The sequence below is a fragment of the Vidua chalybeata genome, chromosome 3, assembly GCF_026979565.1.
Source record: "Vidua chalybeata isolate OUT-0048 chromosome 3, bVidCha1 merged haplotype, whole genome shotgun sequence".
Taxonomy (NCBI): domain Eukaryota; kingdom Metazoa; phylum Chordata; class Aves; order Passeriformes; family Viduidae; genus Vidua; species Vidua chalybeata.
Genome location: NC_071532.1, coordinates 97,423,843 through 97,495,931, shown reverse-complemented (window position 1 = coordinate 97,495,931; position 72,089 = coordinate 97,423,843). Strand labels below are relative to the sequence as shown.

The 72,089-nt window shown below is 38.1% G+C and overlaps 1 long non-coding RNA gene across 1 annotated transcript; it reads left to right on the top strand.

The window, feature by feature from the left end:
- The first annotated feature begins 25,081 nt into the window (after positions 1-25,081).
- LOC128785874 (uncharacterized) lies at positions 25,082-47,071 on the top strand. The gene is made up of 3 exons (XR_008430070.1): positions 25,082-25,270; positions 35,109-35,198; positions 47,017-47,071. It is a non-coding gene; the product is annotated as an uncharacterized LOC128785874 (long non-coding RNA).
- Positions 47,072-72,089: the final 25,018 nt, after the last annotated feature.

Below are 72,089 nucleotides of genomic sequence, written 5' to 3'. Positions count from 1 at the left end.
TTTATAGATAAATGGCAAATGCCCTAAACTATGTACCTCAGACCTCCAAACAGTCATACATTTTTGAGTGTTTTGTTAACAAATTTTCCCATTCTTCTAGTTTTTACAAGCTTTTGCACTTCTGGTTTCTGTCTGAGACTAGAAAAGCAAGTACCCAAATACCACAACAAAGACAGTGCTCAAGATATTTCAGGCTTGATTTAGAGCAGGGAGTATTTAGATTCCTTTAATGTTTCCAGTTAAATTTTCAAATACAAGAGTATTCAGATAAGCAACCAAGCTGACTAGTGCTCATCTGAACTGAGTACAAATACTCAAACTTTAAAATTTACCCCCTTACAGCCAATAAGATTTTTTATGGGACAATTCTGTACTGGTATCATGTAATGGACTGCTGGATTACATAATTTGTAAGCATTTATTGTGTCTAACACACTTTGTATTTACTTATGGAAAACACAGACTGCATACTGAAGCAATATAAGAAATATATTTCTGAGAATACTGGAAAAAGACTTGTCATATGTATACTCAAACATCTATGATTAGACTAGGCCCTTAAAACACATTTCAACATTCCACATTTGTGGTACAACAAGATTACACTGTTTTGGATCATTACTGCATATTTTTTTCTAAGAAAAAAATCACTTTTTCAAAGAAAGGAAATGATCATAAACATTGGCTGTTTATCACACTATGGTATTTGTTTTCCTTGTGGCATTTGCATCATTTCCTAAACAAAGAATGGCAAGCATTGCAAGAAGTACAATGAAATAAACATAAGCACCTTGTTTAAATACTTATCTGAATATGACTTGAATAGTTTATAATTTTTTATGCAGTTTTAGGTGCCACTCAAATCAGTCTAACTCTGACTGCAGTTTTAGTATTTTGATTTTAAATGGTTAGAGTTTGTGTTTCAGGGAGTAGCTGAAATAAGGTGTATCTGGGCTAAGCAGGTGTTTTGGAAAACACACACAATAATATTGTTTTTTGAACCAAGATAGTTCCCTTGACATAAAAAGTGTATCTGGAGGAGAAAGGGACTAATTGGTGATTGTATAATGTGGCCTGAATCCGGAATTCACCAACTCACTGGGTCAAAGCTTTGGAAGAGATTTGCAAGACATTTAGACAAGGACAGCACTTAACTATGTGAAAAGATGATTAAGAAAGGCTGGAAAGAATATCTTGATGCTTACAAGTGGTTAATTTATATCTGTATGTATGGAAGGAGTAAAACTCTTGTGTCCAAACAGATCATAAGGCAGCTGAAGTTTGTTTATAGTATTTTGCCTTTATGTGGAATTCAACTTCTAATGCTGAAGCAGAAAATCTGCAACTGCCACATGAAATGCTAAATGGAAAGGAATTAATAAACACATACAGATTCTGTTAGCAGTATAGAAAACAATTCCCTGCTTTTTTTTTGGTGCAAGAACATTAAATACAAAATTTACATAGTTGAGCTTCAAAATTGTCAGAATTTTAAAGCAATTATAAGACACTGAGAAGTTAGTCTACATGATGGAGAAGACTAAGGAAAAAGACAGTTCCCCACTGATATGTCTGTGCAGCTCATTTATTTACCCTGAAAACATGCCAGATATCTCAGAACAGGCTGTAAGTTAACTAGCTGAAGAAATTTTGGCTACTGAGCTTCTAAACCTCACGTTTTGAAGAGATTAAATTATAAAATGAAATAACTGATATTTGAAGATGAGTGGGATCCTATGAGGATTCCTTGAAGAGCAAAGGAACCGTTAAAAGCTTGATGACCTATATAAAATTTCCTTGAAACACAAGGACAATCCACCCTGCTGTAAAATAAACCAGCTTGGTTGAATGGAGAACTAAAACTGAATTCAAAAGCAGACCTGAAGAGGTGGAAACTGGAGAAGTGTAACCAAGAAGGAATATACCTAAACACTTTGGGAGAGTTAGGAAAGCCTGACCTTAGCTAAGTGGAAATTGGTGAAGGATGCAAAGGTCAACATGAATGGCCTCTACAGGGCTCCCTATCAGTGAAGGAAACGCCGGGGCAAGTGTTGAGCTGTTCGTGAGTAGTGCAGGCAAGCTCATGAGGGCAGAGAAATGAATGAGGTACTCAGAGCCTTCACAGAAAAGGACTTTCCTTGAATCTGCATGCCAAGTAAAATTTGTGGAGGATAGAAACACATTGAAGCTTTGGAGAGGGTCACCTTAGGGATACTTAGGTGAGCTGATCATGCACATACACAAGCTCACAGGACCTGACAGGATGCATGATGCTGTTGAGCAGGATGGGAACAGAGAACTCCAGATCAGAAGGCTAAGAAAATGAACTCTCCCTTTATTTCAAATGTACCACTCTATATATAGAGAACATCGAGAAGACTAATTTCATTGGTCTTAGAGTAAAAACATGTCACACCATTGGTGGGCAGGGAATGACGCACAGTAGCAGGACATATCTATAAACAATATGAGCAACAAGCTAGATTAGAGAATTATTTACATTCTTTCCCAACTGTTTCCCAGGCTCTTGCCTGGTCAGAAAACCTTTCTCTTTCTCTCTGACTGAGCTGAGAACATCTACAGATGCATATGAGTGTGTTGAGGGATCTTAAAGGCTAATGTCACTTTGTGTTTAATAGAAGGGCTGGTAAAGTCTTCATACCGATAGCATGCGTCAGGGCAACACCAGGCAGGAGCAGTGAGACTGATAACTGGAGAGCAAGACTGAGACAGTCCATGCAGACAAACCTCAGCAGGCTCCAAGAAAAGGAGCCTCATGAAGTTTAACAGAAACAAGCACTAAGTCCTGCACTTGGGAAAATGCCTATACTGTGCACCAGTACAAACTAGAGGCTAACCGTTCATCAGCACTACAAAAACAGTACCTGAGACTCCTTGTGGATCCAAATTAAACTAGTTCAGTTCTATAATCTTGCAATGACAAAAATGAAATCCAGTCTGGTATGTATCAGCAATAATTTGGTAATCCATCACTAGCACTGACATAAATATATTGTCGTTATTTATTACTTATTGTGATTGCTTACTTTGAAACTTTTAGGACATTACTTGCTTCTCTGAAGATATATGTAGTTATTGTATCAGATCACGTATTCACACATAACAATCTGCATGTGGTTCAGAAAACAGATTAATTAAGGAATTTCAATATGTTCTCATCAGTGATGATCCTGCTTCAGCTTGGCACCCTGATTAAATCTTAAAGCACTTGATGAAGCATCCATTTGTGCTCCTGAAAAGTGGTTTTCTGTTCTGTCCCTCTGTATAGAACAGCCTGTACAAGTGAAGGAGCTTCTAGAACTGCTCGTATATATCTATACATTATATATATACATACTATATGTATACTGTACATTATCTGCCCAAAGAAACAGACTGTGGCTTAAAATCAATGTATAGAAAATGGGCTATGTTGCCTAATACAGTAACTCTGGTCTGGTTTTATTCCTCAAATTCTTTCAAAAGTATTGAGACATTAAGAACAGTAAAGTTGAGCCAAGTGCCTAACTACGCTATACCTTTCTCTATGGAAGCTTTAGTTCTTAGCAAAATGAAACAATGAAATCTGCTCTGCATGGGAAACCACAGATATTAGCTTTTTTTAAAAAGCAAAGGGTTTTTAAAGCAGGAAAATAACTGAAATTGTTGAAGCTGCTGCAGCTATTCTCATACTGGAATTAGGCATTTAAGTGTTTTACTGGCTTTATCCTATTGGACACTATTATTCAGTTATATATTCAAAGAAACTGAAAGCAGAGATGAAAAATTGTCCTTTACATTGCTAAATATCAGAAAAGAACTAAGAGTGCCTACTCCTGAACAGAAGTTAATTGGCTGTTTTCACAAGAGTTAAACTTGAGCAAATACCAAATTTCCAAATCCAGCTGAAAGGCAAAAGAAACAGAAATGTTATGACAGACATAGAAAACTGCTGTCCAGGCTGGTAGCCAGGCCACCTGAGACCAAACAGGAACAGCTGGAAGCCAGCAAAAATCATTACTGCCTCAGTAGAATCCCACTCATGTATTGCAAAAATGGAGAATGAATAGTACTGGAGGAATCAGTGAGATATACTTGAATTACTGGAGAAATCTCAGATAACTCTTGAAAATGGAGAAAAAGTTGAAAATCTGATTTTTTTTTTTAATGGTACAAGTACAAAGCATGCTATATCCTTTTCAGAAGCATCATTATAAATGCCAGGACCACTGAAATTACCAGTACAAATTGCTTCCAGATGAGATTGCAGCCTACCAGCCATTTCATTTCTGAGTTGTGACTATCTTAACAAGGTATGCAGTGAATTTAAATTGCACCTTGATGACAATATGTTGTCATCTCAGAAATATATTGATCCCTTAGATTAATTTTGTCATAAAAGCAAAATATTGGTATCTAAAATAATTTATCAGCATGGAATTGAAAGGGTTACACTGTAATGCTCATGTTGCTGTACTACTGGTGCTACCAAGACTTTGATCATAGCAATGTAGACTGAACATTTTTCGTAACCCAGCAAAGTGATTGTGCATTTAATGAAGGGAAATATTTCAATTTTACTTTTAAATATGCTGGAATTAAAAATTGTTGGCTACTACTGCTATAGATTGAGGTCAGTTAGACTCTGCCTAACACCACTTTAAGACTGTAGGGAGAGAATTAATTTCACTGAATGCTGGGCACGTGTGAATCCACACTTGCATTTGAGGACTGACCCCACACTCCTCTTCTAATGAAAGAAAAACACACAACAGTTTGTATACTGTATTTAGTACCTATTTTTATTTCAGTTGAATACTTGTGGAAGCATTTTTTCTTTTTCTACTCGTTGCTTGCTTGCCTATCTCAGTCACAGATTCAATGACATTGATGTGTTATTGTGTGATAAATCTGCATCCACTGGGTTTAGACAGGTGGCTCTTATGCTTATTGTACATCATCGAAGCTTACATTTGGTGAGATAGATGCCACTACAGATGCTGAAATCTTAGTGAGAAATTCAGCTTATTTAATATAATTCACATAATTCAATTATCAGTTACCCAAGGGCACCCAAGCCAGTGTGTATTTCTTCCTCTGTTCAAGGACTTAAGCAGATACATCTAGATTTGTCTCTGTATATTCTTATTTACCACATGTACATATTTTATTGTCTTGGAAGAAAATTATGACAGCAGAGAAATACATTGTTGTCAGTCAAAGCCTCTTAATCTAAAAGAAAGAGCTCTTGGCACTGTAGTCAATGGATGTGGGATTGTGGGAATAAGGTCAATCCTTTTTCACTTTTGTATTCTTGCTGAAATGTCCATTGTATTTCACTGAAAGTAAAAATGTACACTGTAAAGGCATTGGGTTGTCCCATGAAATACAGCAATCCACAGCATGTTAACACATTTTTTTTTCCTTTTCATATTGCCTCAAACAGCAAGAAAAAAACATTGTCTTTGAAAAAATAATACTAACCATTCTCAGCAGTTTCTAAGTAATGGACTCTCCTTACATTTCAGGCTTTTAATTCTGTTTTGTTTCTTCCATTGAGGAGATGGAAAAAAACCCTAGATCAATTCAAACTCATTTTTCAAAAGCACTCACTTCCCAAGCAGGAACAAATTACCACCATCTCTCTGAAATTTAATTGCCTTCGCTCCAGAAGAACACCCCTTCTGCACAGAGGAATGAAGAAAAAGAGAAATGCTAGATGCACCAGTAAAGAATGAATAGGTTTTAGTTGTTTTTCCTCCTCCTAAATTAAGTTAGAATTACCTGTCCATTAATATATAGCTGCACATCATGAAAAATTCAGCACTTCCCTTATTAAAATTAGGAGCTGAAATATCTGTTTATCTATTCAGCTCCAAAGTAAGGTGCTTCTGCAGGGAAAAAAAAGAGAAAAGATAGAAAAAGAAGCAGAAAAAAGAGAAAGGGAGAGAGAAGAGAGGAGAGAGAGAGAGAGACAAAGATGGAAAAGAAGCCAGGCAGAAAGCAAGAAAGTGAGAAACTGTGCCTGCGTGAGAGAAAGTAAGAAGGAGGGCAAGAAGGAAGACAGGAAGGTAAAGAACCCGGAAAGAAATTAGATCTAAGTTGCAATATTTCTGAAGCAGTGGGTCTAGCATGAAATAACGGGCCAACCAAGTATAACATAAAGAAGTTCAAAGTAATAGGGTTTGGTAAGGTCAGAGTAATGATTTTTTTTTTTTTTTTTTTAATGTGACATATTCTTTAAAGTGACACTGAGCTATAGTAGGCAATGGTAGGAAAGGAAACATCTTGTTTACAAATGTCAGCCAGCAATTAGCATCATTTAAAGAGTGGAACCACAATGGCTGTTTTTTGTTAGCTTCGAAAACCCATCTCTTTCTTGTGGCCAAGTTTTAAGAGGCAAAGTAGACAGCAAGACTCTGAAACCAGTTCATAAATAGTTGATTTCATATTTTAAAATCTTGCCTATAACTGTCACCCCCCTCGCGTGGATCACAGATGGTGAAGAACTAATTTGTTACTGTTTGATAACGGCTTTTATGTATCAAAGCGCTTATTTACTACTCTGTGGGGGGAAATGACAGACTAAAAGCAATTATGTGTTTTTCTTTCAGTTTTTCTTTAACCACTATGCTCTTTGGCATTTTTTTTTCCACTCCCGACATGTTTCTTATTTGAAATATAGCATTGTGAATCTTTTACATATGTTGTTTCTCATTTAACCCTCTTTCTGGGTTTTCAAGAATGCATCTGGCCAGGCAGATCAACTGTAATCTTTCATGATTGTTTATAATGGCCCAGTGATAAGTAATAACACTCAGGGGTGTCTCCCGGTAACAGCGTATTACATTACAGTATTAAAAATGCAAATTGGGACTTTGCTTTTGAAGATTGTCAGGAAAATGTTTCAAGAAGGTAGAATAGCTACCAGGACGCCTATAAGTGAAATCACCCCCTCTCCCCCCACCATCTGGGGCCTCCTGCCTGCAGGTTTTCTGAAGGAGCCTCTCACCCCCTCCACCTTCCCCCAAAATAAATAAATAAGTGAAGAGACTTTCCCCTGTACATGGTATTAAGTAACTGATGTTGGATCTCTGGCCCTGGAAAGTCATGAACTCCTGCATCTTTCAATTTTTTTTCTCTCACTGGTGATATGCAAACTGTTTACTTGGTGTTGCCACCAAGAACAATTTTGCTGTGAGTTGTGCCTTCTAGTGTTGCATGGCAGCAGAGCTGATGGGGATGAGGGAGTAGTTTGGTCACATACATTTATTTAAAATAAACAAAAAGGGATCTAATTTGATGATGACCAGGGCTGATTTGAGGGTGAGTTTCCTTAAAATGAAACAGTGGACCTGCTTGTGTGACTAAAGTTGAGGAAGTGCATGAACGCCATGGTGAATTTTGTCATTAGTGTAGAATTTTTTCTACTGAATTAAGAGTTAAATTTAAAAGGCAAAAAATTCTGTTATAGATAGGAATTTCAATATGGCAATGTGATATCATAATAATGGTTATTGTCTACTGCTGCTGAAATCAGTCAGAATTTTCCCACTGACTTAAATGAAAGAAGGAATAAGTCACCATGGAAAAACCCATGGAAAGATTACAAGCTTTTGTTTGTCTCATTACATCCTTGAAATTACCTCCTGGCTCTCTTTGCCTGGTTCACCCTCCTTTTCTTCTTCCATACTGTAGTCACACTGGCATTAAGAGATGCCTGTTAATGTCAGCAGGACTGCTTGGGGAAGCAATAAACTCAGCATGAAGAGGGACAGAAAGTTTTTGCCAAATAAGAATATATAGAGCATGTACTTCCTTACTCTCTGCCTGCCTTGTAGCCAAAGCTTAGACTATCAAGAAAAAATAAAGAAGAAAAATCAAGGAAATGCAGAATAGAAAAGGAGAATAAAAGGACAATGGAATTTAGGAAGCTAGTTCAAAGCCTATCCTGTTTAAATATGAAATATCATAATATATCCCTTATTACAACAAAAATATGGGAGTAGCACTTATTTCAATGCTTTAATACCAGAAAGCTTCAATAGAATCCATAAATCACTTCCACATGTTTTTGAGTAAACCTCTGCCCTGCATTGTACAAATTGCTTTCTTAAGACACAGCCTGAGTAAGGTCAGCAATCCTTCCCTCCTCTTGTGTGACTTTCTCAGGGTGAAATTCACCCTTGGCAGTTGTCAAGAAAACGACCTGTGTCTCTGAACTCCTGCCTAGGCCAATTGATTTCCAGTGAGAGTTATATTTAGGTTAATCAGGTCCACTGTGTCAGGATGTGGCAATGAAATAGCTGAAGCATGCTCTATCAGGCCCCATTTGAAAATGCTGGCCCAAGTGTGCTTGTCATTCCTGCTGTATTTCAGACTCTCCATCATTTTGATAATTATACAGCTTGGAAACTTTTTTCTTTTTATAGTCTTTGAAACTATAATGAAGTCTTCGGTGCTGCCAACCCAAACCATCCAAAAATCTTGAATCAGGCTTGAAATAATCATGAGATTGGCCTGAAAATCATACAACTGAATGTACTTGGCTTCTTTTATTTGCCTTCTGGTTTTGAGTGTTTAGGGTGCAATGGGGTCACATTTGCAGGGTTTCCTCTGCCTCTGTGTGGGCCAGAAATGCAACCTTTTTATAAGACAACTTAAATTCCTTGGGTATTCACATGACTCCAGGAGCTGGGATTTAATGAGGGTGTGTGGGGGAAATCCACTGTGTTTGGGCTTGTGATAAATTTGGAAGTCTTGGCATTACAGAGCGTCTCACATTCAAAGTTTGTTTATAAGGGGAATATAGTTATATGGAGAGAGAGAACAGAGTTTCCTTCTGTTCTCTTCTGACTTGAGAGAAATTCCTCCCAAAGGGTGAACTTCACTTCTCAGAGCTAGCTATTCAGCATCTGAAGTGATGCATAGACCTGGCTGTCTCTCTCTTTGCCTAAATTTACTTCATGCTACATTAAAAGAAGCTGCAAAAGTTATTGTAGCTGAGATAGTTTAATGTTCACAAGGAAAAACTAAATTATTTATAAAACTGCCTATTATCAAGGATTTGGAGGCAAAGTTCAACACACTGTGGTACAGAACTAAAAGCCCTTCTGAAAGAGGATGGAGGAGGCCCTTGAAGCAGGGAAGGAGCTGGGGAGGGAAGTACATGAGCTTTATAAAATTTGGTTTAATTCAAGAAAAGAATCCAGTCTTAGGACAAGTATTTGTGCAGCAGGAGGCATTTTAGAGATGCAGGTAGGAGCGTCACCTGGAAGTTTTGCATGTAGGACTAAGATATTAAAGGTGGGATTCATTGTATCAGTTATAAATATCTAAACCCCAGGAAATTTAAAGTGAGATTTACCTTATCCACCACCTACATATGTGCTAGCTCTTTGGTAAGCAATGAAAATTATTAGATACTTCTGGAGTATCATCTCATCCTAACACAGATATCTAGAACAGATTGGAAAACTTCACCATAAAAATGCCCTCTTATTTCCATTGGCTATGTAGGAAACTCAGATTGATGTATTTTAAGAAGATTGGTTTTTATGTAGACTATTGCCAGTGTAGAAGTCCAAAGTTAAGCATTTTTTTCTATGTTTTGCTTAAGAATAATCTTAGCTGATGCTTTTTGAGCAATTTGGGATACACACAGCCTGTTTTGGTATTTTTTCTTATTTCTCTAAATAAGGAGTTAGTAAGAGTAGGGAGTTTAGTGCTGCTCCTGGAGAAGACTGCATTGAACCAGACATGAAGAGGGAGGTGAAGGTATGGCTTGGAGCCATTTATACTACATGATAAATGTCTAGATAAGTCACGGTGGTCATAATCTGGGATCCTCAATGACAAACCAGTCTCAATGTCCTAAAGTCTCGGACCAATCTGTAGTGCTTTAAAATGGTTTGTCGAGTTTTGCTTTTCTTTTGTGACTAGCAACACCTTTAAGTAATGCACCATTAGTGCCTCTTAATCCCAGTTGTGTATGCCTTAAAAATTGGCAGAATGTTTTCAGTCAAAAGGTATCACATTCAATTTAAGTACAGGATTTACACTGTGCCAAGCCAAGTACTCATTGCCAGCAATTTGACATCCTGAACAAATAAGGTTTGAATTTCTGCTCTGAAACAGGAAAAGGATCATTTAGTCTGTTTGAATATCATTTAGAGTAGGATAGCTTTATTTTTTTGATACAGCAGTAGTGTCAAGTGTGGATTCTGACAGATTTATTGAATTGATGCTTGCACGTTAAACATACAGCTTTAGACACATTTCAAATACATATTCAATCTTTCTATGAAATTTAAGTTACAAAAATACCCTATGATAGGTAGATTATAAATGTAACATAAAATAAAAGATAACAAAATTTTCTCAGGGTATTTTACCCAGAACAGCTATGACTGAGGTTAAGAACAAGGACAGGGGAGATCACACATGAAGGAATAGATCAGCAGAAAGATGGTATTTATTTTCCAGTTTTGTCATAGAAGTCAAACCTCATGTTCTCACATCCTGACTTTCATCTTCCCTCTGTTGCAGCTATTGCCCATCTTTTGAGACATAGTGTTTAGATCAGTAAAATTTCCTGAGTGCATTCATTTCTACTGCAGAGAGAATAAAATATTGACTGTTGTAACTGCTCTAAATTACCCTAACCTTAGCATGTGTCTGTGGACAGGAGATAGACAGTGAAGTGAGAGTATGTCCTTGTACCTGAAAGTAGTGTAATTTTATTAATGAGACAATCTGAGGTAAGAAGAACTGCCTCTTAAACAGGGCCATCAACTTTAAGTAGGGTACCTCACCAATTGACCTTATTGTTTCTGTTCTGAAAGTTGGCTTAGTTACAGCTGCCTTGGGTAGCTCTGTCAGGAACTCCACCAGGAAGAGGTATATGGATACTCTTAGTGTCCAAAAACTAGGTGAGAGATAAAATAGAGGAATTAGGGGATGAGCACAGGGGACAGCACATGGCGAGTCAGGCTCCTCTCCTAATGCTCTGCACCTTAGAGCACCAGCTATGAGCTGACTGGTGTGTAGCATGGTGCTACAAACCTAAATGTTCTGCTTAGGTGGCTGGAGGGTGAGGTGTTACCATCCACAGTGTTGTGCAGCAAGGTGAAGTGATGAGACTGGAAATCAGACAGACAGGAGATGACTTTTGCTTATGTACATGGATGAATATAACACTCTGTCCCATCTGTTACGCCCCTGTCCACTGGGTAGTTTTAGGGGAAGGTTGTTTGATTCACTCTGGGTGGTGCATGAGAAAAACAACAAAATTCTTGGAGGTTCTATAACAAACATTTACTTGCAAACTCTAGAACATTAAGGTAAAATAAGGTACTTGGCAAATTTTAAAACAACATCCAGGCAAAGTAAGGCACTTTGTGTACTTTAACTTAGCAAACTTGAACTTGGCCAACTTTAACTTATCCAGACACAATAAGACACTTTCTAAGGCATTGACTGGAATTCTTTAGTCTGGGTTACAGTATAAGTTGAGAAGTTGGGAGAAGAAAGACAGTAAGAAAGAGAAAGCAAGGATAAGAGTAGAAAGATATTTATGTTGGGAGAGGTTTAGGTTGAATATTAAAGAAAGGTTCTTCACCCAGAGGTTCTTTGAGCACTGGAACAGGCTCCTCTGGGAAGTGGTCAGAGTACCAAGCCTGAGAGAGCTCAAGAAGCATTTGGACAATACTCTTGGGTACATGGTGTGACACTTGGGGATGGTGCTGTGCAGAGCCAGGAGCTGGACATGATGATCCTCGTGGGTCCCTTCCAATTCAGCATATTCTCTGATTCTGTGGTATTACCACCCGCTAATACATAAACAAGACTTGATTGCTGCAATTTTAATGTCTGCTGATCAAAGTGATGGCCGTAGTCTTGATCCGTTGGGGATGAGAGGAAGCCCACGAAACATAAAGTTCAATGGTTCAATACATGCTTAGGTTTATGTAGGAACACCCGTCTACCTCCCCTGATGAGGGGAATTTTACATTATAATGTAACACTGTGGATCAGGTGCAGTCCTTTAGTGGAAGGCTTCAGAAATGAGTGTGAGGGCTCTTCAGGGGTCTGTGATGGTTTATGACCCCTTCTAAGACATGACAGCTGCTTCTTATGTCAGCATATCTGAGCCAGTCTTGCCCCATCAGAAGGGATGATCCTTCAGGCCTATGTTTGAATGTCCCGATACCTTCCCTGGAGCAGAGTTTTCACCTGAGCCAGTTGTGCAGCAGAGGACACTGGCATGATAAAAAGCACTGTCCCAGCACGCAGGATTTTCTTCTTATTGGCCTCTTCCCTTACCTGGCTCAAAACCCAGGTTCTTGATAAATAAGTGTTGATTTTTTTGTAGTCATCCTCTGGTTTTCACGTGCCCTGCACCTGTGCTATTACCATTCACATTGTCAGCAAACACCACTGCTTTTGCAAATGTCTGATTGAGCCATTAATCATCAGTCTCTCACACCATCCTCTTCCTCCTACTGTTAATTTAGGTTTCAAAATGGTTTACAGAAATCCTGGTGAGGCATAGTAACATTTTCTAAACCTCATTTGGCAGACTTTGAACACTTTTCACTCATGGTCAAACCACGCCATTGTTCAGAAAAAAAAATTATAGCATTTTTCTGTCTCATGGCTACTGCAGCACAACCTTTATAAAGAGTTTTAGTTTGTCATCACTTTTTACTGAACACTTGCAAAAATAGTAATAATAATAGTATTAAGAAGAGCTCTAATAACAAGCCCTTCTGTTTGAGGCTCCTTGATTTATATCACTCCATCAATGAGGATATTGCTTTGAGAGAACATTCAACCATCTCTAGCTATGCATCCATTGAGGGGAATGCAAGCTAAGGGAAGCCAGTGTGGAAGACAGGAAATGCTAATTTACTTTGAAGAAGGGCTACAAATTGTATTTGGGCTTTAGGTGAAGAAGCATCTGAATTTTTAACATTTTTGTTAATTAAACTTATGATTAAGTCAAACTTGATTTAATTAAAGACATGCAATAGAAATTGCCAGTACACTAAGACAAAATCATTTAAATATGCTTACATTTTTTAAAGAATCCATAGAAAATTTCCTTACTTTTTTTTAGCCTGAAAGCACCTAAGAACAAAATATGAAGCAGAAGTCACTAGATGTTTACTCTCAAAGACAACTTGAAATACCACCCTTATCACAAACACTGTGTAACCCATGGTATAGTAAGGAAAGAAATACTCAGCCCTCAAATCTGCTCATTTTGCATTGTATTTACAATGTCCTGGTTCTTTAGCAACATGGATTTCTTTGCATTGAGATAAAATAAATGCAAGACAGTCCTTGTGAAATAAAAAATTTGTAATCACATGCAAAAATATAAAAAATCACACACACACACAAAAGAAACAAATGCACTTACTGTTGTGGTTTTAGCAATTGTTAATTTGACAAATAAGTGTTTCAGGATCTATCTTTGGCTTTTGATGCTATGGATATGCTGTACCATATGCTATTATTCAGGCTAGTGATGGTGACATGAAGCTCATTTTCTGTCTATTGTTCAGTGTAACTTTCTGAGCTTGTTCTGCACTACTGATAAAAAATATCCCTTTTTCTGGACTCTCTAGAAATTAAAGGTGATCTCAGATGTTGCCATTCTTCATTGCTGCTTGATGTTTATTTGTTCTATCACCAGCACAACAAAGGAAAGGCAGCTTTAATTTGCTGTATGTTGTGTAATGCAAACGTGAGTTACTGTATATCCCTTAACAGCCCATCATTAATTTCCCTTGCATGCCGTTTCCAGGTTTCATATATTGCTGGCTGTTGTGATAGTATGTAAAGCATCAGCTGCTGTTTCACAGCTTGGATTTTAAGGGGTCCACAAGGAGAGATCAAAAGCTGGAATTCTAATATTGCCTCTAATGGAAGAACTATTACCCAAACAAGCAGGATGTAGATTTCTTTCCTAGCAGAATGCTGCTATGGCATTCTCTCACTAATGGCTCTGCAGCATTCAGGACTCTGGCAGTGTATGGTTTCCAGTTCTGACAAACAATTACTTTGTACTTATTCTTTTGTCCAAGGGGGAAAAAATAGTCTAACTAGTTTAGAAGCAAATTTATTTGTGCAATTTCTTACAATGTGCTTATCACTTTAGCATATGGGTGTAGTACAAAAAACAAGGTTATTGACACTGGACATTTGTGGCAAACAGAGATTAAGCTTGAAGCCAGAACAGTGAGATTCTGATTTGTATAGCGACCTAAAATCTGGTAATTAGTAAAGTTGTAGATCAGGACTAGTTTTTATAACAATTCTAATGTTCTTCATAAACAGCAGAGCATCTTTTTTAGTTGTCTTCGAGGCAATGGGACTCATTTGACTCAGATTCAAACCCCAATTTCTTTTCTGTAAATTCATAAAATAGTAAATAGTCCAAGTGAAATTAGGAGAACTGACATATAATGAGAGTAATTTATTCTCTATAAATATACTTTGTAAAGAAAGCTACAAGATGTTTGTTTTCTAAAAGAAAAGCAAAGAGAAGTGTTGAGAAGGAAACTATTTTGTTTAAACATGGAAGAATCTCCATTCTTAAAAATAAAGAGGTAGTGTGCTATGCTTTGATCAAAACAAAATCTCATTTATTCTGTTTCTTGGTTGGAGATACAGACTCTAGTTCTTGAAGGAATGCTTGGGATTTTTAATAAAACCATCACTGTTCCTATTCTGAGACAAACATAGAGATAGACATAAGACTGCTGCTGTGAGACTCCTCAGGTAAACTTTGATTCCATTTTTATGCATTTGGTGCCTTTTAAGAAAAGACCACATGGAACTTCATGTATGGGGTTAAGATTGCTATTTAGTTTACCTATTTCTAAAAAATCTGTTAAGAATCAGAGCTCATCCTTTAGGGGGAAAGTTATTTAATTGTCATGAACAACTGATTGCCAACAAGGTGGGTTAGCATCTTCTGGAAGACATGTTTCAGAAGATAGACGACAAGTAGAGTCAGACATGAAGCAGAAGGAAAGAAATCACAACAGAAGCCTAGAGGAAAGATTGTTATTGGAAAATCATAGGTGTAGGATGGTTTAAAAATGGATTCTCTACAATCACTTTATAAATGTTTCTCTTTTGTGCTAACTTATTGCCTCATCTGCTACGGTAGCTTGAATTTTCTTTAAATCTTTTTTTTTTTACCTTGCTGAATCCAGTCTCAAAATCTCTGTCTATTCTGGAACAGTGCAATTGGAGTGTAATGGGCTTTTTAATTTAATTACAATAAAACCTAGGGAAACTAAGGATCTTGACACTAAAGTAAAGATCTCTCTCACATAACGTATGTAGGTAGCTGGTTTTCCTTGTCTATAATACAGAATTTCTCCTAACATTTTTCCATAGAGGCCTTATTTGTAAAATGTGACTTTTTCCTTTGCTACAAAATGACTCATTTTCAAAAAAATCTGGAAGTTGAAAAGAAAAAATCCAAGTTGCAAATTTAATGCAAAACTCTGGGTCTTTTTAGCTTTTAAACTTGATGCACGGGGGAACGTATGTGAAGGGATAGAAATCTGGGTCACAGCATGAAATTCCTGTTTTTGTATTCATAAAAAACAAACTCTATATATCAAAGGAAGGAGGTGTGAAGTAGTAAAAAAGAAAAGGAGAAAAGCAGTCTAAAATATTCTCAGCTCTCGATATTTCTCAAAAACATACTGAGTTCTTTTAAGATGTTATATGATTTCCTCAGACCATTACTGAAACAAAAATGTTACTTTCTTTGCTAATAACTGCTCTAAATTTCTCTTCTGGAGAATTAATGAAACATTTTAAGTTTTCTAATACTTTTTTTCTATCAAAATAGGATCCTAGGCTCTGTGGTCTTGAGAAATACTCAGGTGGGTACCAATTTATATAGAAAAGCAGGACACAGACACTGAATATCTCCTCCTCTACCCATATTTGGTCAAGAGTTGCAGGGATGATGGTATGCAAACAAATCCTTATTGAGAATAAACCCTTGAGGTGTACAGTGTCTCATGTACATGCCTGAGGAAAGAAATCACAGGTACACACCCCTTTTAAACAAACTGGTAATCTGTATGTCTCCTGCTCTACAGAACAAATCGTGGACCAATTACATTGCAAGCTGAATCTCCAGAGTGGACTGATGGAATGAATTTAGTTTACAAGTTAATGATGACTACCAGGTTCGACATCACACTGTAGAATTATAGAATTTGCTGGGTTGGAAGGGAATCACAGGAATCATCGAGTCTAACTTCTGGCCCAGTACAGCCCAGGAATCACATCACATTTCTGAAAACATTGTCCAAATGCTTCTTGAACCTAGCAGACTATGGGATGAACCCTTGTTTTCTAGATGAACCTACATGTAATAGATTGAGCTAAAAATGTCAGTTTGATACTTCTGAGGAGAACCAGTAAATGAGAAATAGTTCTTAAAGAAATCATACTTCTAGCATGGCATTTGTAGTGGTAAAAATTGGGCTTTTTTAGACAGCTGCAGGGAGATCAATTTTTCTAATGCAATTCTGTCAAAGAAAGAGAAGGAAATATAAATATTTTTTGAAGAGGAACATGCCAGTAATTACATGAAGTACTGTTCTGCTGCCCTGGGATTTTATTTTCTATTATAAAATTACTTGAGGATAACCTGAGAATAACCTAAAAATAACCTAATAATGAGTGAAAAAGTACGGTTTTAAGTTGCTTATGAGAGAAAAAAGAAACAAAGAGAAGTAGTTGCCACTAAATTTCATTTTTCTTTTTGAAATTCTTGCTCAGCTCACTAATGCTTTTTGACAAGAAGTTCCACTGCCCACTACTGAATTTACGTCCAAGAAGTGAGTAACATAAGGGAAGGTGCATGACAATATCAGTCTCCTAGTGACTTTCCTTGTGTTGTTTGTTTGCCAGTAATTATATTTTTTATGCACTCATTTGCTGTGGGAGAGCACAAGTGATCTCAGCCATCACAGGACAAATCAAATGGGATTCCATGGACCAAGAGAAGGGATGGGTTATTTCTGCTTGCTCCTGGTAAAGATTCCCAGTGCTCAGCTAATTTAGGACTGTGAACCTCCAATTGTTCTCCTTTAAAATTTCCCCACACTCTTGAAAATTACTATGTGTGGTTAGTGACAGAAAAGAAGCATCATCCCTGTATAGTGACCATACATATTTTTATTTACAGAAGAGATGGATAAGCTTCCTTCACATTCTCCCAAATATACAAAACTTCTCAAATGGGGATAATGTCATTCTTTATCATCATTAAGTGGAAATAGCATTTCCAGGAATTCATGAAATAATTATATCTTCATAAACCTTTTGGGCAAGCTTCTTCTTTTGGGTTGAGGCTGTGCCCTAATTGGCATAATTGCACCCTCGTTGTTTTCATGTTTTCATGTTATAAAAGTCTGTCAGTAATGAAACACCAGTAGAATTCCAGATGCATGCGTTAGTCCCTGAGAGACACGGGTCCTCTCTGCTGTGAGTCAGACATAAAAATATCTTTTATAAAAGTCACATGTTTGCCCAGTGGAAGAATAGTTAGATGGTGATACCAGTTCACAAAAGTGGTGTATGATGATCTACAAATTAATTACACACTTGGATTGCCAGAATGTCAACATTTGCTAGGATTTGCATGAATGCTGATTTAGGCTTCAAAACAGCACTTAGGCTCAGGCTAAACTTCAAGCACATCCTTTAGTCCAAGAAAAAAAAAGTCAGGACCTAAATTATATTGTGTATTTAATTTGGAGCTAATAAAATGTAAGTACAAAAAGGGAACATTTGAGTCAGTTTATTATACAGTATTTGACCCTATCTACCCTATTAAAATTTCACATTCTTTCTCCAGTGGTGCCGTATGGGAACACAAGATTGCAATTGTGCCCCAAGAGCATGACAGCAGTCCTCATAATAGTTTCTTCAGTCTTTTTTTACTTTGCTTTCTAAAATGATGCTGCCATATGTGCTGTTATATTTAAGCAGCAGATGCTGTGAACTCACAAAGTTGAAGAATGCTGAAGTATGATGCCATTTGAAAACAGGTTTTCTAAGGAAAGCTGACTTCTTGCAAGGCTTTGGATTTATTTCAGGCATTTCATTACTAATTACAAAAGGCCATATAAAATACATTTATACCACTTATTGGTTCTGTCTTGGGGCACCTAATATATGGGCTCTCTGGCTTTTACTCTATATTGCTGTTTCCACAGCTACAAAGAAGCTATAAGCTCTGTCTGCAGCAGTGTTAATGCTTTAATTTTGAAAAGAAGCTGGGAATGGGTCTTCATTTTCACTCCTTTACTTAACCAGAGTTTGAGCTAAGGATGATATTGCACTGTAAACCAGGCTCATAGTATTAGGCTATGCATTAGCTAAAAAGGGTATTATGCATATAATGTTAAAAAATTCAAATAGCTTCAGTTTTCATTGGTAACTGACTTTCTAGCCATTTTCATGTTTGAAAATTAAGCAAGCAAATTCACAGCCTACTCTGAAGTAGATTGAGATTGGCAGACCTGCCGGATTCATAGGGAGTCAAATCAGTTCCAATAGAACACACATGAGGTCCCTGGACTAGCAGCTGAAAGAAGATTAAGTAGAGATATGGAAGAAGAAAGGAAAAGAGGGACACATTTCTAATATAGAGGTTGCTTCATGGAAGTTGATTTGGGAAAATAACAGGATCTGGCAGCTGAAGTAAACACAAACATTTTTATAGCACTGATGGCTTAAGTCAATTTAATTTCATGTGTAACTTCACTGGACTTATGAGACTGAAATATCAGGCTCTGTAAGGCAAACAGTTCTTTTTTATACATGGTCAGCTCTGAGCAAGTGCTGGATTCTGCTCCCTCGATGGGGCAATCCTAGATGTATGTACAGACTGTGGAATGAGATGCTGGAGAGAAGTGCTTAGGAAAGGGAGCTGGGGGTCCTGACTGATGTCAGTGCCCTGGCAGCCAGGAGGGCCAACCCTGTCCTGGGGGCATCAGGCAGCTGGACAAGTCCCACTCAGCTGTGCACTGGAGCAGCCTCACCTTGAGTGCTGGGGGCAGTTTTGGGTGCCACAGCACAAGAAGGATATAAAGCTATTATAAAGCAGCCAAAAGAGGGCAACAAAGATGGTGAAGGGCCTTGAGGGGAAGTTGTATGAGGAATAGCTGAGGTCACTTGTCTGTTCAGCCTGGAGGAGACTGAGGTGACACTTCATTGCAGTTACAGCTTCCTTACAAGGGGAAGTGAGGGACAGACACTGATCTCTTCTGCGTGGTGACCAGTAACAAGACCCGAGGGAACGGCCTGAAGCTGAGTCTCTGAAGATTTAGGTTGGATATTAAAAAAATATTCTTGACCCAGAAGGTGTTTGGACACTGGGACAGGCTCCCCAGGGAAATGGTTACAGCTCGCTAAGCCTGACAGAGCTCGAGAAGCATTTGGACAATACTCTTGGGCACCTGGTGTGACTCTTGGGGCTATCATGTGCAGAGGCAGGAGTTTAACTTTGATGATCCTTGTGGGCTCTCTCCAACCTAGCATAATCTAAGATTTTATGAACTGCAAATAGCGCAAGTTGCCATCATGTCTTGTATTAATCTATAGTAATTCTTTCACCTTAGGGGATAGAGACTCTGATTTGGAGCAAAGGGACTTATCCATTGAGATTTCTGTAAGGTCCTGCACCTTTTTTGCATCCTTCCACATTCAGATAAAGTATAGACTGGCTTGAGTCTTCTCTCACTTGTGACACTGATTGACACTCCCATCAAAAGTATCAGTGAAAATATAGATCTAAATGTCTTATAAATATATTTGGTATGAATGGCAAAGTTTTGGCAGTGGAGAGGGGTGTGGGGGTGGTCTTTGGGGGAAGAAACATGGGACTGACTGACTTTTGTCTGATACAACCAGAATCTCCAAAGCAGACCTACCACACAGTGCAGCTGATCCTATCAGCTGAATTGTTGGCACCTTTGTGAACACATGTAAAAGAACAAAAAACACCAGAGGCAAAAAAAGAATAAGAAACAAGAGAGAACGACAGAGTCAGAGAAGGGGGAGCAGATATAAGACTGAGGGAACTGTGGCCTGAGGAAAACCCACAGTAGAGTGTAGGCAAAGGGTGACAAATAGAGAAACTATTGTGTAATTGACCTCCATCTCTGGTGCTGCTTGTTACCTTGTCTCAGGGGCTGAGTGTAACCTATATCAATAATGAGTGTGGAGAGCAGTCTGGAATGAAGGAGTAAAGTGGAAGCAAGGAAGAAGGAAGGACAGGAGTCCTCCTTTCCTGGGAAAGTGGAAGAAAGGATTATTTTTCCCTCAGAACTTAATGCTTGTCTTGTTTTATTTTGCAATGCTCTAATCAGTAATTAAATAGTTATGCAATTTGCAATAAATTAAATACCTCAAGTTGAGTTTGTTTTGCCTGTGACAGTAATTAGCAAGTGATTTTCCCGCCTTCACCTTTGTGGTGGTCGGGGGAGATGGAGACACGACATGGCATCGGAGTTCATGCAGCAGAGAGAGCTTTAATGGTCTGCACATCTCTTATAGAGGCCATTCAACAGACTCCACGTTCAAACCTGATTGCCTATGATTTGGTTCCCCCCAGCTCACTGCCAAGAGCTGCCTGCTTACGTTCTCTTCAGGGATTGGCTGGCATCCGCTCTCTGTAGCCAAATCCCTCCTCCTCTCCGTGAGGCTCACGCACCAGGTGTTTGTGTCATACACCTTGACCCATGGAATCTCTTAATCTTCTTCTCTCTTCTCCCACATCCAGCTGTAGGGGAGAGAAAGAGGGGAGTGAGCAAGTTCCTGGTTGGTTCTTGGGTGGCAGCTGAGGTGAATTCACCATGACATTTCATACTAATTTTTCTCTCTCCTTCCTTCCTCTCCACTTTTTTTTTTTTTTTCCCTTTTCACCTTTTACTCTTTGGTCTTATTTTCTTTCCCTTTATAACAGTTTGAATGGGAGAAATGTATTAAACATAACTGACAGTAAGATTATTGTTCTTGCAGTTAATTCTTGCTACTATCAGTTCCACAATAAAAAAAATAGTACAAAACTTCTCTTATTGGAGATGCTTCCAACAGTATGATATTGGCATCCAGATCACATTGTTGAAAGGGATATTCTAACTACACTGCCAGCACTAGAATGAAAAATGTAATTGTTCTAAACCATAACTGGTATGGTTGCCACCCAGAAGTCATGTACATAGGTTTGTATTTTATACCTTTTCCCACTTCCTCTCTCATTGTGTTTCCCTCTTTCTCATTCATCTGCTGTTTTAGGGGTGACGTTCATTTTTATTAAGTGTCTTATTGATTTATCCTTCTTTTCTTTCTGGTCTCTGCGGCTCTGCTAAAACATTGCCAATCCAACATCGCTAGAAGATATATTGATTTCAGTAGCAGTAATGTTTAACTAGAGTTCTTGGCTAACATGACTGCTAGCAAGATTTGGATTCTTCCACCTCTAGATCCCCCTGATGTGTGCTGACCCTCCTCACAGTTAAGAGTTCTGTGTGATGCCCTCTTTCTGCTTAAAAAAGAATGAAATGCAAATTGTAGTGAAACTCTTTCTCCCCGTGGGAGGGATCCTGAAGCATGGCTGCAGTGTACTGGTAGAACATAACAAAGAGATAATTTCCAGCTAAGCTACTTAAGGTTAACAATATCTTAAAGGAGACGTAATATTGCAATGCGGAGTAGATCCTACACTGCTCTTTGGAGCACTACACTCCCTTATGGATAAGAATATGTTAATTAATCAGGCCAACAAGTCTTGCATCTCAGCTGCAGTCTTATAATAAGCTGACAGGCAGAGAGGAAATGGTTTGAGAGCACAAGCTCCAAGTTGCCCTTGTATTAAGAATATCACAGGCCAGCAGTGGAATTGAAAGAATGGTGCAGATGAAGGTGAGAGAGAGAAAGACAAAGTGTTAAATAGGCAATATCTGGTCTGCTAGATTGAGCTGTTTGGAGAAGAAGCATGAAGCTATAAAATCAAGATTTAGATTTTTAGACGTTCAAGAGAGGATGGCTCCCATTTGCAGTTCAGCTTTGAGTCTCTTTAGTAAAAAAAGTTGGGCTTAGAAGGAAGTTAGTGAAGTTTAGTTAACACTGTAAATAATTTTTTCAAAGAATCCCTCACTAAGTGTTGCTCACTTATCTACAAATTAGATTATATGGGGAAAGTTTTAAGAGTGTTGTGTTTTTCAATATTTCTGGTTTCTGAACAGAGTATCTGAAGCAGCTGAAACATTTGCATGGTTTTGCTTTTCTTTCCAAACTTAACAAAGGTGCAGCTCTAGTAAATGACAAAATCCAGACAGAGTGTGGCAGCAGCAGGATCCCAAATTAAACAACTGGGAGGTTGATAAATGCTTCCAGTAGCAGATTTAACTGCAGATGGAATCGTTTGACCATTCGACACGCCACAGTCTGCTTGTTGGGGGCTTCCGACCATCTCTCTGCAACATTAACTTCATAAAAACTTCCATCAAAGAGCCCCCACCAGAATCACAGTGCCTTTTTCAGAGTGTTTTCAAACAGCAGAAATAAACATTAAAAGATTCTGCACTTCCTTCCTTGACATTTTTCTGACAGTAAATTAGAATCAGATGGAAGGTATCATTATTTCCACAAAGATTATAATGCAAAAAAAAAAAAAAAAATCTTTACAATAACTTAGAAAAAAAAAAAAAACAACAAACAACCTAAACCCAAACCTTTTAAAAGATATGTATACATCTGGCCAATAAATTCATAGAGAAATTTTGTTCAAGGCTCATGTGTCTCAATTTATATTCCTGTCCTTAGAGGATGTTCTCCACTGACCAGCACTTTTAACAAGCAGTTTATTTATTATTCTGCACAACTGATAATTTTGTTCTTCAGGTGTTTTTCCTCCTTTCTAGGTTGGTTAACTGCTTGAAGGTTTTTTTGGTGGTTTTTTTTGTTTGTTTGTTTTGTTTTGTTAAATTTTTTAAAGTACTGCATTGATTTTCTGCACTTTGAAATGACAAAATAATTGTGTACCTGGCACTAGGAAAAAAAATCAGCAGCAAATTAGAGTATTTTCATTCCAAGAATCTCTAAGAATTTGAGATGATATCATTTTAAAATGACAGTTTTTGAAAAGCAGAGTTTCAAACACAAGCAGGTGGTTCCCCTGTCTTCTTGCTGGTGAACACTATGCAAAAGACTGTCAGTGCTCTCCAGAGAATCTGTTCACAGGGAAGGTGCTGAACCAGGATATTGATTTTGTGAACTGGAAATTTAAGAGAGATCTGAGATTAAATATATGTGGTTGAATGTAAATAAGGATATGAAGGAGGACTGAGTTGTGTACATTTTTGGAGCATGACATTTATTTATTAGTATTGAATAACAGATTCCCCAGTATAATTTAGAAAGGTTTATGATAGTTTTCTTGGCTACCTATGCAATATAATTGTGAAAGAAGATAGAATTATACCTTTATTCTTTAATGCTTATATTCTGCACAGTATTGGAGTAAGAGACATCACTGCTTTTTGTGTTTTGTTGTTTTGGTCTTTGTTGCAAACACTCCTGGCAAAGTGCAGGCTGATGACCCAGAGAGTACTTGTGTTTCCTTCTGAGTTATAAGGTCTTGCTTTACTGTGAGCAATAATTACTTTTTTAGAGTGAAGAAAATCAGGTCTATTTTGGCTCTTTGTTGATGGTTCTTTGGAAATATTCTCAGGATCCAGTAACTTTGACATTGCATTAAAATTCTAGTTGGCAGATTACTTCATAATTATAATGGTCTGGAATTACAACTAAGTAGGTAAGTTTGTTATTATTTGTATTTGTATGTTGTAGTATTCACAACACACTGTCCAACATTCACCCATGGCTTGTACCCACAGAGAAATTCTTGTCGGGTAAAGACTCAGAAGTGTTCATGATCTACATCCACAACTAGGTACTCAGAGATCCTCCAAATTTTTATTATTTTTTAAATACATATACACACACACACACATTTTTTAAAATTTTTTTTTGTTACTGTAAAAATCTTTCTGAATGTTCCAACAAAACATAAATCTAAATTATTTGTTAGGATTACAAGCTTTGTCACATGTCACCACATATTCATATTGAATACATCATCCAGTGATTTAGTCTTGTTTTCTAAACTATATTCTAAACTAAGTCAGATCTTGCTATTTTCCTGTAGTGAAAAGATCTCTCGGTACCTTGCCTGCTCACAGCTGGCTTCTAAGGTGTACATTTCAGGCTTCTATCTGCCCTCAGGCTGCAAGTCAGGTCTTTATTGCTCTCAGTGGCTGTTGAGACAGGCTGTAGGTGCAGGGGTTTAAGTGCAGTGCCCCTACTGAAGAACCAGGCCAGGCCAGGCCAGGCATCCAGCCATGCACATCTCACATTTGGTGCATAGGACAATGCTCCCTATCAAATACTGCCATGTCCATATCAACTATTATACAGGTTTTAGCAAATTTTGGCACTGGTCAACTGAAAATAAATGGTAGCAAAAAATGTGATTGTACTGTTTCACCAGTGTCAAAAGATGAACTTCATGAAGGTGATAATACCACACACTTACTGCTCTCCTTTAGTGTAAGGCTCCCAGTATTCATTATGAATATCTATAAATCAGTTTTAACAATTACAGACTTGATGGGATGGTCATTTTACAAACACCAAACAAGAAATATTCAAAAATAGTGGTTGATTTGTTTACAGATGATTTAGGACCCAAATTAAATTTGAAATGGAATGACATTTCAACTCATAAACATCCACTTAGGTTCTTCTATTCTGAAAGGCTCAAGATCATGAGGTCCAGGCTGCCTGTGGCAGAAGTAGGAGAACTATCTAGACCTTATGTTCCCAATCCATGGAAACATAGAATGGTTTGGGTTGGAAGGGACCTTAAAGATTATCTACTTCCACCCCCCCTGCCATGGGTAGGGAACATTCCACCAGACCAGGTTACTCAGAGCCGCATTCAGTTTGGTCATAAACACCTCCATGGAGGGAGATTCCACAGCCTCTCTGGGCAAACTGTTCCAGTGCCTCAGCACCCTCACAACAAAGAATTTTGCTAATACCTAAACTCACTCTCCTTCAGCTTAAGACCATTCCACCATGTCCTATCATTACATCCTTATCCTTTGGCTGCAGGAAATAATCTTCTCACTTACATTTATCCAGCACTGAGGTAAAACCCTTCTTCCTTCATAAAGAAAAGTAAACCAGAAATAACTGTGCAAGACATGGAGATGTTCTGAACAACTTTCTGTTTATTATGTATTTGAATGTCCTTCTGATGGGTGACTATGCCTTTGCTAGTGGCACTCAAAGAGACAAAAGAAACATATGTTGTGAAAAGTACCTTTAGCAAAACAGACAGATGGATAGGTAACACTTTAAATCAGGGTGGCCAATGATTAGCAATTCATTTGGTATTCATTGCGATAACATTAATTGTTATGAATAAATTACATTTAGCAACACTTGGAATTTTGTGAAAAGAACATTTGCCTTTTGGGGACTTTGTGAAAAGGAAAAAAGAAACCACTTTTTTATTTTTCCATTTTGTTTTATTTTTTCTATCTCAGAATACTGGGTTTTTTGCAAGATTTCAGGAAAACCACAAGCTGTGTACCAATGTTTTAGAATTGTAAATGTTTCTAATACAATCTTTAAGTAGGTTTCCACTCAGATCATGCTTTTAAGCTTTTCTTTTTTTACAGCAATTGAAAAATTTCTAAACTGCTCAATTCTTTCTGCTGGTTAATCACTCTCCTACTCAGCTAAATACACCACAGAAGTGAAAAGATATACCTATTTCTTGTAAGCTGTAAACAGTCAGTAGATTGTATTCTGATGATTACAGACAGTTTATATTGGCTGGATCAGGCTTTAGCTGTCAGCACATAAAGAGAGAAATGGACAAAAGAGGCTCTGAGAGCAGATGTTGACACTGGAAGCTCAAATTCAGGGATCCTCAGCCTGTGGCTATGGAAGCCCAGCTGGGAGAAAGAGACAGGCTGTATTCATAGAGCCTCTCTGGGATCCCTGCCCCATGCAGGTACCCAGCCATTGAGAGACAGGAAGATGAAAGGCTGCTTCACAGATGTCACCTGCTGAGGGTTCAGCAGCCTGTCCAGAAATGTCATGTTTGGCAGCTGGTGGAGGATCCCTCCCACCAGCTCTGGTGTGCAGATTCTCACAGTATTCCGGGAAAGATGCTTACACAGGGGCTTCCTAATGAGACAACATTAAAGAGAATTTTTGGCTTCTGCCTGTAACAGCACATTGACATTAACCTAGCTGTCCATTCATTACACAGTTCTCCTGAAGATCAGTCACTCTAACAAAATGAATTTTAGGCATAAGCATCAAGCCAAATTGCTCTGGAAAATTGTCGAGATGGCTATCTCTTCTCATTCTGTTAAAACTATTCTGCATTCCTTTGTTTCTGTGTATGTTTCAGAAATTCTATTGATACAGGCTCAGCTGAGGTTCTCGGTGCAAAAAGCAGTACAAACAGCAAAGTTCTGGAGGATATATGACACAAAAATGGCATACTGAAAGCTCCTAGGTCCTATTTTCTGCTTGGATAGTGGTAGGATATATGACTTCATTTGAACACGTGTTTAGATCATCGGCAGAAAAAATCAGAGAATATTTCTAAGAAGGTAAAAAAGAAGGGCAATAAGAATTTGGCAGAAAGAAGTTAAGATCTAAGCAGAAAGGTGCTAAAGTGAAGAAGAGAAAAGTTAAGTTGGTTGGGAGAGGTTAGTGCTTGCCCTTTTCCTCAGATTAAGGCAAAATGGTGTTTGCTTTGTATTTGCCTTTCGGGATACTTCTGATGTGAACAGAGAGAACAAGGGGTTGTTTTCCATACTACATACAGGTTCAGGAAAGTGACAGGACTTGATTCTTGTAAATCAGTAACACGCCCAGAAATATCACTTAAATGCATAATATCTAAAAATGGTATGAGATATAAAACTGCATTTAGAATAACTCAGAATAGTAATGTTTCTCATTCAATTTTTTTTAAACTTTGCAATCTTCACCTATTTTTCCTCTCTTCTTTCTGTATTCAATGTGTTAATAAGAATAGCCATTTTTTTAACAAGTGGGATTTTTGGTATAACATCTATATAGTAGTGTATTGCCTCTTAAGAGCATTCTGAGGCATCAAAATTCCACTAGGTCCCAGGGAAGGATTATGATCATCAACATATTTTCACAACTATAATTTGGGTTATTGTTTTGGCTCTTCCCAAGGAGGCTGCTTGCATACCAGGCTAGAATAGGCAATGATCCTCAGAACCTATGGCAGGAAAGGTTTCCCTGAGCATGCCAAGTAGAAGGACTAAAAATAAATTTGCCCATTAGTCATATAAAATGGTTGAAGCTAAAATCACTTTTTAGTGCTCCTACAGTTTTTTACAATGATGACTGAAACCTTAGAGCATTAGGGTAATCTTGACACTTCAGTCATTGTTTTGCAAAAGGAGAGGAGAAAAATAAAGAGTGAAAAATTAGCGGAGGGACTAACTGAAAGAAGTAAAAACACGCTGAAAAGTATGATTTTAAAAAAATTCACAGCATCGACCAATTGGAGAAGCATATAGTGTCAAAATTTGAGCTTGGATTGGAGCATTAGCACCACAAAGCTGTGGCGATTAAAGTTACTCTCTCAGTTATTTCCATCTTTTAAGAGGAACTGGGAGGATATTCCAATTTGTGGAAGTCCAAATTGAGATATCTTTGAAAAAAATCTGATTTTGAAAAGGTAAAATTTTTAGTATTTTTGAAAATTGGTTACCTAATGTGAAAATCTGACAAAGAGAAGTCTTCAGTTTGTTCCATTGTGTGCATATAATTCGGACATCTAAAGAAGAATAAAACCCTAAAATAAAGGATGTCTTAGACAAAACCAGGAAAAAATCTCCTTAATTCCTGGCCCCTTTTAGTATTTTCAGCATTCCATTCCCTCTCTATATTTGTGAGAGAACCGCAAATGCTGGAATTTTCTCTTTAGGAGATATTGATGAGTTGAACTATGGAGTACTAAATATACATATCAATGAATTTTTATGTTTATAAAAGTATTATTTTATTTTAACTTCAGTATTATATTCTCCACCATCAGGTTAGACTTCTGTCTAGTTGAGAAGGAGTTTTTTAATTAAAGAACATAAAATTTAAATGGTTCAGAAAATGTCAACATGGGTTCCTATTTTCAGCCCAACACAGATGATAGAACGAGAGGGCATAAATGAAAATTAAAGAAAAACAAATTCAGAACAGATGTCAGGAAACATTTTTTTCAAGCAGCGAATCATAAATGTGTGGAATGGCTTACTAGGCAAGATAGTTAAGGCAAAAACACGGAGGTCATTAAGGAATCAATTAGAAGACATCATGGTGTAGATGGAAAAGGGAATAAGGCATGATGAGCCAAACCGCCTCTGCTTGCTGCAAGACTGTTTCATGTCCTCAAGAAATCTGGACACTGGTGGATGTTTTTAGGACTCTATGATAGGTGCTAGCTAGAAATCCACACAACTCTCTTCCTCTCTTCTCCTACTCTCTCCCTTGCTTTCTGCAGGTACTCCACACAGCTTTCAGGAATACCATGAGAGCAGTTTTAATGATGGGAGAATTTGCATTAAATATACATTAGAGATGCCAGTGAAATCTTTGAAACATGTCCTATTACAAAGCGATTTTATTATCATGAAACAAGTTTGCCAGTAGAACAACAGGCAACTTCTATTAGTAAAGATGTCTTCTACTGGGAAGATTTTAGTGTATATACATATATATATATTTTTTTTTTGTGAGTATTACTATTATAAAGAAAGATTCAATAACATATGTAAATGCTGTCAAAGATGATGTGGTAGAAATATTAAAAGGAGAAAGCCAAGTCTTATAAATAACCCAGGACAGTGCACCTGGCAAGTTGTACAGCAGAAACAAAGATTCAGACCTTGCTGTTCTGTCAGAATGGGGCAACCAGAGTATCTGGCTTAGGTGAGGATAGATAATGAAGAAGAATTTGGTTTACTATAAATCACCTATATCTATGAATGGAGGAGGAGGACAAACAAATAGCCTCCATTGCTCAAGATTATTTTGAAACAAAAAAGAAATCTGAAGTGATAATTATATCTCAAAAGCGACAGATGTTAAAACAACAAGATGCTTTAAAAACAAGTACAGGCTAGAAATGGACTAAAATAAAATTATTGCAGTAAGCCAGCTGACCACAATTATTTCCAGCTTAGCTGTTTCAATAACCTGTAAAATTCTAAATATATGGGAACTAAGAGTCATATTTTCACTCTGCAAGTCTAGAAAGAGTTCTTTAAAGGGCTAGTGCATTATGAGGGTGGAATGATGTTTTAATCATTTAAAACATTCAGAGAACCAGCTCATTCTTGGTGAAAAAAAATGCTCCTGTGTTAATCAGTGTATTAGAAACAGAAAACTGCATCTTGTAATGTTCTTGATATAAATAAAGTGATATAAAATTATGTTAGGCAATCCTTGATAGCAGGCTGGATTTGGTAGGTGGGCAATGCAGCCTAAATAGCAATTTAGTCAATGAAGTGCAAAATACTATTCAGCTCACGCTAAAGTAGATAGTCTGGTCTGGTGAGATGAATATCTGGTTAGGAATAGTAGCAACTAAAATCACACTATTTGAGAAAATTCTTTTTGTGGCTACTATGATTTTCATTTGCCTTAAGCTATTTAGGAAGTGATTAAATATGAAACATGTTGATCTTTTCCCATTGCCACCAGATGATTGGATGAAATGTTTCTAGGATCTCTACAGCTGATTTAGCCACCATAAACTTCCTTGTCATCAAAAGAGAAAAGTTGGCCACTACAGAGGCCAAGGTTTCATCTCAGTCTAAAGGATATCAGATTAATCACATTATGAAAATCCCATTTTTCTCTACTAAGGGAATGCAAAGGGAACTTAGGGTGACTAGGGGTTGTTGTTGAAATCTAATTAATGCCAGTCATAATATTGAGTTCTTCCCTTGCTACACTCTTCTCATGGAATCATGGAATCATTAAGGTTGGAAAAGGCTTCCCAGATCATCAATTCCAGCCTTTGGACCACTCTGGCCACTTAACCATATCATGAAGTGCCACGTCTACTAATTCTTTGAACGCTTCCAAGGATAGTGACTCCACCACTTCCCTGGGGAGCTGGTTCTAAGGCTCCAAGTTTGATCAATTTACACTTGTAAGATCCTTAAAGTTATAAGGAATTTGTACTATGTTCATTTAAAAATGCTCTTTACAAAAGTCTGAATGGAGACTAAGGAACAATTATTTCTTCCCATCGAGGAAATGAGTAGAGCTAAGAGAGGCCAACAAGCAGGTCTTACCTCTGGCTGTATGGAGTCCAACAAGTATTTCAATAAAACTTATTTCTGTAAAGAATATCCACAGAAAAGTAAAAACCAGTAAATTTTTGCAGATCTCCAGAATTTACCCATAGTTGGGCTTTTCTTTTTTTTGGAACTGTTCAGCCTTCATTTGGACTGAATACCCAGAAAAACACCAGGAGCTCACACCTGTGGCCCACTGGGGCCCAGGACGTGGCATTTACAGTGCAGGATGGACTGATAAGAGACTAAGCAAGCCAAGCTACACCCCACGAATAGGACCCTCTCTGAATTTGCCATCTCTTCAGAACAGCAAGACATTTGATTGTTTAAAATTATTGACTTTTTTATGCTTGTGAATACTTTGCTTGTTAAATAAACAGGTTTTTTCCACTTTTCTCCAAAGAAATCTTTTCCCAAACCAACTGGGGAGGGGCCACTTGAATCTGCTTTCTAGAGGGTTCCCTTTGAAGTTTCCTCCCAAATTTGCCCTAAACCAGGACATTTTTGAAATTACATCATGAAATGTACTTTTCATAGTTTCTTCAATCTCTCCCTATTTAGAGAAGGAAAACTAATCTGAAATTACAAAGCTGAGCTATTATTTTCAAACCAATAGCATGCAGAGGTGGGATGTGTCCCAGGTGATTCACGCCATCTGAAGAGTCTGTTTATTTGTAAGGTAGTGCTTAGACTATATCAATGTTCAGCAGAGAGAGATGAGCCACCTTAGGACATATGACCCTCCTTGACAATTAAGTTTTGGCAGGACAAATTGCCTCCTAGAGGTGTCTACATCAGTCTGCTAAATATGCAGGAAAACCAGAAAATCTGCACATGTTTGAAACTTAACTTTCAGATTACTCCAATTAAATGAGGGAGAATTTTGGCTACAAGGGAAAGTTTGCTATAGCCACCTGTGTATTAAGTGTGATCACAGGCAGTGACATGAGAAACATACAGACCACAAAATAATGCTCAAACTTTTAGAAGGGAAGCAGACACATCTACATATGCAGGCAGATTCATGTCTTAATTGGGCTCGGGCATGCATGTTACATATATTGCCAAATTTCACATCATTACATATGATTTGCAGTAAAACAGAAATGCCTCAGACAGCAGAATTAGCAATAGACGCTACATTTCTGCTTGGGTGGGTAAGGAAATGCTCACCAAGGTTCATAACATGAAGTGCCAGACCTACTGTGACTTAGTGATTCTAAACACTGTGGAAGTTTAATAAAACAGGGAGTAAATTGGCTTATGCCATTGGAGCTGTGCTTTTGGCTACATGACTGAGCATTTGTTTTGGAAGCTGGAGACTCTGGTTTTGGTCCCAATGTTAATTAATTGTACCAGGTCTTTGCAGTGCAGTCCACCAAGGAAGGTGTAAGACAGTGTCTGGATGTGGATTATTTAAACATTACTGGCTCATCCAAAGGGCTTTAGTGGTCAGGTAATGTCCAGCTGGAGCAGTTAAGGCCTGTGGGCGAAGCCAATTGTTCTGCATTTGTGAAGGACCTCCAAGTGACTCTGTATTGCTCAGACAATTTTGAACATTTTTTTTAAATTTCATTTTGTAATTTAATTTATTTTTTGAATGTTTTAAAAATCGAACTCTTAATGTCATTATACTGCTGCTCTGCTCTGCCAGAACACTCTGTTCAGTGGCCACAGTCGGCTTATCCTTGCTTTATCTTAATGGGAAATCATTCTGTTTGAAGCAATGCAAAAGCAAAGTATTATGTGCAAGTTATCTTAAAATTAAAGATTTCACTGTGGAAGGAAGATGTCAGTTCTCCCTCCAAATGATAAATTGAGAAAAATAGTTTCTGAATGGAAACCCAGAAAAAGCCCATCTCTCCAAACAATTTCCAGGTGGCTATTTTGATTTGTGGAGCTATCAGTACCTCTTCACATCCTGCTTTAGGACTTCATTGACTTTCTAGAGCAGGTAACTCCACTCCTCACACAACACTCAGGACCACTGATGCCTCACAGCCTGTATAGACTTGAGGGTAGTCTGTAAGAGGCACAGAGATTCCCTTTGAGCGTGAAGAGCAGGACCAGGACTGTGCTGAATTGCAGAACATGGTCTGCATCCAGCTGTACTTGCAGGCCACTGATAATGGTGGTGTCACGGCCACTGCATTTCCCACTTTGAATGGGGATTTAGCAGGTCTATGGCTGGATTTATTCCGGTATGACTGGAGCCATGGCAAGGGGTAGACAGTAGAATAGTATATAGTCCTTTTTGTCCTTAGACTACCCTAATCTTTGGGTCGATATTGGGTTCCAAAACTATTCCTCATCTGTTGTTATGACTGTTGAATAGAAGATTGTTATTGGGGTCCTGTTGAATAGAAGAGCCCTGGAGAACAAACTGTGGTGACATCTGTTGAGAAAAAAATAAGCATGAACCTAAGAAAGACAAAGCAGTGGAAAGTTCTTCTGTGGGGCATCAGTTGTCTTCCATGGAATGATAAAGCCTTGATAGAGCCCTCTTTCAGGTGCCTGGCTGTCTCAGGCTGCCTGCACAGTCATGGCATCTTTTGGAACATCAAACTGTCTAGTCTGGCTTCTGCTTGGAATGTGACTCCATCTGGTGAGAGCTTGCCAGTCTCCACAGACTGCACAGGAAGCTTAAGGGTCTTCCACAGATCAATTTCATTTTACACTTGTGCTTATACCCAGTGGAAGCAACTCCAGATGAAAGCTGAGCATGTACTCACTTGCTGTGACATTCACAGAGAGATGAAGGGAAAATATCTACAGGGAAAAGGAAAAGATCAGAATCAAAAGACTTAAATAGAAGGAAGAAAAGAAAATGGTACAGAAACATGGCATAAGAAGGGCATGACGTTGGAGATGCAGATGGAGAGGCAAGTGTCTTAACACAGAACATTTTAAAAATACCCTTCTGTTATTGTTTTGATGCTAGTTTCTGATTTCTTCACAAAGTAGAGGTTTCAGTGAAGCAGAACTGAGGAACATTTCTTCTATTTCTTGCCTCTCTCAAGTTTCAACTTCTACTAGCAGTAAGAAGCAAGTAGGTAACTGGTACTTTTGTTCTGGCATATCTCTGCTGTAGAATAAATTCCCATATGTTAGAAGATTTGTTTTGATTTTATATGCTTTAAAGATATTTTCCATCAATACTGTTCACATTTTAATTACAATAATTACATATTTTTCCAATATTCTTTGTGCCTTTGATTATATGCCTAAAAATGTTGCAGCTGTGTTTACCTATATCCTTTTTGTCTCAGGCTTCATCTGAAATGAGAATATCATTTTATATATAGCTTTCCAGTGGCTTTGTGAACTGTTTTTCACAATACCCCAGTTTAGCTTCATATACATGCATACAAAGGAAAGTACTCAGCTCTCTCAATTTGAGTGATTCTGGAACAGAAATCAGGATAGGCAGAAATTCCCAGTGTAAATTGTGTGACTTTTCAAGAAACAGCAAAATATGTTTTCTGTTTGAACAACACAAAAATATGTATAGCAGAGAATGCTGCACAAAAAAAAAAAAAACAAAAACAAAAACAAAAACAAAACAGTGGTGGAAAGATATACCTTTGTCTATCATTATGAAATGGAGTAGGACATATTAGACAAAAATGTTGATTAAAAACTGATTTTTTATCCTTGCTTCAAGTAGTGTATGCAATGACCAAATACTTTTCCATCATCCTTTTTCCAGGGTTATTATTTTATCTTCCGTGTAGCTGACTATTTCTGGGAAAACGGCAAGGTGAAATAATAATTAAGTTTTGTACAGTTGATGTGGACAAGAGATCTCTCACTCATTGTCAAAGCATCCACTACCATATGTGGTCTGTAGAGCAGCCAGACATTTGTGGTCCAGCAGCTGCCAAGGATTTCTAATGGATTAGGCTTAGAAGTCTCTTCATTGGGAATTGGAAAGGTCCATGGAGCTTCCACAGTGGCTATTGGAATTTCCTTCCCACATCAAATAATTCAAAAGGGCATAAGTGAAAGCAATTGTTTCATCTAGATTGCTCTGCTACCAGCTCCTGGAGGCAGCTAGTAGGAATAGAACTGCTAGTGTTGTGGTGAGGGATTTTAAAACAATTCACCAAATTCATATCTCTATGACAAGATAAAAATGGAAAGCAAAGATAAGTGAGGAAGAAGAGGACAAAACCTGAACAAGGAAGGAAGAATAAACAAAATAATAAAGAGATGAGTAATAAAAAGTGTGTGATCAGGACCTCTAGGTCCTAAGGCAGGTGTAAAGGAAGCTTCCACATTTCCTGCTACTATTTTTAATTGAAAATAGTTTGCCAGAACTGGATGTTTTAAGCATGCATTGCCTTCTCCAGTTACCCCTGAAACATTCAGACTTAATAATCCATTAACAGCCAAATAATAAACTGAGGGATGGAGACAGAGTGTTTAAGTGGCTTCATCTTCTCTGTCACTTATATAGCATAGTGGAAGCTTTCTTCTGAAAAGTCAGCGGGCTATGGAGCAGCATCACCTTCTTTTATGTTGTGTCTATTGAGTATTGCAATCCTTCTTTACTAAACTGCCCAACAGGCTATTTATAATAAAACTGCACATTTTGCTACATTTTTGTAATGGACTTCTCAGGTATTTTTCAGGTAAAAAATGTTTATCAGAGCCAGGGATCATGAAATATTATCAACCTCAAGCACTTGGTAACCATGACACTCAAAAACTGTGAGTTTTTTTAAAAAATTATTTTCTGATTTGTATTTCTGTGATGTGATTCAACTTTTGCCACAGATGTGAGGGCTAGAATGCTGCTGTTTTTTTATGAGACATTTAGATTTCCACTTAAGTAGTGTCACTTCAGGAGTTACTTTTTTAAGAGAAATGACAAATATTTCAGTATTTATACTAAATTAATGAATTGCACAGCATTCTCTTGACTTTCGAAGACAGCTCAAATTGCTGCATATATTTTGTGGACAGCCTCTTATTAGCTGATCATTTGCTGTGACAACTGCAGTTTTTATTTCTTGGACAGATTTCCCTCTAGACTTTGTAACCTAAATACTGATCTGGCAGTTTATTTTCTTAAAGCAAAAAGAATTAAATGCTTTTTCCAAGTAACTTAAGTGAAGCTGATTAAAACCAATGAAATTACTTGCATCATAAAATACAATCAAAGCATACAGAATGTCATAAGATATCTCATAGTCCATATAAAGGCACATCCCAACATTAGATATAGCCTGACATAATTAATACTGTGCCATAATTATGAAAGTCTGTTTAATTTGCAGGATTTTTTTTTAAATCAGGCTTTGATTCTGGAACATATATATTTGGTTTATTTCACAGAACACTAGGAAACATTCAAATGGGAAGAAATCATTCCTATATTTTATGACTGTGTTCGCTGACTGGGATCAAGTCAGTTTGCTCCAACTGAGATTTCTGATATACTGTGTATTGGGTCAGAAGCATTGCCTGCTCAAGGAGCAAGCCAAGCCCTATCATTTAAGGTGTGAATGTTCTTCTTTCAGGAGATCCTTATACAAGCATAGAGTTATTTAGGTTGGAAAAGACCTCTAAAATCATTGTATCTAGCTGTTAACACTTCCATATCCATATTCTTATACGGTCTTTGATTTTTCTGAAATAATTTGAACTTTTGGCTCTTATAGCAAAAGACACAACATGATGTCTAAACTCAGAGACCAATAGAAATACTGTAACTGATGAAGAAGCCCTGATAACACTGAAGCCCTGGTTGTAATGATAAAAATGTCCAACAGTTTGGGGGTCCTCCATTTCAGAGCTCCAAAGTTTGAAAGTGTAGATTTTGTGTTATTTTGTTGGGGTTTTTTTAGGAGGTATGTATGAGGAAGAACAGTCACTATCGGTATCAAGTCATACTTGGATATCTGAGGGTGAATTTGGACTCCTGATGGTAAAGCAGAGATTCCACACTCATCTCTGTTTTCAGCTAGGCTTAGTGCTCCCTGTAAGACAGAGAACTGAGTCAGCATTGGCAGCTGATGGATCTGAACACTAAACATCCTGTGGAAATTTGCTCAAGGCATTTTCACTCCTCAGGACCTGAGATGGAATTGTTTTGGGTTTTAATTTTAGCTGTTTTATATGATTCACCTCAGTAAAAATTAAGTCACCTAAAGGCCTTGCTATACAGCAAGATGCTTAAATTTAAGCAGCTGAAATTGGAAAAGTTGACCTTGTGCCTTCCTCTGGAGGGACAACTGGGTCCTGTGGGGCATCAGGCACAGCATCACCAGCTGGGCATGGGAGGGGATTGTCCTGCTCTGCTCTGCACTGGGGCGGCCTCACCTCAAGTGCTGGGGGCAGTTCTGGGTGCCACAATGTAAGAAAGACATTAAACTATTAGAGAACATCCTATGGTGGGCCATGGAGTTGTTGAAGGGTCTTGAGGGGAAGCCGTATAAGGAAGAGCTGAGGTCACTTGATCTGTTCAGCCTGAAGAAGAGGAGACTGAGGGGAGTCCTCATCACAGTTACAACTTCCTTGTGAGGGGAAAGGAAGGGGCAGACACCATATCTTCTCTCTGGTGACCAGTGACAGGACATGAGGGAATAGCCTGCAGCTGAGTCAAGTGGGGGGGTTATGTTGGATTTTAGAAAAAGATTCTTCACCCAGAGTGTGGTTGGGCACTGGAACAGGCTCCTCAGGGAAGTGGTCACAGCACCAAGACTGACAGGGCTGAAGAAAGATTTGGACAATGCTCTTGGATACATGGTGGGACTCTTGGAGCTGTCCTGTGCTATGCAGGGCCAGGACTTGGATTCGATGATCCCTGTAGGTCCCTTCCAACTCATCCTGTTCTGTGCTTCTGTGATTCTGTGATTCTATGAAAGGGGGTTGTTGTTCAGCTCTGTGTGTTTCAGCACTGTTTTCATTCACTGCTCCTGAAAGACAGTTGTGTCAGACTTGTAAGGGTGTGATTCAAAAGCTTTCTTAAGAGTGACTGCAATAATCAGTAGACATATAGGCATAGATTTCCAGTATTGCATTCTGATGGTCTTGGAAATATTTATCTTCATTACATATACTAGGTTCACAAGTAGAATATATGTTTATAGTACTAAGAAGCATCTAAGGACTCTGGTGTCTTCTTCAGCTTCAAAGGTATTCAGAAGCCACATTGTGTTGTCAGTGGCAATGCTCCAGCCTCAGTGTTTTCAGTAGGTTTTCTGGGTTAGGGAAAAGACATTGTTGCTACAGCAGAAGAAATAAAACTGCCACTAGATCAGAAGGACTAAGAGGAGTGAAAACCCCGGAAACCTTAATTACATCAAGAAACTAAGCTGAGAGATTTCTAAAAAGATGCAGGCAGAAAACTTTCTAAGACATTATTTGGGATTTGACACCATGTCTGGTACAATTTAAAACAGTTGTACAGATTGAAACAGAATTTTTCACTTTTTGAACCATAAAGCTACTGCTCAACCTTCATCATTTCTGGTGAATCAGGAAGTGTTTTGGCCAGCCATCGGACATTCCTGTTGGCCACCACATATCCTATTGGCCCACGCTTTTACTGAACACAAAGGCGACATAATGACAGATTATTACACTTCACTAGATTTCTGCTGGTCATTAACACAACCTCTTGGCCTGCTGATGGTACACAGAGCACAGCTTGGCAGCTGTAGGAACAGAACAGAACCCATTGTCTGACAGGAAGAGGGATAGGAGTGTGTGGAGCAGGCATTTGTATCCAGGTTGTTGTTCTAACAGGCTGTGAGAAGTGAGAGATGTTCTTCTCACCTTCTGGTGTGGCCTCAGCAGTCTACTTCAGCAGCACACAGCAGCATACAGCAAGTCACAAAGCAGGTAATTACAATACTGTTTGCATCCCTTGGTAATCACATATCCCCCTCCTCTTATCTCATTCACATGTTATCTTGATATCTTGGTGCTGAATATAGGAAAATTTGGTTCAGACAAATATTTCAATCTCTGTAAAAAGTAAGGCTCCTTTACAAGTGTCAAAAAAGAGGAAAAACATCAAGGGAAACAGAAAGACCTTCCCAAAGGAGGGGTCATGGGCAGCATCTACACCCAAAGTAATTACTTTCTAGTCTACAAGGAAGTGGAAGTTAAATTAGATTTTTATTGGTTGTTTACTTCTGCTATTACAAGCCAAACACCTTCCACAAAGAGCACTTCAGTCAGTTGCAGAGATCTCTATCATTGTCAAGACCATTCTTCAACCAATCTGTGTAAGCAAAGGAACTCTTTTCAAACATTGAAGTCACTAGTGACCATGACTAACCTATCTGTTTGATTTTAAGTTTAGAAAACTGATAGAAGAAGCAAACTGTTGTTAAGAAACAAAAAGTATATTAGCAAAAAAGAAGCAAAGAAGTGGTCAGGAGAAGGACATTACAAGGTCTTCATCTTCTCCTAACAGATATGGGAATCACATAGAAATATGATATACTAATGGTATTAACAAAAACCAGAGTGTCTTGTAATACCAGGACAGCTCTGCTCCTGAAAACTTAGAGGATTATAGAGGTTATGTTTGGAGCACTCTGTGAAGTCTCAATCAAATTAAAAATAGTATTCCCAATCAAGAGGCCAGAGTCAGCAGGGTAGAGAACCCCAAATTTGCAAATGAATGTTGTGAAAGAAAGTAATAAGATTTGAGTAAGGGTAAAGAACATTAATGAGCCTTGATCTGTCCTGGTTTCTGAGAGTACAATCCTTCCTAATGGAGGAGGAGGAAACCATGGCAGAGTTCATAAGAGTGTTGCTCTTACAGTTGAGAGTGTGCATTGTTGGAGGCCCACAGGCCTCCAGCACCTGGGTGGCCTTGGCTTTCAGCTGCTGGGCTCACAGAAGCAGAAAGGACAAAGTCAGGGCTCAGGCCAGTTTGTTATCAAGGATGGACATGCCTGCAGAATTCCTCTTTCCTAGCTTTAAGACTTCAGAGAGTCCATATTTGAAGTAGACAGGATCATTTTCATTCAAAAAGGAAAGGTGGACACATTTTTAGAATGCAGCTGGCCTTAGCTATTTTAGACATTTACTTTAATGATGAATTGCAGCCCAGAATCTCCCTTTGTTGGTTGACAAGAAGCTAACTCAGATTTTAGATGTTTAAATTGGTCAGATGAATCCTGCCCCCAAGACAGAAGATTATGAGATGTATTTGTCATTTGAAATGTGAATCATGCATATTTTATGGTCTTTTCAATGTCCTTTTATGTGCTTCTTGCCCTTAAAAATCATCCACCATGAACATTTCTGGCCCACATTTTTCAGCTTTTCTTCTGTGTTGTTCTCTTACTTTTCCCCCCCAAAATACTCGGGTGCTTCCACTCTTGACTATTTTTTTCTTTTTTTAACAACACTGTCCTTATTCTCCCCCTTCTAAATTAAATTGAATGATCTATATGTAGGGGCCAAAGGAGAGGGTTTTCTTTTGATCCAGCAATCAACTCCTCTAGTTTCTTCTCTTGTATCTGGCTGCATGGGTCAGAGGCACATGGTTTGCTTTGTGTTTCTATAGTGCCTGGTACAATGGAGCCTGCTCCATGGCCAGAGCTCTAAGGCACAATGGTCGTACAAAGAACATGGGAATAATGAATAGCAAATGAAGTAAGAGCTAAGTAAATAGAGAACTATGTTGAGGTAGAGAGGGGTACAGGGGCAGTGATATGAGAGAAGGCCAGAAACAAAAGAGAAGGGGAGAAAGAAACAGAAAATATGAAATACGGTGAAAAGCATTGGAGACTGAGGGTTAAAAGTCCAGTGTCACAGGATTGGAATTGACATGGAAAATAAAAATCAAATGTGAAAAAGGATACTATAACAAAATAATAATGAAAGGTGAATAACATGAGAGTAGTACAGAAATCCCCAGAAGGATTAAAAAAATCCTTAAATATTCAGGAGAAAATGGAAGTAGGAGGGTCAGGAGTCAAAAAACCAGAGACAAACAGGATAAAAAAGGCATGATAGGCCTTGGGGTAAACTAATTGAATACAGTCCCTTAAGAGCACAATGTTCTAGGCTTACTTTTTTTCTTCTTTTTTTTTTTTTTTTTCTTTTCTTTTATTTTTTTTTATTATTTTAATTTTTATTTTTATTTATTCAAAGTTTCTTGCAACAGTATCTTTATCAGTTTATTTTCCTAAGGTGATAGAATATCCCCTTTTTCCACCTGGTTGCTCTGCAGTTTATATTCAGAAATGACTGGGTGTTAGTGGGCAAAGATAAAATCCACACGATGAATTTTGCAGCCTGAGAGTGACAATGTTCTGTCCTGCCATGTCAGCCAGAGCCTGCCCTTGGATGCTCAGCTCTCACTGAGCTGCACGTGTACAGCTGAGGGTAGGGTTTAGTCCTGCTTTCCAGCATACAATTAACACAGAAGGTCTATACATTATCTCATCTTGCATTTTTATTATTTTCAGCTTATTGTTCAACTGAGCATGTATCATTGGTTAATTAGTGCTGCCAACACTCTGCTCCTCTAAATGATTGTTTAGCCTAGAGTGGAATAAAATACTACAATGACTAATACACTATCATTATGTAACAGAAAATTAAAAATCTGATAATTTGATTGGAAGTCTCAGGTGAGTTTTTTGTATAAAAGTGTTAACCTCAAGTAGCTATAAACAGGTAAATGTTTTATTCAGCTGACTGATAAGGAATAAATGCTTATGATATAAATTATGTATAATTAATACTCCTGGGATAAAAAAAATGTATGCTAATAGGTTGTCAGTTAATTAGGAAAGGAATGTGAGGTAAACAAAGGTGATTAGACTATACCCTGGGACTATAAACAGAAATTGTGCCTTAAATAATCTATAAAAAAACCCTCACACATTAAACAGCAAATACTTTAGTTTTAATTCAGAGCAAAAACATAATGCTTTATGGAGAAAGGCGCAGAGGACATGTTGAATGAAGAAGCAGCTTGTGATAAAAGATCTAGAGGCTGCAGAGTAACTCACTTTCCCTGTTCTGCTTTACCTTGGTTTCTATATTGTCTTTGTCTTTCCTCAGGTAAAAGAAGGCTAAAATAAGATTTGTAAAAAATATGGCAAATAATGTGCTGGACAACCAATTTTAGCTCACAAAAATTACAGCTCTTAATGGCTGGTCTTAAATCTGCAACATGGGAGATGTTCCCCAAATCGGTTTATGCTTCTAACCTGCCCTTTGACTCACTGATCCTCTTTACTTCTGCCAGTATCTTTATGTGATAAATGAGACCATCCTCTTTCCTGCCATTCTATAATTTCATTTGCAGTAGACATTTGAAATATCTTCCCATGAAGCAGGACTGAAGTAGACAAAGACATGACAGAGACGAATGCTCATTACAATCTCAGCCAAGTCTTTCCTTTGTATTAGAAGGTGACATATCTGCATCGTCTTCCAAAAACAGCTATCTTGGGCAAAAATGAAGATTCATCTCCCCTGTGCCTTGTTTAGGACAGGAACAAAAAGCAGCTATCAAGGGAAGAGTTTAAGAATGAAACAAGTATATATAACACTCTCCTAGCCTATATATTACTCTCCTAGCCTTCAGACACTTACAGCTCGTGGGCTTCCTGACCTGGATATATATGCTAATCTCTAATGAATTGATTATTCATCGGTCTGGCCATTCCTCCTTTGAATGTATGTAAGCATTAGCTATTCCTGAGACCATCCAAGGAGAATGGTGCGGCCAACAGCAAACTCACCTGCAAATGCTGAGTGGAGTCAGTGCAAGCCGCTCCCTGCAATGCCATGCAAACTAGACTGACATCGCCTAAAGGAACATGGCATTATTATGGGTTGCAGAAGGAAGGGAATTTTTGGATTGTTTAGAGCTTACTTGAAGTTGGACTGGCTAGTGGGTAGGAGAGGTCTCAGTGCCAACCACTGGAATGAGAGGCTGTCAACCTAAGGGGCTCAGTGATCCCCATTCCAGAGACTAAGAACAACTGCTGGGGAAAGCCAGACTGGGGGTTACATCTTCCACCAGTGGATTTCCACCCAGATAGCTGGAGAAGATGAACAGGACTGAGCCTCTGTGCTGTTCAGGTGTGTTGTGTGGAGTCTGTGCTTGCGTGGGTGCTGTCAAAGGCACTGTTCTCTGTGCTGATCTGTGGGGCCAGCCATATGTCTGTGTGCTTGTGTGCCTTCTGGGAATACGTACCCAGCTGCCTTACCACTGGCTGGACCTGGAGACTTCTGTGGCAGCCTTGCATCCATGGGGACAGGAGTGACCCTGGGGCAAGAGGGGATCCCCATGGGGGCCAAAGCCACTGCATTTGGTTACCAATAACATTTCACAGCTGCAATCCACAGCCTGCAACAGAACAATTTCATGCCCAGGGGAGTTGCACAGGTCAGGCACACACTGCTGGCAGCTGTTTTTCCTGAACTGCTCTCCTCCTACCTTATTTGACAGCCCCAGGTTCATGTCTCAGAAGAGACAGTGAAAGTTGGCACCTATCTCCTCTCTATGTGCCTCTCATGAAAGTACATGCAAGCAGTGCTTTGAGAAAGTTATCAAAGTGTGGAGGGATCACCACAAAGCAGAGCCCTCTGAGAGTCACCACCTGCTTTTCTGCAGCAAACTGCAATTACAGTGGTGGCTATGGTCCAGATGGACACAGCTTCCTCCTGCAAAACACCTCCCCTTGGAAAATGAGTTGAGTCGCCTTAAGAACTCTTTTTGAAGCTTTTTAAAATGACTGTAGGGGAGTCCAGTGCTGCCACATTCTTAACTATATTCTTCAGGTCTCATGAGATGGACTGAATCAGGTCAATGTTGTTTTCCTAAGGTGCAAAAAACCACATTCTTCTGTCCCCTTACACCATTTAGTCATAAAACTGACAAGAAACCTTTTGCAAACATGTTCATCCTGCAGGGGGTGTCATTACCAGTTTCTCAGCAAATTAAAAATATAACTTAAAAAAAAATCATTGCAGAAATAAGTACCTAGTTTCTCATAAAACTCATCTCTATAGAGTGGTGTAATTCCTAGTGAAGGGGCTTGGTAATTTTGGTATGTTTTCTTTTACTTAGGATCAGTTCAGGAAATGCATAAATCAGATCTCCACTGTATATTTTATAGTTATGTGGGGGAGTAGCATGGGCTGGAGCTGTGGAGGCGGACCTGGGGATGACCCAGCACTGGCTGTGCCCTCACCCACAGGGCACAGTCCCAAGGTGCTGGTAACAGGATCCATTGACACACTCCAACAGAGCAAGCCATGAATCAGGGCCAGAGCACAGGAAGGGCCTCCAACCAGGAAGAGATGGGGCTGGAGATCAGCGTTGCTGCTGCTCCCATCACTGGGATGGGGACTGAAGGTGCTGGGGGGCTGCAGTGAGGTCCTGTGCAGGGTGGAATGAGGTCCCAAAGAGGCTGGGATGGGACACTGCTGTTTGTGCCCTCAGAGCCCTGGCAGTTCTATATTGGATGATTGCTTAAATTATGTGGGGATAAAGAAGTGCCATAAATGTATTATTAGTAGTAATATTTATATCCCTCTACCACCTACACAGAGTAACAGACAATAACCTTTCCCAAGAGTAGTAGGAGAAGTGATATCTGAATGATGAAGGGTAGAAGACATCCAAATATAAGCATTTTCCCTGGGATTTTATCCACACAAGAATAAAATCAAGTTTATGATGGCTTGGGTCAAGGTGTTTTTCAAGATATTGATTTTTGTCTTTAGATATGGTGACTTCACAATTATACAGACATCCACACACTGTGATATAGCAAGAGATATCTAAAACAAAAGAGATTCTCATGAAGGCAGCTAGCTTTGCTGCATGGTGCAGATATGGCCAAATACCTGCATACGTTTGGGCTTTCTGAAAGTGATATTTGATTTCACCCAGGTATCAAGCTACCACGAAAAGTGTCTGAAATAAAAAGTCTTTCAAGTGTAGTATACGACCCCTTCAGCTCCTTTTAATGCATGGAAGATAGGAAAATACTTTCAGAATGAAACTTTTTAAGTCCTAAGACTTGTAAACATAACTCAAAATATAAAAGAAGATATCTGACATCAGGATCTCTTCAAGTTCACATTTTGAATTATCTCAGCGCCACAAATTAATTGTGCATTTCCAAGATTTGTTTTTGCACAGTTTATATGCCAGTGACTAAGACTATATCTATTTTCTTTCTCTGGATATGCTGAAGATGGGAAGCACAAAACATTTTGCCAGCCTTAAATATGGAAGTTTAAAATTACCAAATGTAAAGCTCTAGCAGTGGGCTTTTAATTTGGCTCAAGCTTTCACAGTCTGGCAAGCTGATGAAGTGCAATTGCCATGGGTGAAAGCAGAGCATCAATTAACAGACACATGCAAGGTTGGCATCTACCAAAAATTCACCCTGAAAGATTTAAAGACAAATAACTCAGTGATCAGACACACCTGGAAATCTTGGAACAAACTTCACAGAGTTATGAAAATTAAACCCACTAAAAACTTCCAGTTGAGTATCTGGAACAATGCAATGTGGAGGCCAAGGAGGAAAATGATACTGTGTATTACTAATTGCAAATAGTAGATTACTTATGGAGAAGATTCTAAATAAATTTGTATTGATACAAAAGACAGTCAATGTTACAGGTAAAGAGCACAATAGACAGTCTGTTGCAAAAAAAGGTCCTCTGAAGACCCAAAGGGTCTGAATCAAAGATATTGATGTATGTAAAAGTTTTTTCCATTTACTTCAAAGTGCTTGGAATCAGACTAACAGCTTAAGAAGTCAGATTAAAGCCTTCACAGATGTACAGGGGTCTCTGGCTTCCCAGATGAGTTCAGCCTGTATTTAAAGGCATTTTACCATTGAATAAAAGGTAAAAGTAAAAACAAATACTTAAAAATACTTGGTGTTTGCCTTAAGATGATTCAGGATGTAAATATGTTTATAAACACCTAATCAACTCTGACTTTTTTTTAATTTTGGAAGTGTCTTTTGAAGGCTTTGGGATCACAAATAAAATTCCCAAAGTAGAAATAAGTCAGCTCTGAGAAATGTGGAAATAGTGTCTTCACTGAAGTGAAATACTGCTCCCTACCACTAGGTCTTGTGCATTTTGGTCATATCTTTTAGAGAGTATATTAGGAAAACTGTTAGAAATTAAAATGTACTTTCAAAGAACATATTTATATGATCAACTTTCTTGTTATCAGAAGAAAGTTTATGTGGATGAATTCTTGAAAGGCATGACCAAGCATAGAAAATGTCTATTCCTGATGAAAATGTTACCAGACTATTGATTGTTCTTTTCATGAAAATGCAGAAACTTCTTCATTACGAAAGACAATACAATCTGTAACAGACAGTGATATATTTCAGAGTTTTAAAATGACTTTCTACTTGAGTCAGTATTGCTTGGGCTCCAGTTCAATAAAGCATTTCAGAGTGTATCAACCTTTAAATTTGGCAGGGTTTAGGTGCCAGTTACTTGATCTTAACCATGAGCCATTAAATAAATGCTTAAATGCTTAGCTGAACAGTGCTCTTTTTAAAGCACATTAGACTGAAAGAAGCCCCAAGAATGTATCCTTTTCATACTGGTCTTCTCCCCTCTTGCTCTTGCTGAAAAACTCCTCTGGCTTTCTTTTCTCAGTCTCTCCTCTTTTGCTTGGGTTACAGCCCTGTGACCTTTATTCCTTCCCAGCATTTTCACTGGCTTACAAACCTGTTCACATAAGTTGAACATAGGTTGTTTTTGTGCTGTATCTAAGTGTATACAGGTACTTTTATATATGCAACAAGTTGTAAATTCAAGTTTAGGAAAATCTACTCAGAGCTCAACCCACCAGGAATATATTATATAAAAAATAATTGTGATGGTTGTTTTAGTATTAATTTTAGCCTAGTAATGCTATGCATATGATACTGAAGATTAAGTTCACTCTATCAAATCTGTAGCAAATTCTGGATTGGCAGTATTATTTGAAGTTTCTTAACATGCTATGGTTGAGATGGTTTGAATTCTCTTTAAATTAATTGCTCTGAGCAGAATCTCTTGGGGAAAGTGAAGATGACAATTTTTGAGACATTTTAGACATAGATAAATCTGTCAATTCCAAGGTAATTTTTGAGAGGGCCAGGGATTTGTGGAAGGCTGGTATGTTATAGCTGAAAGTATGGAAGGGCACAGCCCGGGTAGGAGTAAACAGGTGCAACCTTCTTGAAGTCAGGAAAAATATTCTGATTTGAACCAGCTGAGATCTTGCTGTCTGTAGTTTGGCTAAGATGACACAATTTGTTGTGGCCCAGAGATTCAATTCTGACTTTGAAACAACTTTTTTTGTGGGGAGTAGAAACCAGGTGCTATTTCCAAAAGAGCTTTGGATTTCATCTGTACTTAGTTATGCTGTATTTGAGAATATCTCTCTGCTCTTTTCTTGGATAAGTCTAATAATTAATACTCTGAAATAAGAAGTGGTTTTCAATTCTTCTGTTACTTTAGCTGCATAGGTATGGTATGATCTTTGTCTGTCTTTTATTTGTAGGTCTGCTTCAGGAGAAGGGAGAAATGAAAGGAAGAATAAACATGGGGTAGGAGCAACAAAATAAAAGAATATTTAAATGATTTCAAATGGATTGTAATGCGTTGAATCATAAAGGATTGGCAAAAAAGCCCTCTCCTCATGCGGTCTGGCTAATATTAGGAATTATTGCCTCAAACTCTGCAGGTGTGGATCCATTTCTTTCATTGCTAGCAAATGGGGTTCCAACTGCCTTTGACAATGTAAAAGCTGCACAATCCCTGTGCCCCAGGGCAGACAATGATGTTGGTGAGATGCTGATTTTAGGATAGAAAATTACAATGGTTATATAGTAAACAGCACCTGGAAGTTTACTAATGATTTTTTCAATTAACAGCAGCACTATGGTCTGATTATTCATGCATGCTTTCTATGAAAGGAAAGAAAAGAGGCAGATGTTGAAAAGAATCATCAGTTGAGGGATATTTTAATTTTTTTTTTTTGTAACTGGAGGTAGAGCCTCCTTCCTGTTATCACTACTTCTGATAATGAGATGCCAAAGCTAGTAAATTAAAACTTTTTAAGAAATTTAAAAATGCTTAGACTGTTCTACTTTCCCATTAACTCCAAATACTCACATGAAATGTGCATGGAAATGGACAAATATGTGTATATGTGTGTACACAGACTATTCTCTGCCTGTGTCTTGATATATCGTTTTGGCATCCAAGTAAGAAAAAAAAAAAACATCCCACCAAAATTGCATGGCCATGCAGTTCTTCAGCTTTAACTACTGGATCATCTATGATAATAATGGTTGGATCTCTCCCCTTAGAAGTCCACCAGGTGTGCACCTGCCAGGTTAGTTATTTTAGAGTGCTGAGATTTAAAAACACTCCACCATCTGCAGCATAAATTTAAAAGTACAGTAAGGCATACTGGTACCTCATATATTTTCTCTCTCTCTCTAGTCATAATTTATTTTCACAGCTGTTCTCGACCCACTGCCAAGCAAAGGCCTCTTCAATTTCTTTTCTATCATATTGAAGCATAGTCAGTATCTTAACAAAGAATGGGTGAGGCAATGACCATAAAATACAACCTCTTTTTCCTTTAACCCTTTGTAAATTACTGCAACTAAATCTTTTGGAAGCCTCTGAAATGGTCTCATCTTTTCACTGCAATAGGCTGTTGCACATTATTCTTACACGACTTCTAGACTGATATTGCAAATCCAAGAAATTATAGCAAGAAATTCTTAAGAAACTTTGTGTGTTCATGCTGATATGTCAGGACTCAGCTCTAGTGGGGTTTGTTGGTCTTGTGTTTGTAAGGGCAGGTAAAACCATGCATGTTTTTTTCTTATCTCTGGTCAAACAGCTCATACAAAAAGTGTAACAGACCTTGCCATGGGGTGAAGTTGATAATATGGTGAATGTGAACTTAAGTAAATCCATTCTCTGAACCAAGGCCAGGGATGGACACACTGTGTGCTGCTGTCTCTATAGACTCCTGGTTTGCAGGAGAAAAAATTAAAATTTACAGATTAAAATTTACCTATTGCTTTTCTGGTTAGTGTCCAGAAGAAGCAAGTGAGACTGAGGTTAATTTATTTTAGTACTAGCTAAGTGATTGCTGGATATTTTGAACATTTTTGGTATCTTCTGAGATATCTGCAATGCTGGGTTACTGCCTCTAGTCTTGGAAACTAAGTTGTCTTGGACCTATCCAAAACCTATCTGAGAAAGATGTCAGGCACAAGCCAAGGAATCACAGAAAACACTGTACCAGAACAGGTTGATGAGCTGCAAGTCAGGATTCACCCCATCACCCTGCTGAAAGGGCAGCAGTGATGGTGTCCTGCTGAGCGGGACATGGGTCTGACATGACCCTAGACCCTCCTGTGTTCTGAACGCCCTTGGCTGGGCAGTTACCTGTAACTGCTGTGATTCAGCCAAGAAAAGGGCTGGTCTCATGCAGGTTACATTATGCTTTTTCTTCATGTTTTTGATAAAGAAAGGAAAATATTTTTTTAGATTTCTTCATCTCCTTACTTTAATGGACATTTTGGCTCCCTAATTACCCTGGACTCCCTTTGGCTTTTCATTTCTTATTCAAACTAGGACACTTCATATTTTCAGGTTTAACTTTCACATGTGTTTAGAAAATACAAATAAACAGTTACATATGTAATCTATTATTTGTCTATCTAAACCTACTCAGGGACAATCTGAGAATATGAATGCATATCTGAGAGATGTTGTCTTGCAAGTGAGAATGTCTGACATTGTTAATGAAGTCAGCTGTAATGGTTCAGGTGTGCAAGTAATTGTCCAGTCATTGGACAGGTTCTTTCTCAGTTAAATTTGGGTGCTGTTCTGGCCAAGAGAATCATGCCTTTATGAATTGAATATAATGCATGTTGTGTCTATCCAAGTACACAATGCAGCCTGAAAAAAGGCTGAATAATATTAACAGAAAGACACTGAGACATCTAAATACTTAGACTTTCATTTACATAATCCAGTTAAACTGGAGATATACACACGTGTATATAGTATGGATAAAAAGATCAAATAACAAATTTTAGTGGCTCAAAATTCAAGACAAATGAAGTCACATAGATTTCAGGCAGTTGTCTGAGTTTAATGAACTGCCTCTTGGACAAAGGACCTTGTTTGTGCAGGGGCAGATGTACAAGGGGAGAAGGTGGACACCATCCCACTCCAGCTATCCACATGATGTGGCTGGCATCTTTTGTAGTCAGATGAAGAGAAGGTAGCAATGTGGCTGTGTGGTCTTTCCCATGTCCAATTTTCCTCACATCACATGCCAGTTCTTTGCCAAACCAAGCATTTTCTCTGTCTTGTGAATCCCATTAGAATCCCTTGATTTTAAATCCTTTGAAATGCTGAATTTCCAAAATAATTTGTAATTGTTCTTCACCAGGTAGGATAAGATATGAAATTGCGATCAAGATATCAGAAAAAAGACAATATTTTAAAATATCATAGCAAATGAGACCTTTGAGACAAATTATTTTCCCTCTCATGTTCCTATGTCAAACCAAGTGTTTTGCAAGGCTACCACACACACTGCACAAACTTTTTTGTATTCCCGATGAGCTTTACTTGGAATCGTCCTGGTATGCCAAGAAAGCTGTGGCTGACTTGGATTTTCTGACTTGTCATTGTTGTGCAGTTTTTTCTCAAGGGAAGATCCTGAAGTCAAAGAAGCTTATCTGAAGGAAGAGAGTGTGCAATTTATATAATGCAGAAATAGGATCCTCAGGATCAGCTGGGCATGAAGAGAGGTCAAAGATGAAGCAAGTTATTATGCTTTTATACTACAGTGAATTAAGTACATCAACATACTGATTCAATTGTGATCTCCACAGAGGATATGAACAGTGTGGCTTGTTCAGCTGGGGAAATCTGTTTTATGGCTGGTGCAGAAAAATCAGGGATATTCTTTGGTGAAATTTTGAGGATCAACTTGCAGTCTTGTAGCTGGTGAACAGAAAAGGGTATAAAAACTAATATTTTAATAAGCTCAATTAAATCTTTCTTATCATGGTACATGTAGTATTTGGAGCAGAAGAACACACTTTGCTACTTGCAACATTGAATTTTTTGTTTCTTGATCAATCAAACCAGGAGGACTGTGTTCTCTGGCTGAGAAAGCCATGGACCATTTGGGAACAGCTGTGTTTGTTGTTGACCTAGAATAAATGCAAGACCAATAAGAGTGCAAGTGCCTACGCTTATATTTGCTGCCCTTGTGAATACTGTTGAAATGTCTTTAAATTAGTTTGTTTCGGCTTGGGGCCTAATCCTGCCAAGCACATTTTTAGCATGTGATCATGTGCCATCAGTGGGAATAAACAAAAATAAACAGTATCTGAGTGTTCTCAGTGCCTCTGAAAACCGGACTATTTATTAATGTGTGGGGTTTTAGTTCAGTAACATTTGAAAATTATGCTTTTTAATTTCTTTTGGTTCTTTTGGAGCTGTTTTGGAAATTGTTACATCACAATGTGCAAACAGACTATAATATACCTGAACGATGGAAAGGGTACAAGTAATGGCCAAGTGCTCACTTTTATACCCTAAAGAACTGGAGAGGTCAGAAAGATAGCATTTGGACTGACAAAACAGATGTTAAAATGTTACACTAAATAGAAAAGACTCTTCTGACTATCTAAAACTGTAATTGCAAAACTATTTTAAGGTCTCTACTAACAAATGAAAATGATTAAAATTACTAGAATGATATACTTTCTGTATTTGTGTTTCTGGTCATAATTATGTTCTCTCACATCAAGAGTAGACTCCTCTTTACTGTCCTTGGTTGGTTCACCATTCATAGTCAGCCAGTACCCATTGACAGATTTACCCAGCAGAAAATACCAAATGGAAACAATGAAAGCTGAGCCAAATACATTTAAAAAGAAACACCAATTTTTCTATGTTCTGCACTACCTGACAAACAGCACTTTGCTAAGCTGTGGAGTGCGAGCAAACCGTGGAGAACAAAGTATGAAAGAAGAAGGTGCTAGTGATGCTGTTGGTGTCACTCTTCTTCTGAGTCAGATTTGAACTTATGCCCCAGCTTTGTGTTAGGTAGTATAGTGCTGCTGAGATTGCTGTGTTTCAGCTGAGATATCAAATAAAGGTCCTGACCTTGTTCTCATTAGAGATCCCTGGGTACTTGTTCTCATTAAAGATCTCCTGGCACTTTTCAAAAGGGAAAAAGTGTTAGCCCCAGTGTCTTGGCCAGATTCCAGCTTGGGTAATTATGTTCTGCCTACCTAAATTCCCTTGTTTCAATTCACTGTTATTTTTAATTTCTTCCCTAAACCTGTGTATAGCATTATCATGTGTTGGGAGATAACTTCCTCTGGCACACTAGATTTGCTTGCACACTAGATTTTGAGGTAGAATTGAAATTTGTATATAATATTAATGATTTGTTAAGTCTACAAAGAACTGAAAGTCTTATCATTTAATGTAAAATCATTTTTAGAATGCAATCTAAGTCTTTCATGTCTTGCAATGATCATACAACTATTTCTACAAAGAAAATACTTTTTCAGTTGGATGGTTTGAAGGTACCTTTTATGTTATTTTTGTTGATATTTTTTAAATCAAATGATGTAGTGTGTATTGAATATCAATACCCACAGAACATTGGAAGAGATGTTCAGCCTAGAAACCATTTGTTTATTCATTTTTTTATGAGCATGAAGAGACAGAACATGGAAGATGGGTGGGTACTGACATAGTGTGCTTTGGATGACCTGTGTGCAGAAAACCATTCTACAGAAAGAACACCAAATACAGAAGATATTAGTCCCATCACTTACAATCTTAATGGAAGATTCTCTATACTAGTATAGGCAATGGAACAAGAACCCCCAGAGAATAAAAGAATTAGCATTAACCAACTATAAAAGGTGAAAGTCCTCTTTGAGGCTCCAGACTTTTAAGATATTAAACTCAAGCTAGACTATTGAATTAAGTGTATCCCTTCAAGTACACACTCAAACATGCTTCACAGGGTTTGGAAGAGCAGTTATTTTGGTATGGCCTTTCATGGGCAGAAGCCACTCAGAGTTAAAAGTTAAATGTGCTCAGTGATCCACCGTGAAATAACACAATCCCCAAAGGCTGGTGATCGGCACATGGAGGAGCTGTATCTGTGGTTGGCTGATGCAGTGACTCCCATCCTATCCAGTCCAGCTGTGTCCAGGTGTGTGTGATTTGTGCCACTGTTCAGGACTGGTCAATTTTGGCTCCCATATACTCAATGGAAACAGATGGCTTCAGACAGACTACTGCAAATGCAATTTGGGTCTCTGAGCAAAGTCTTGTAACAAAAGACTCAAACCCAAGCACACACATCTTTTCTGAATGGAGGATGCAATACACATGCAGGAGCTGTTAAGCTTTTGAGAGATTTCCCACGCTAGCTATTTTTTGTTTAGGGAAGCAATTTTGTTTGTTTCTTGGTATTCCACTGTCATCACTGAGTTGCAATTCCTTAAAGAAAGGGATCCTGGAAAAATGAGTAAAAAGGGATTATGGGCCTGATACCTCCTGGTGCTGCCCAGTATTTTAGTTTTGTGAAAGCTGAGCGTGCTGAGTTGCTTGTTTGCACAGATCCACTTGTGTCCAAATGTTGAAACTTTTGGTAGGGAAAAAATTGGGGTTTTGTTGGGTTTTTTTTACCTGCTTTCAAGTGTGGACGGTTTATTCAATACCTGGTTGCTTTTTTATTTGTGCTATTAACTTGTTGTTTTACTGATCTGTTTGCACAGATTCCTCTAAATTGCACATTATTTTCATTATAATTTGTATCTGTTTTTTGAAAATAAAACCTCACTAGAACTGTTGCCATGAAAATAAATTAAAATTGAAAAGTCTATAATTACAATATTAGCCTGTAATTATTTCTAAAAACTACAATACAGTACAGAGCAATAAAATAAGAACAAGCGTTGAACAACTCACACACCAACTTTGTTGGGTAAAACTAAGCAGTTAACTGTACACTAAGAAGTAACCAGAAATCCTGAACCAAGGTTCCCATTTGGACCGAAGTCCCTGTTCTGGATAGTCCTGTTATGTGAGATCACAGGCTTTTCTGAGAACCTTACAAATGAGCAGGCCCTGGGAGACTGGTGGGTGAAGTGAGATGTCCTTGGTCCGAAACTCTCTGGTGTCAGTGTCTAAAAATAACCTCCATGGCAGGGACTGGAAGGACACAGCTCCACACAGGGCTGCTCAGGGAAGCTCCTCTCTGCCTTAGGGCGACTCAGAGGTAGGGACAGCAGCGCTGCATTTGAAGAGACAGCTCTTTGTTCTCTCTTAAAGGGTACCCTGAAATCCCACAAGGTGTGAAGAATCCTGCCTAGGAACAAGATCCTACACCAGATATAGTGTTTGTGGTACCCCCTACCATGTGACATTTAAGGTGATGGGTGATACCCACTGGAATAGAGGATGAACATGAGACAATCTTGATCTCATCTACCCTTAGTGCACTCTTCTGAAGTATAATTGAAGACAATGGGAACATAGGATTAATTTTATAACTATTGTAGTCCTTACCTATTCGTACTTCCCTGCATTTTGAAGCCCTACTCAGCATCTGATAGATCATGAAAGTCCTAAGAAATTTATCTAAAGTCTGCTCTTGGGTAGAAAACAGCAAACAGAAAACAAGGCTAAAAGTGTAGCGCAAAGACTGATGCCTTGATTTCTAGCCAGCACTTCTCCCTGTTGAAAAGGGACATTATTTTTATTGAAATTAGTGATTTTTGCTGAAATGAGAGATAGATATACTTATGAAGTTTTGCTAATTTTTCAATAAATTAATTTGAAACAGAGATAGCATTATACACTCCTTCTAAAACTGGTAGCAGGGAAGAATTCTGCGGGGTTCTCATTTCAATTTCACCTACTAAATTTTATTTTCCAATACTTTTCTGCAGCTTGAAAACTGTTCTTAATTTTAATTCTTTCCTAAAAATAATCCAAGGATTTAAGAAACAAAGTATTTAAAGAACTTTTCCAGCAACTTTGTATTGCTACATGACATACATGTGCTGGGGCTATTGCTTGTATCCTGAATATGGCCTGGTTTTTGGATGGCTTTGGATGAGCTGAGACCTGTCCTACTCCATCTCAACAGCCAGCAGGACCTGAGACATATAGCTTAAAGCTTTCTTGAGTTTGTTTCAATTACAGGCACTGTTTTATATATGCTTAATATAACCTAGAATTAAAAAATACGTTTTAGAGCCAGTACACTACTTCAGATGCACCTGTTCAACACTTAGGAGGGAATAAAAGTAAGGATTTTTCTACCATCCTAATTGCTGAGGCAAATACAATCTCTAGAACTAGTAAGCAAGCCTGCTCCATGGGGTAGTGGCATTTGATATCTGGGAGGAATATTAAAAAATTATTGTTGTTACCCTCTTGCCAGGGGAACCAAATCTGACCATATCTAAAAGAGATGCAAATGGAATTTACAGGGAATATAAACCCCTTGGTTACCCATCAGCTGCTCTTTTATGGAGTTCGAAGACCTGTTCTTTGAACAGGTTCTCCATTGTGGAAGGGGTCAATTTGTACAATGAGCCAAAATTAATGGTACTGGCATCCCTTTCTTGCAGAGTGGTCTCAGCTCAGGATCCTGAGTGGAAATGTTATTGCCTAGTCAGCTGCCCCTATTCTGGAAGTCGCATCTTTCATGCTGAGATAAATCCATTTTCCACAAAGTAGAAGACTTATTCCATGGGAGTGTCCACCTGGAACAGCAAAACCAGAATGGTTAAAGTATGCCAATTTCCAGGATCACAATCCCAGTTGGTTTATTTTCTGCCCATACCAGTTGACTCTTTGCTTTCTTGAAAGAGTAATTATTATGGAAGAAGTTATTATTTGAGAACAGAATATCTGAAAAAGGAAGAGAATTGGCATAATTATAGTAGAATAGCATCCCTGACCAGATCAACCCTAAGTGTCACAGCAAGTTCTTTGATCTGCTCTGAGAACAATGTAGCCACAAACTTGCTTTTCCCCTCAAGACAGAAAGTTGAATCACAGTATGTCCCAAAGTACTTTAATGAGCAAGAATTCCAAATTAAATTAATAAACCCTGTAAGGGCACTACACCCCAAAGATACCAGTCGCAGCAGACTTTTTTAACCAACTGTGTTTTATTTTAAATAATAACAGTAATTAAAAATACATATCTTAGAAGTACAAGCAGATTAGTTAAAGAACATTTTAGGATTTTAAAAGCACTTTCCGTTATATCAACCAGATGTCATTTCAAATGCTACTGTTTGGATTAATTAACTGAGTTCAGGATACCACATATATTAAACCTTCTAGTTGTACTAGAAGGTTTAATCCTCCCTCATATCCTTTTGTAATTTGTTATTAAAATCTTGACCAATTAGAAGAACACAATCTATTAAGTAAAACAACACACTGAACCAATCAACAGTAATTACTCAGACTAAGAGCCATTTAAATGATTTATGGCAGAAGTGAAATAATTTAAAAATGCTTCATAAAGGTGTGATTTGTTTCTCACATACACATATACAGTATGTGGAATGTATGGAGTCTGTGTTGAAATGATACAATTAATTGCCTCACAGAAATGCCACAAATCATGTATTTTAGTAAAAAGATCATTATAACAGGATATAATTGATTTAAAGCACTACTCTGGTTAGGGAATACAGCTATAAAATGCTTCAGACTGCAGTGTAAGAGCAATTCTATCTCTCTTATAGAGATACTTAATTACTTTAATAAGTCTGTAAAACTATTTTATAAAGCAGTAGCTTTTAAATTACTTTCACCCTAGCAGAGATTATGATCGTTTTATAGAATATAATGCAAATACATTTCTCAGCATATTAATAAATCCTAACATTTGCTGCATTGAAGACTAGAAGAAAAGTGCTGTCTTTATATAAATATAGGTGGCCTTCCTCTAGATTTTCCTTTGGGCTAAAATAAATTAAGTATAGATTAACTAGTGTATAATAATGCTTCCTTATCTATACCAAAAAGCACATAATAAGTTTGACCACTTTAAACTGGATCAGTTCACCTGGGTTGGGCCCAATCTCTGGTCTCCAGTGCTGGCCAATGACAGGCACTTGGTTTAGAATTTAAGAGCAGGGTATTAGCAAATATTTTAATAGTTTTGTCGTCAGCCTTCCCACATAGTAAGTCATAATTTCCCTCCCTTTGCTGTTCTGGGAGATGCAAGACCTTCAACCAAAAGATCTGCCCATTAAAGAACCAAACCCAAAATCAATGACAAAGAAATTTTTCAGTACCTTGGTGACTGTCAGAAGAGAAAGTTACCTTTAGAGATAAGATCTCATTATGTAGAATTGCTTGAGTGTTAAAACTAACATTTAGTAAAATTTAGATCAGTGTGGCTACATAAAACTTTGGTTCCTTTATTGTTACAAAGGACGACCTAACAGGAGAAAGGCATTGGCAGCATTTGCAGGCTCTTTAGCAATTTACAGTGAAGCTCAGTGAATAAGTAGGAATGAAGTAGCTGACAAAAATCAAATCTATTGTAAAAACTACCTAGACTAATAATAGGTTTATGACAGATGACTTTTGTCATTCAGTTTAAAAATAAATTTCAAGTTCAATAAAGGAATTTTTATTTATATTTATATACTTATTTTTTATTGAACCTCTAGTGCGCTCTTTAATGCATTCACTTTATCTGTGACACCATGGCAAAGTTTCTAGATAATGACAAAAGGTGATAAGATAAAGGACTGTTTTGTTTCGGTGTTCACGAACTTCCAGAAGTGATATTATCTATTGAAAATAGTACTGTGAGGTGTGATGACATTGGAACTCTTATTTTGAGGGCATGCCAATATAACACAGGTAATCATACTCCAGAGATGCTACAAGGATGGTGTGGCAAAACATCTGGTTTGTAAATAAACAAAAATACTATTCTAAGCTTAATCATGTTTAACAAATGAAAGTGTGCTCTTTTTTTTTTTTTTCTTTTTTTTTTTTTTTTTATAAGAGTCTGGCTGGGAGGGGAAAACCAATTTGTCTAATGTAAAGCAAATGCATTTTTCCTACTTCCACAGCTTCTGCCTATTTCAGGTCAAAGATGCGGTAATTTTTTTTTTTTTTTATTAATGAAGCACACTTTCTCTTTTTCCTCTCTTTGCAACAAGTCTTTTGTGGAATAGTGATAAAGAAATATGATGCAGGTGATTGGATTGCTGGAGCAGGGTAGTTCCCTGTCTGAAATGGACCATACAATTTCTGTGGTCACTGGAATCTAGTCTGTAGGAAACACATATTCTGTCGAGTTGCAGGCATACTTTGAGAGCAAAGCACATGGAAATCACACCCTTAAATCTGCAGAGCAATCTAAGATGAACAAAAGACAAGATCTATTTCCGCTTTCCTTCAACAATTCATACACAAACTGCAAATAGAGATAGACAGCAATGTTATCAGATACATGAAAATGTGCTGTTTAAGAGGACTGTTTTTCAAAACGTTTAGTTCTAACACAATTTTAATGATTAAAAATATGTGAATAAATTTGAATATATTATTTTTGAGTGTTCAACAGTTTATTATCTTTATAATCTTATTTTAAGGCTCTACAGCAATACCATTTAGTAGATTGTCCTTGCAGAAGGAGATGCAGTAGAGGAATTGGGAAAGGAATATGCTCAATTAATTAGTACAGTATTATATCTTGCTCTTATTTAAAATCTAGCTAAAATATTAATTTGGCAGATTTTTGGCCAGAAAGGAAACATTAGGCACTCTTAAACTTTGGGGAAGTGAGTAGGAAAACATAGAGCTTGAAAGGCATTTTAAGAGCATTTTATAATAGCTTTTTTCTCAATATTTAGTACATTCTCTTTCATCTCAATTCTAATACAGGTTTTTTTTTTGTTGCTGTTTTTACTATCAAATCACTGCATTCACACTCTTCATTTCTCTGTGGTTACAGTAAATCAGCCCTGAGTCTCTAATTTTTTTTTCTTTAAATTTTTCCTTTTATTGTGTTTTTGTCTTTTTATTCCCCACTGATTACTCTCTGAGAAATCAAAAGCCTAGAACATGCACCATCTCACCTTACTCTGCAGAACTTTGTAAAAGCCTTTTTTCAGGAATGATGTCTGTTGAAGTTTCTCTCTACAAATATCTCTCCATTTCCTTTTGTCTGGACAGGAAAGATAAAATCTGCTACAGAAAAAGCTGCAAGTTTCTTTCTACTTAGATGCTAGAACATGTTTTATAAGTACCCAACCAACTGAATAATCAAAATCTTTTAATAGCAATTTACTATGGGCTATATACATGAATAGCAGCTTTGCTTATAATTTAAATTATTCTCCTACATTGTATCTGTAATGAGCATGTGAAAAAACCAGCAGAGCCTGAATGAAATGAGCAGTTTTATATATCTGACAGGAATTCTCTCTGGGACTTCCTAAGAGCTTAACTCTAGCTCAGCTCTTATTACAGGTTTGCACACAGACTGTTGTGCGCTACTCACAGAGCTGCCTCAAGAGGAAGGGCAGGCTTCCCTGGGAGCCCGGATGCCACCAGATCCTTTCTGGTGGGAAGGTACAGCCTGTCCCAGCTACTTTATCTGCAAACTATGCAACAAAGTTTCAAGGGAGCAGCTGAAGAAATTGTATTGTCACGGAACCAAGGTAATTATTACATTTCTTGGGCTTTGACCTTGGCTGGATCCACCTCTGCAACTGGACAGAGGAAAGAAAAACTATGATGGAAGGCTCATTTGTTGAGATAAGAGCAGGGAAAGATCACTCTTTGATTACCAACATAGGCAAAACTGGAATTCAGGAAATTTACTGAATTTATTATCAAGCAAAATCAGAGCACAATAATAAGGAGTAAACCAAATCTTAGAACCACTTTCTGCCTACCCCTCCCTCCTTCCTGGGCTCTATCTCCTCCCCCAGCTGCACCGGGAGATGGAGAATGGGGCTTACCGTCAGTTCATCTGATGTGGTATCTGCTGCTGCTCAGGGAGCTGAGCCCTTTCCCTGCTCCAGCATGGGGTCCCTGCCATGGGAGACAGTCCTCCACAAATTTCTCCAGGGTGAGTCCTTCCCATAGCTTACAGTTCTTAACAAACTGCTGCAATGTGGACCACTCTACCATAGGGTGTAGTCCTTCAAGAACAGCCTGCTCCAGCATGTGTCCCCAGAGTGTCACAAGCCCTGCCAGGAGCTTGCTCCATCTTGGGCTTCCCATGGTGTCACAGCTTTCTTTTGGGCATCACCCTGCTCCATTGTGGGGACCTCCACAGGCTGTGGGTGGATCTCTGTGTCCCCATGGTCCTCCGTGGGCTGCAGGGACACAGCTGCCTCACCATGGGCTGCAGAGGAATCTCAGCTCTGACACCTGGAGCACCTCTTCCCCTTCCTTCTGCACTGACTGGGATCTGCAGGCCTACTGCTTTTCATATTCACATCTGCCTCTTCTTTGAGCTCAATTACAAGTGCACAATCACTTTTTTTCCCTTTTTAAATATGTTATCACAGATAACATATTACATTATTATTGCCACCTCTGATGCACTTGGCCTTGGCCCATGGTGGGTCAGACTTGAAACCATCTGGCATTGATTCTGTCAGACGTGGGGGAAGCTTCTGGCAGGTTATCACAGAAGCAACCCCTGTGGCCCCAAAATCTGCTACCAAATCTGGCCATGCAATGACAATACATGTGGTCTAGAATAATTAGACATTATTCCTTCAAGATGCTTCTTCTTGATGCCCAAAGTTATAGAAGAAATACTGTCTTCTGACCTAAGAATATATTTCTACAATACATTAAAATTTGCATTTAGAGAAGACAGACTCAAGCTGGATTTTATGACTAGTTTCTCTAGGGAGAGGCCCATGCTATTCGGTACTGTGCTATAAAACAAATGTACATTTTGTGAAATGAATATCAGACTTTGAGTGTTGTGTTTACTATACTCAGACTTGTTAGATCAGTGACTGCTGAGTTCTCAAGGGATACTAAGAACAAAATCAAGTGAAATGACTTCTGTTTACAGAGGACAAAAGCAGGGTGCAGGAAATCAATATGTAATCTTCAAGGGTCTCTCGAATATCAGGGAATGCTAACAAGGAAGGCACATCTCAATATTCTTCTATATTGATCAAAAATTAAGCCTCAACAGCTTTGAATAATAAGAAATTTAATAATATATATTTATTTTTTATATTAAAATCAACAATTAAATATAGTAAAATAAAATATTGTGGTCTATGCGTTACCACTACCACCCTGCACTATTACTATAGGTCACTAAAATATCTACAATATATGTCATAAATGTTGCTTCCATAGAATTGCTGTATTTGGTTAGATTTCCCTTTGCTGGTTAAAAAATTCTGGTTTATTATACTTGCGCTGAGAGGGCCAATACCAGGTGATTCAGAATATACTAGAAAGAATATACTAGAAATCCCATGAAATGCTAATAATTTTCATGAGGATGTTTGGGTTCTAATTCTAACATTCTAATCCTCTCACATAAAGTCATCCCAAGCTATAAAGCATACGTTTTCTGGTTGTTACATTTCTTTTTTTGTCTTAACAGTAGGCAAGGTTGGACATTGTTCTTCTATAAAACCTTAGTTGAATTTGCCTAGCTGGCACCCCACCTCTGTGAGTTCTACAGTCTAATTATGCTTTCAGTGAAGAAATTCACCAGGTAGGAAAGGAGCTGAAAAAGTATTTTCATTATTTCTTTGCCTAAGGCCTTACCTAGAGAAGTAAGTAGTCCTCTCCAGTTTGTTAAACCAGGAACCCAGCTAAATTAAATTCAGGGTTTTGGTGAAATAAAATCCACAGATTAGGAGGCAGAAATAAAATTAATCCTGTGAACAAAACTATGGAAATGAAATTGGTTAAAATTCTTTGTTCAGTCATAAGACAATAAAATGAGTGCCTGAGACCCCAGAATTTTGATCCATTTAATAGAGATGCAAGAAGGGAAAAGCTATCAGAGCTTTATAAAGTTTGATTAATATCTGAAGGTTTTCAAATAAATGGTTTTGATATTGCCATCTCAATTAGAAACAAATTGTTTCCACTGACATGCTCCTTAACACTACATAGCTGGAAATCATAAAAAAGACTACAGAGGGCATTGAAAAAGCAAGCAGAAGCTTTTCTTTCACTCAAAATTGTCTATGGTCAACTAAAATATAGCAGAATTGCAGTGAAACTTACTGTGTACTCCTTGATGCAAAGGTGGGAAAACACCAGCTCTAGATGGCTGAATGAGTTTGTTCTGGACTGCACTGTAACTCATCCAAACCAGTTCACATTATCTTTGCATCTACATGACTGGGAAATTACTGCTCATGATACCTCAGAAGTGCTTAGCAGGAACGAAATTTCAGCTTAAAACTGAGGTTCTTAATTTTAATTATTCTAATGCTACTGTTCTGTTTAGATCACCTTCTGAAAAAAAGTATTTCTGTGGGAAAAAAGAATGTGTTTTTGGTTGTTATTGTTGGCTAATGCATACACACAGACACAAAAAAAATGTAATAAAAGAAAAACTTTCACAGCTTTCCCATTATTAGTTCTGGGAAAACACAATAAAGCCACAGCTGGCAGGCACATTTTTTTCTTAGCATTTGATAATAGAATTAATTGGTAAGTGGAAAGCTTACAACCCTTTTTCTGCTGCAAGTTGCCCTCTGCTATCATTTTGAATAGATGTTAAAATCCAAGCTAATTGTAATTCACTTAATAATGAAGAAATATATTTGCATCATCAATAATCAAGGCCTTTTTTTTTACAAGTAATTTTAGTGTAGAACGTCAATAAACTGTGGACAAAAACATGTTCAGGTTAGCATGAGTAGTTTAGGGTGATGGGGTAAATTCAAATGCAGCACTCTAATATACATCTCTAGTCTGTGTGCTTCCTGTTGTAATAACAACACTCCCTATAACAGCATTTCAGGAAGCATGGGGCAGGGGTTGGTGTGGGTGGGAGAAGAATGTCTGGCTTTCTAGTACCCTACAAAGCTGAAGTGAGAGTACTGTGAGTGATGAACAGCAGCTCCAGCAGAGTTGTCTACAGTAGTTCAAGCCCATTACTCCATCCCCATTAGAGACATTTATCATTTAGTCACTATGCTTATGCAACGGTATTCTAAAGCTGCAAAAAATACCTTGCCAGCTCTATATTAGGTATGGGTGAATTCATTCTGATAAAATGAGAACTGCTCTGAATTTTTCCCAGACCTGTAACTGAACCAAAACCTAATGCTCATCCATCATTTTTCAGACCCAAAAGTTTGTGCTTTGCAAGCAGAGTCACTATGTAGCAGCTCAGCGAGGTCCCTAATGCAGTGGTTGGTGGGCATGGTATAAGAGCCTGACCAGAATGGAACAGATTATTTGGGAATTTCTCCATCCCTTTCCATCTGCAAACTTCTCTCCTAGGCTTCTTGCCAGTGGTGAAACCACTGGTGAGGATGTAATCTGCTGGCAGGCCAAAAGAAGCGAAGTGTCAGCAATAAGGTTTGATACATACATTTAGGAATAGCTGGATTTGAAACACAACATAAACTTACAGTCAGATTAATCCTGGGAAGTGTTAACCAGCAAAATACTGCACAATAAAAAAAAAAAAATCTGTTTCTTCTATTTTGATTCCCATGTCATTTTTCTCACACTTTGTTTTTTGTAAGCCATTACAATATTCATGGCATTTACAAGCAGCTTTCAGCAAATTCTTGTGCAGGTATAGAAGAGACTATATATGTGATTATAGCAAAATTCATGTTTTTCAATACAAAGTTGCATTGCATCTTGTTGATTTATCAACCCTATCTAAGTACAGATCTCTATGTACTAAGAAGTATTTCTTTAGTGAACACTTTTCATATATTGACCAGGTTGGAGAACAGGTCTTCCTAAAATCTGATAAAAAGTAAAGGAAGAAATATGTATTACAGCAGTGACATGGAACATAATAAAATTTTCAGTCCTAAAAATCTTGTTGAATTTTTAGTTGTTTTTTTTTTTAATTTTATTTTAAAAGTGCCTAAACAATAAACAAAAAACTGTTTCAGTGCTTGAAACTAAAGTATTTTCAGTGTTTAAACTGAAACCATGACTTTTCAGCCCTTTCCCTCCAAAAAATAATCTGAAGTAATAAGCCCTCATCCTTTGGTGAATGAATATATTTCTTTGTGCCTGTTAATATTCCAAGACTGTTCAAAATTTACATTTAATCATTTGCAGCCAAGGAGAGAAAAATATTCCAGGAAGTTTTGAAGAGGTAAAGCAAAAACTAATGTAAGGATGAGATATTGGAATATTACTTGATGACCATGGTCATAGATGCAGTACTGCGGGCTCCTAGGGTGACATTGGACATGGGATTATCTCAGAATTACATCTGAAACCTCTGTAAGGAATTTTTTCTTTGTTCATTGACTAAAAAGATCTTTTGTTGCAATCAAAAAGGCATTGAATCTGTTCTCTCCTCTCCAAGATAGGAATGTAGGATTGTTGGGGAAGATGAAATAGCAAGGCCCTATAAATATGAGGGCCTGGCAAAAGAATCAGAGAATACAGATATTGAGATGAAAACAAGGTTTGAAATACCAAACCTTCATTACTGAGCATCCCGAAAACAATAATGCAATCCCCCCTTTCTGATAGATCCTAAGGTCAAATGGAATGTCCTGTCTCACCCCCCAATGTATGGTTCATCCCACACCTGTAACCCTCCCCTGAAGTATCCGATGCCTGTAACCCCATTGGCCCAAGTCCTGTCCCAGCCCACCTTGAAGCCCCCTGATAAGGTGTGGCCGAGGGACCGGACGCTCTCTCTTGGACCTTCCTGCTGGGACACCCACCTAGCACCATCTCTCTCTCCCCCCGCTCTCCCTGGGCCTGCCACGAGTTGCGGCTAGCAACTCTAAGCAGGGCCCTTCATCCTTTACAATAAACCCTATGCTCTAAAGACCGGGCCTCAGAGATCCTTCGTTACCACCCACCCAAACCGTCCTGGAGTCCAGCTATCCCCGCATAGGATGATAGGAAGGAATTCTCTAGTGGGTGAGTCTCCCCTTTCTGCAATGAGGAGTATTTGACACAGTTTCTTATATAGTCCAATGGCTTTACTGGACAAGTAGGTGTTTTCTTTGACTAACTTTCAGATTTTTCAGTTGTCTGGCCCTGGCTTTACAGGTTTTTTTTGGTTTCTTTCCATCAGAAGACTCACTCCAGCTTTGCCAGCAGTGATAGTCAAACTAGCTAAATGCTGTTCTGGGTGTTGTGTAACATGACCGTGTTTGAAAATAACAGTTTAGGAATATTGCACCTGTAGAGTCCAGGAATGGGCTATTTATTGTAGCTTGTAATAATTTCAGGGTTATAGTAAGTGTATAGGCATATAGGCACTAAAGAGAATTTGGGATGTCTTCTGGGGAATAATCTTTGACAATTAAAGTATTAGAGAAACTGGGACCTGTTCAATATTGTCTTAGCTTGTTCAAAAATCCATGCCACACAGATAAAGACTTCTCAATGGTAGTCCTGATGGGGCTACTCTTGATTTACAAAGGAAATGAGTAGAATTCATTGATACAATAGTGAAAGTCTGGAGGACAGAATAATGTCCAAAAAATCCCCTGGTGATCAGTACTGGTATTTAATCATAGAGGAAGGTGTTGCTGGATCTCTCAGATCTCCAATGTTTTACATACTCTTTCTTCTCTGCTATTTCAGACAAAATCTGATATGTCAGATATATCACACAGGATCATGTTGCTGTGTGGTACACTGAATGTACTCATGAAGTTACATTCAGCTTTGCAGATCTGAGAACTATGTCTTTAATTAGCTGAAGCAGATACTGATGTTAGAAAGAAATAAGTTCTGTAGCACTTCAGCACCTTTTTCCAGCTATGTGTTGAAGCAACATATCTGGTATATAGACTATTAAGGCAGCAAGAAACACAACAGGAATCATAGCTGTTAGCTAAAATTTACTAAAAATAAATTGGATCCTGGAAACTCTGTAGTGAACCCCACTCCAATAATAAATTGTTAAACTGAAAGCTCACATGTACTTTCAGTAACCACTGACATTTTATCTTAAATAAGGATGAGAATTTTCACTTCCTACAAAGTAAAGCATTAAAAGGTTCCTTATCTATAGGACCAGAATAGGGCTATTAGTAACACTGTCTGCTTCTTTTTAAAACCCTATTAGTGTCAGGTAATATGTTTCTCCAATGACGCCTGATATTCTCTTGGCTAAAAAAAAAAAGAAGATGAACTTTCCAAGGGAATATTTTAAGTAATAATAGCTGGCTAAAGAAAATGTAACTTTTAGTATCAGTAAAACATATAATAGCTTTGTTCTTAAAACTGTTTTCACAGACGTTAGCAATGTAATGTTACTTCTATTTCTGTACATGTGTTTCCTTTTTGGTCTATAGGTATACATATATATTCCTACTAACCAAATATTCAGTTTGTGCTATTTGAATTCAATAAGATACATAGCTAAAAAGCAGGACTATTCTGACAGCTAAAACTTAATATTTATTCTTTGTGTATATAATGCAATTTAAGAGATGGAGATCCCAAGCTACTGTGTAAGTATTGATCAATCCTCTACATGTCATAGTCTTTTAAATAACATTTCAAGAGACCTCTAGTTGCTCAGGTATGTCTCACAGATTACGCCTTTAGAGCTAAAAAGCCCAAGACTGTTCAAATAACATGGACACTTCATGGTGTGAACAACATAGCTGGAATTCTTGTGGAAATAGCACAAACTGCAGTACTGTGTTTAGAAGCACGAAGATTGAAAACACTCTACCACATACAACAAGCATCATATGAGAGACATTTCTCTCCTGCCAAATAAAGCAGGAGCAGAGCATAAACTTAAGCACTGAACAACTGCTTGTCCATACTGGGTATTTCCTGTCACATTTACATGCAGAGCAACAGTTTAGTGATCTAGACATTGTCTGGGCACAGTCTGGTAGATAACATGTACTGTAGGCTATGTCCCAAAGGTACAATGAATAGGACTATTTTTGTCTCTATTTATACATCCCTCCATCAGTGTGTGTGTGCAAGCGTGTGTGTGTGTATCCAAGCTCCATGTCTTTTTGCAATTTGTCTTGGCATGTATTGTTTCCTTTGCTTTGTGCCATGAAAGTAGAAAATATCTCACTGTGACGTCCTATGATGTGGTCCTTGCTTTATTTCAGACCCCTAAACTAAGAAATGTACAACACACAATAACCATGTCCTAAAAACTCCTGAACAGCCAAGGTCTTTGGACTAAGTGCAATGTAATGTAGATAACACCTGTGCATGCCCTTTGGCCTTTTATTCTGTGGGGCCAGTATAGATATATCCAAGAACAGGCAGAAGACAACTCACAATAAGAATGTGCAAATATTAGACATAGAACTGAAGCCTATTATGCTGGAGATTTTCTGGAAAGTGCTTTGATGTTTGAATGCAAGTATAAAGTCCCTGAAGTTCTTGATTTTACCAGTATTGAGCTGCTTTTCAGAACTACCCTTGAATTTTCTAAAGTGAAGATTAAAGCAAAAGGATTAAATACTTGAGAGCATGTAAAACAAAAACATCTCCTAAAATCCAAATGTTCATTAATGACATGATTGATTCTGATCAGTGGTGGCATGAGGTTTCTTCTGAAATGTCCTCCTGGAACTACACAGTGAATTCCAGGCAAGTGTGAGAGAAATGATCCCAGGTGATGGATCACTTGCTGAGTGGCTCAGAGCAACTTTCCCCAGAATTCACTTGCATGAATGTTCCCTTTAAGAGTGCTTCAGTGGTCAGAAGTCTTTCTGGCTATGAAGGCTGTGAAAAAGAGGAAGTCTTTCACCAAAGCACTGCTTGTTACCAAGCTCCCTGGGCTGTGAAGCTTGTTTTTCATTGTTTCGTGCTTAGTCCTGATGAACTGGTTTGACAGCTGCAATTTTAGAAAGTACCAAATAAAAGAGAAAAAAAATAGTTGGGGAAAATTTTTACTGAGAATATGTATGGCAGGAAGCCAGCTAAGAAATCTTATGATTGGCTAAAGAGCACAAAATCTATGGATTTAGACAATTTAAATCTAGGTTCTGATTTGCTCACCCATCCTGGGTGGTAACTTACTGTCAAAATTCTCCTTTTCAGTGAAGCTATGGGAGAGCTTATGCACTGTGAGCATGAAAAACAAAGCCTTGTGCTGATTCACATGCTGCAGTTAACCACGACTGATAAACATTTATCTCTTGAACAAGACTGTATGCCATGATCTCACATTCTCTCTTTGAAATATGATGGTGCAAATTATTGATACAGACCTCAAACTTGCTGTGAAAAAACTTCCTATTTTTTTTGTGGTAAGTCTTTTCCACAGCTTTTTTCTCCCTCAACAAAGGTTTCAGGCTCCTCACCAGCTGTCAGTCTAGTATCTAACATTGGCAATGCAGTTTGAGTTTCAAGTCAGTATACTATCTAATGGAGCATCCCTTGTGAGAAATTCTAGAGCCAGCATAATGTCTGTGTGCTACCTCTTGCCTCCAAGGTTATAGCTTGTATGTCCAGTTCATGTTGTCCTTCTGTCATGTCAGCCTCTGGGTGCATTTTCAATTCCCTTGCCATTATGCATCTGGCATAAAAGAGGGCAAGCCTGTACCCTTGTTACTACGCCAGGCTTTAACACTGAATATGTTTCTTTACTTGCCAGTGACCTTCACTCACACAGTATCAGAGAGTCTCTCTGTCACGTGAAAGGGCAGAGGGGCAGGCAGGTTACCAGGCCTGCAATCCCACTAGTCTGTGCAGTAGGAAAACACCACACTGAAAGCTGCCTGTATATGACCCTGTGAATCCATTTGAAACAACAAATTAAGTGCTCTCTATATTGTTCTTTATTGATCTGGATCACTCTTCCTTTTTTTTTTTTTTTGTTTTGTTTTCTAGGTTAAGTACATGGTCACTATTTTGAGCCTAAGCAGGAAAGATCATCTTTCCTCTTCAGACTTGCCACAGAAAAATGTAACTGTTTATACAATGAGTCATGCTCAGAGTTTCTTTTGTCCTTGATAAGTCTCTGAAGTGCAAATTAGAGGGATGTGTATATAATTGACAATGAATTTTTAAGACCTTGATACACTTGGTGTCACCCGTGTCTGTGACAATAACAATGCAGTATCCTTTCCCTTGCCACACAGAGATTTTTTCTTACATAGCTGTCTCTAATCATGGTTCACCATGATTAGACATGGTTTAGGTGACTGTTTCAGTCACCTAAAGCCAGAAACATAATCCTGCCTATCTGATTCCAAGACAAGTTAAATAACTACCATACGTCATGTGGGCTCCCCTTTGTTGGAAGTGCTCTGTGGTAAGTTCTAATTAGCACAGTGAAATTCTTAAGAAAGCAGGAGTGAGGTGGATCCCAGGAATGCAACTACCTACTTACTGCATGATCCTCTGAAAACTCCTGTGGCTAGCGATCTCCCAAACCTTCCTTCCTCCCTTCCAAAATAGCTTTCCAAGACAATAGCTTGTCTTGTCTTTACCTTCTCTCCCTCACTAGTATTTACAGAATCAGAATTTTCATGATCTTTTTAGCTTTATGTAGAAGCTGATATGGAGCAGTTTCAGTGCGGTCTCATTCTGGGAACAAACAACACATTGCAACTTTTGAATTTCCCCTTAAGTGGAATTTGCATTGATCAAGATTCTTAGCACGTCTGTGAGATAGAGAATTACAATTCTCACCCTTTTTACAGTTAGAGAAATGATGGCACTTTGCAATTCAGTTAACTTAGAAAATCATCAAAAAGTGATGTAGGGAGGCTTATATGTTTATATTGATGGAGGCAGATAGACACACTCTGGCACCATTTTCGGTCTTGCCCATAATTTCTAGGTGTGGTTAATGTCCAAACTTGCATAATTTGTCTTTAACAATGCTTACCACCTGGGCATAAGATTTTTTTTGTAATTAGCAGATTAGAACTGTCAGATCAACTGGGCTGTAGTCAGAGTGAGCTTGTCTGAACTTGCTGGTGGAGAAAAGTGCCCAGTGACACCTGCAGTCTAGACTGCAGCTAGTGGTTATCACATGCTCCACCTGCAAGGGTTTCTGTACTTGCTTTTTCTCAACAGGGTCCTCAGAAATATTATCTGAAGATTTTACAATTCACATCATAGGTGTAGCTTACTGGGAAACACAACTGAAACAACATCAATGCTCTTCCATTTACACTATGCTAGAGCTGGTCATGTTTCACAAGGAATTCTGTGGTTTCTGTCCTTAAATCTCCAAATTGAAAGTAATGTTGTTATATCTCCTATAACGTGTTGGCTTCATTCTTATTTAACACAGATAAGTTGCAACAGTGGAACTGTTACCTGTTATTTTTCTGCACAATATAATCCTGCTTCTAAGGCTACCCAGAATCACAGAATCAAAGAATAATAGAATGGCTTGGGTGGAAACATTGTTCCAGCCCTCCTGCCATGAGCAGGGACATCTTCCACTAGACTAGGCTGCTCAGAGCCCTATTCAACATGGCCTTGAAAACCTCTAGGGATGGGGCATCCACAGCTTCCCTGGTAAAGCTGTTCCTGAGCCTCATCATCCTCACAGTATAGAATTTCTTCCATTTATCTAATCTAAACCTATTCTCTGTCAATTTGAAGACATTCCCCCTTATCCTGTCATTCGATTATCCAGTCATTGTAAATATTCTTGCCCCATCTTTCCTGTAAGTTCCCATCAGGACCTGTAATTAGGTCACTGCAATTAGGTCACCCCAAAGCCTTCTCTTTTCCAGGCTGAACAAACCCAGTTCCCTCAGCCTTTCCCCACAGGAGAAGTGCTCCATCAAATGGTGACCTCCTCTGGGCTCACTCCAACAGATCCATGTCCTTTCTGTGCTGGGGTCACCAGAGCTGGATGCAGCACTCCAGGTTACAGAAGAACAGAGTAGAGGGACACATCTACCTTGCCTGACCTTTGATGCAGCCCAGGATGTGTCTGGCTTTGTGGTCTGGAAGTGCATTGTGAGCTCATGTCCTCTTGCCTTCCATCTCATTAACCTTTGAAAATGCTTACTTGAGAAGAAGAAGCATTCAAACTCTGACAGCTGTACCTAGAAGCAGAAACTATAGAATAGCAATACATCATTCTCCCACAGCCCTGCATCCCTATTGTTTTTCCCTTGAAGTTGAAATAGGTCTTCCTTTCAAAATGTCCTTTAGGTACTGGAAAGAATCCATCAGTATAATGCTGATAGGCTATATTCTGTCTGTGTAACACATCAGGTCATCCATCAGCACATCCATTATTATGCCAGGTGCTTCAAAGCTTGGGAAGCTACTGGCTCTCAAACCCCATTGTATTGCAAGCTGCTCATAATGCACAGAGGCTGTCTTCACTATAGAGATCAGTGGGAAATCGTTAAAAGTAAAATGCTTCTACTAGGGCATGAATCTCAAAAGGTTTGGTTCAGGCAACACAAAAAAGTTTTTCAATAACTTCTTTGTTATGAAAATCAGGTCAGAAATCTCATGAGAATAGGTCTTCTCCTTATGAGAACTGCAGTATTGTCCCAGTTTTGGTCAAAGTGAAAATACCACTAGAATGATCATTTCTTAAAATAGTTCAATAAATCAGTGACTGATTCTTATCAAAACCAGGGAGAGTAAGAAATCTGTTAAAACTCAAAATGCTAAACAGGGAAAGAAAATGTTTGAAAATGGATAACATCACCCTGGAGCTGACTTCACAAACCTGGAAAAATCCCCCACAGGCCTATCTTCAAGAAGGTTAGAACCATATGTTTCTGTGTATTTGCTCTTTATGTTTTCAGCTAAACCAGAAAAGAAAGAGAAAAAATAATAAAGCCCTCCAGCTCTGCTACAGCTTTCATAATTTCAGATCTTTCCCTTAATAATTCAAAGTAAACTAATTACCTAATTATGTTAACAGGTGTCAGTCATTCAAATATAAAGAGCTACTAGAAAGACCTGAACTGGGGAATTCTTTTCCTTAAGTGTCTGCACTTAAAATTTGAAGCATAATGGCATTAAAACAACTGATTGAGTTCTTCTAAAGACATTGCAGCTTAGATCCATACTGGAGGCATTCACCTGTGAGGCAATTAAGCTTTTACCTCCCATTACAATACTTTGGCAAGCTTCCTGATGAATCCTTTATGTGTGGCCCCTCATGTCTAAAAGCCTACAGTAAAAAGTTGTACTATTTGAAAGGAGGATGAGGAGCTGCTTGTTAAAGAAGGGGGAGAACACTGGCCTTGCTGTGAGTGTGTGTTGGTAATTATCCTGTATCAGTTATCTTCCTTAAAAGTACTGTATTATGCCATGAAAACAGCCAATGGAACTGTTGGGGTCATTTCTCATAGGGCCAAGTGATGTAAAATTATTAGATGGTCTAAAAAACACACAACATCAAATTTT